Source organism: Elaeis guineensis, chromosome 1, assembly GCF_000442705.2.
Source record: "Elaeis guineensis isolate ETL-2024a chromosome 1, EG11, whole genome shotgun sequence".
NCBI lineage: Eukaryota > Viridiplantae > Streptophyta > Magnoliopsida > Arecales > Arecaceae > Elaeis > Elaeis guineensis.
Window position 1 is genome coordinate 22,005,694 of NC_025993.2, and position 72,089 is coordinate 22,077,782.

Here is a 72,089-nt window from a genome sequence, read left to right on the forward strand (position 1 = left end):
GATGTACCTCAGATCAAAGAACTAGACACACAGCTGTAGCATTGAGCTAGTCATCGATGAGAAGGTAGACTTCCTTATGACTGCTCGAAGTGATCACGTTCAGTACTCTCGTTCTCAATGAATACCTGTACTCTCACTCCGATGTCTCCACACCGTAAACTCAAGATACATCTATCCTAAGAAAATGATCGTACACCAACCTTCTGGATCGATCACCATCCTCGTGATGATCCTATGGTTAGGAGCTGTTTATGAGTTAGTTATGTAAATTCATGCCTTAAATTTTCAACTCTTGAAAATATGAATTAACATTCCTACTAACTCAAAGGATGTATCATAGACATAATGTACATAATGTGATAGTAGAATAACCCTTTTATTCATTTATAGTCAAAATTATAAATTTATCCTTACATTTGTACAGGAATGTGTCAGCCAATCTGACATCTAGGGCACACATCTAACAAACTCCCACTTGACCTAATGCCAATTGGCTACATATCTAAGTCCCATCTTCTCAAGGTGGGCTTCGATCTTCTGCTGGCTTAATGGCTTTGTCAGCGGGTCTGTCACATTGTCTGTGGAGTCGACTCTCTTAACCTCGAATAACCTTTTTCGAGGTAATCACGGATCAGATAGAATCGTCGCTCGATATGCTTGGACTTTTGGTGAGACCTTGGCTTTTTAGCCAGGGCTATGGTACCATAATTGTCGCAGTAAAGAGGGACAGCATCCGATGACATCACTCCAAGCTCTACGGCAAACTTCTTGTATCAGAATGCCTCCTTCACAGCTTCCGATGCAGCAATATACTCTACCTCCATAGTGGAATCAGCAATGACCGTCTGCTTGAAACTTTTTCAGCTAACTATACCACCATTGCAAATAAACAGACTCTCAGATATCGACTTTCGATCATCTATATCAGACATAAAGTCTGAGTCTGTAAATCCCTGAACCTGGAGTTCTCCATTCCCAAAGATTAGAAACATATCTTTAGTTCTTCTCAAGTACTTAAGGATACATTTCACAGAAGTCCAGTGCTCTTCGTTTGGATTCGACTGATACTTGCTTGTGACACTCACAGCATGGGCTATATCAGGTCGTGTACATAGCATGACATACATGAGGCTCCCTATTGCCGAAACATAAAGGATCTTGCTCATGCGTTCAATCTCCTCAGGTGTGCTAGGGCACATCTTCTTGGAGAGATAAATGCCATATCTAAAAGGTACTAAACCTCTTTTGGAGTTTTTCATGCTAAACCTTTTTAGCACCTCCTCTATGTACATCTTCTGTGAAAGTCTCAGCATCCTATTTGGTCTATCTCTATAGACCTTAATACCTAGTATAAAGGATGCCTCTCCTAGATCTTTCAAAGAGAACTCCTTAGACAACCATATTTTGACTGAGGTCAACATGAAAATATTATTCCCAATTAGGAGGATGTCATCTACGTACAGTACGAGGAAGACAACTGCGCTCCCACTGATCTTCTTGAATACACATGGTTCCTCCTCATTCTTGATGAAATCAAATATTTTGATCATATCATTGAAATGAGTATTCCAGCTCCGAGATGCTTGCTTAAGTCCATAAATGGACCTTTGCAGCTTGCAGACCTTGTGATCATCATCACTAGTTGTGAAATCAAGCGGCTGTTCCATATAAATATCTTCCTCAAGAAATCCATTTAAGAATGCTATTTTCACATCCATCTGCCATATTTCATAATCGAAATAAGCTGCAACAGCAAGCAATGTGCGGATGGATTTTAGCATGGCTACGGACGAGAAGGTATCCTGATAGTCAATGCCTTCACGCTGACTATAACCTTTCGCTACAAGCCTAGCCTTGAATGTCTCCACATTCCCATCTGCACCTATCTTTCTCTTGAAGATCCATTTACACCTAATAGGTACAATACCTTCAGGTGGATCTACCAAGGTCCAGACTTGGTTTGAGTGCATCGAGTCAATTTTTGATCTCATTGCCTCTAACTATTTCTTAGAGTCGATATCTGATATCGCCTCGTCATAGGTCTTGGGGTCATTACCATGAGTCTCATTTTTCGTGAGGAACATTTTCTCTACTTCCTCTTATATAGTACCTAAGTACCTTTCAGGAGAACGAAAAATCCTAGTCGATCTATGAGGTGGAAGAGGTTATGTTAGGACTGGTTCTAATTAATTGGGTTCCTCAGGTTCTTTAGCTGGTTGCTCTTGGGAGACATTCTCCTTGAGCTTAATTATTCTTTCGATGCCACTATCTTGAATAAACTATTTTTCAAGAAAAATAGTGTGTCGATTCACAATCACATTGTGATCTTTCGAAATATAGAAATAGTATCCTAATAACTCTTTAAGATATCCTATGAACCGAGCTCTAAAAGATCTGAACTCTAACTTGTCCGCCTGCTGTCTCTTGACATGAGCCGGACAATCCCAAATTCTGAGATGACTCAGACTTGGCTTCTTACCATGCCATATCTCATACAGTGTGGTAGGAACAATTTTAGAGGGAACCCTATTCAATACATATATTGCTGTCATGAGACAATGTCCCCAAAAAAACTCAGGGAGGTCCGTGAAGCTCATCATGGAACGGACCATATCTAATAGGGTCCGATTCCTCCGTTCTGAAACTCTGTTGAGTTTTGGCATTCTAGGTGGAGTCCATTGAGAGACTATGCCATTGTCCTTAAGATAGTCTAGGAACTCCTGACTAAAGTATTCACCTCCTCGATCTGATCGAAGAACCTTAATGGGCTTTCCTGTTTATTTTTCTATCTCATGTCTGAATTCTTTGAACTTTTTAAAGGCTTCAAACTTGTGTTTCATTAGAAACACATACCCATACCTAGACATATCATCGGTGAAGGTAATGAAGTAGACATAGTTGCCTCTAGCCGGCACATCAAATGGGACGCATACATCTGTATGTACTAGGGCAAGTAGGTCTGTGGCCCTTTCCCCTTATCCTGTAAAAGGGAGCTTGGTCATTTTGCCTTGAAGGAATGATTTACAAATTGGATATGACTCAGAAGTCAACGGACTCAATAGCCCGAATTTCTCCAATTTGTTAACCCTATCTTCCGCTATATGACCTAGCCTTAGGTGCCATAGATACCTATCATTTGGACTATCTCTAGGCCTTTTAATTCCTATGACATTTATATTTTGCTCGATATTAAATACAGATACATCAATATATAGCTGATAGAGATCATTAATAAGAAAATCATTTGCAACTTTATTATTTTCATAAAATATGTTACAATGATTCTTATGAAAGCTAATCACATAGCCTTCTTGTGCTAAACATGAAACAGAAATCAAATTCCTGCTTGCTACAGGCACATAATAACAATCTCTAAGAACTAAATCTAATCCTAACGGTAATCGTAGAGGGTAGGTTTCCATAGCCAAAGCAGCAACTCTTGCTCCATTCCCGACGCGTAGGATCATATCCCCATCCCTCAGCCTCCTGCTCTCCTCAAGACTCTGTATAGAAGTGCACAAATGAGCACTAGAACCAGAGTCAAGTACCCAACTGGATGCAGAGAAAATCGTAAGATTAGATTCTATAACGAGCATACCTCCAGAAGGATCATCCTTCTTGTTCTTCAGGGTGGCCAGGTACTGAGGACAGTTTCGCTTCTAATGGCCGTCTGAATTGCAGTGAAAATATTTTTCGTTTTCAGCAGCCTTCTTCTTCGGTTCTGTCTTCTTCTTTTTCCCATCCACCTTCTGTTTCTTCGCAGACTTCTTCTTCTTTCCAAAAGACTTTCTCTTGGAAGAAGTCTGCTCCATAGTAAGGACTGAGCTTTTTGAACCCTTCAAAGAAATCTCAGCCGTAACCAACATGTTCATTAACTCAACCAAGGTACACTGCATCTTATGCATATGGAAGTTCATGATGAACTGACCATATGCATCAGACAAGGACTGAAAGATCACATCAATCTGAAAATTCCTATCTAAGATGACACCGAGCTTCTCAAGCTCCTCAATATTCTTGATCATTGACAAACAATGATCTTGGACTGACTGTCCATCACGCATTTTAGCCTTAAAAAGTCTTTGGCAAACTTGATAATTGGCTGCGCGACTTTGTTCACCAAACAACTCTTGTAGGTGAGCCAACATTTGACGAGTAGTCATAATATTCTCATGCTGGCACTGCAAGTCATCAGACATGGCACCCAACATGTAGTACCTGGTTTTATTATCGTCATCCGTCTACTTTTTCAGAGACGCTCTCTGTTCAGCAGTCGGATGTGCTGGCATGGTAGGTGGATCCTGATTCAAGACATGAGTTAGTTTCTCGAAACCTAGAATAATTCTGTAGTTCCTCAATCAGTCCTTGAAATTTGGTCCAGTCAATCTGTGGGTGTCTAGTATTTTGGTCAGGGGGTTGGACGCAGACATATTTCCTGTAGAGAGTCAAAAGTTTCTAGTTAGATTTTGTAATCAGACTTAATCAATTTATTTAGGATTTTTATTTTTAAACAAATTAGGCTCCCACTATTTTCTTAGATCCCTACACTCTCTAGGTAGAGATGTGAAAATCTCCATGATTAATAATTTTTAGTGGGTGGTGCGGTCTCACCGACTGGCTCACCACCTCACCTAACAGTTATTGGTGATGGATCAACCGATGAATGGACAACTCTTGTCCAATGATTCTCTAATCATGGTGCACCCAAAATTTGGTTTCTAATTCATGAAGCTCACCGTGCCCGGAATATTGCTCCAATCCTTAGTTAAGTCAGACCCACCATTTGCACGAACTAGATTCTTGATTGGGTCCCTCACCGTATCCAGAATATTGAGCACAACCCATCCTCTAATCTGTAGCATCCAATGCCTAATGGACATGGTTGCGTCTTCCCGATGCAACTGAGCCACTGTAACCAGCCGAGAACAATCAACCCCAGGAAGGATCCGCACATCCACAATGGTGGAAGACCTTAGACTTAATGTTTTCTTAAGAAGATTTGATTTAGGTCTCATTAAACTTGACTTGACATAGTGATAACAATTATGACTAACCTAGTGACATGGGTTAGCTCGAATTGTTAGCCATCTCAAATCAAAACTGGATCGACACATATGGCCAGGTAAGTGAGACCGGTGGGAGGGATATGCCATTAACTCGACAAGAACGCATTCGAGTCAAGTAGCTTCTAATTAAAAATCAGTCAGTCGAATCTACCCAACTTACCTTAGACACCAAATTGTCAAATCAGAACCAATTGGGTTAGTCTACAATCCAGGCTCAAACCACTAAACCAAATTAGGTCTTAACTTGATCGAGTCACATATGAATGTGATTCGACCTTGACCTAGACTTAATCCTATTAGGTTGGTCAATTATTAGCTTCACGATCCCACCTAACCAACTCTTGATTCGGTTTGATCAACCGCTAGACCTAATTGAGCTACCCAAGTTCGAACCCAATTTTATGAAAATGACTTAGATCTGAAATTTTTAATTTTAGACCTAATTTAATTTCATAAGCTTAATTTGTTAATTAAGTATTGGGTTCATAAACAAAACATATAAAATAAATCCTAGGGTTCAAGATCTAGGATTTTGCAGAAAAGTAAATTTTGATTTCTGATTAAGGATGAACGTGCAGCACCCCTACACGCCATAAGAATACCCAATTGAATGAGAGGAGAGGGTCTTAAACCCTACTTTGTTCTTATGACCGGACGGTCATGAGGAACACCTTAATCAAAAATATTGATTCAACTATAAAACTAGTTAGATCTAAGTTACATATCATATATATAATTTCAGATCTAACTTATACATGCTTTGCATACATCTCATGTATTAAAATCTGATCTAATTAGCATGCTTTCAGATCTGATACATCACATATAACATCTGAAAAATAAGATTTAAATTAAACTATTCAATATAAAATCTATTCTAAACAGTTACTAGAACAATTCTACAACTAGTCTAGGCATGCAACAAATCAATCTTATGTATTAATTAAATTTTTATTTTTTATTTTTTGATCTGAATATAATATTTATAACATCAAAAAAATAAAAAATAAATTAGATCTAATTTATATTTTAATCATATTAAAACATAAAACTATAAGACTATTCATAGATTAAACTATTCCTAGTCTAGTCATGCATCTCATACATGTTAGATCTACTTAGATTTAATTTTAAATTTTTTGATTTCAGATCCTATCACATCTGATGTGACATCTAAAATTCATCAATATCAGATAAATAAAAATAAAAATTAGATCTAAATTAGATCTGAAATAGAGCCATGAACCTGGCTCTGATACCAGTTGAACAAAAAATTAGCTTTTTCCTTGTAGGATCTTCCATATCTGATGAGATTTGAGATAGAATATTTATTTTAAAATTATCCTATAATATTTTAGATCTAAGATCTATTAGATCTGATTCTTATTATCTGATATTTAATCTAAAATTAAATCTAAAACTTGAGGATTAGAGAAATACCTCTAGGATAACTAGATTACCCTGTAGATGATTGCAGCAACGCCTGAGGTTCTAAAATAGCCACGCAGTCGCCTGGCCTCTACCGATATCCACTCGAGTAGGATCTGGATCATCTTCTCCTCATAAATTTTTGCTCCAAAAATTAGATCTAGATCTAATCTGAAAGATCTTCTAAAGATCTTCTGAAGCTGGAGCAGCAGCTTCTCGACAAATCCCTACAACCTTCTGATCAGGGAGCCACCACGCCTTGGACAAGCACCAGATGGACGTCCAACCTTTTGGACATGAAGAGGGGAGGGATAGGAGTAGAGGGGATATGGAGAAGTGGAGGGATATCAGGATCTTACTGGGTATTGAGCAGAATCTCTAAACCCTAGGCACAAACAGGGTTTAAATAGACCCTACTGCGCCATGCAGTGCCACATCATTCGACCAATCAAAAAATTTTAATTAATTCTGAAAAAATTTTAATTGATAGAGTGATGTCATCTAATCATATCAGATAAGAGTCCCCTCAATTTCTCCCACTGTTGGCGCCAACACTGGATAAGCACAGTGAGATTGGCGCCCACAGTCCAAGTTGATCAAGGGATCAGAGTCCTCATCTCATGGGACTCTATCCTTATCCACTTGGGGCGCATGCCCAATCTGATCCTGGCATCCACTTTGAGGCCTAATTTAGCAGGTGGACACTCCACAAAAACTCTCTAATAACCTCTTGCCAAGTGGCCTTCAGTTTAAGATCCATAAGTCAACGTTTGATCGATGTCCTAAAATGAAAATGGTAGGTGACAGGAATTGATAGGTGCTTGTCTTAAATTCATCTCATGAATTAAGATAAAACTTTTTTGAGCTGGACTGGCTTCAGTCAGACTGAGAGAAATCTTCTCAAGGTTCTCTGGGTGAGTCAAATCATATTTGGCTCAATCGAGATGAAAAAGATTGCACGAGGAGAAAGTTAGACTCAATCATGTGCTAGCACGATTTTCTTGAACCTAATTGGATCTAATCCAAATCAATTGAACTGGGCTAGCTCAATTGATGACATCCAGATCCTAACTCTTATTTGTGTGACCCAGTTAGGTTCATTTCGTATGGTAATGAGACATGTCGTGATCTCATCATCGACATCATCAAAACTCCTTTCGATGGACCAGAACTCTTCTGATTTAGACAATTAGAATGATCAATCATCAATATCATTCTAATTGCTCTCAAAATCTATCAGTGACACCTAGCAGTATATGGTGGCAACCCATCAGAAATAAAGATGAACCTCTCGATGCAGCTACCTGTGTGATTGAGTTCTTCTATCATGAGTCCCGACTGAATTAGGGTTAAGGTGAACTCGTCAAACCCAACATCAATCATATGAATCAATCGATCGATCTGAGTCCGATGTGAAACCTCAATGGAAAACTTTTTTTTATTATTTCACTCTGTCGTGGCCATGGGCTTAAGGACTCGATCTTTCGATTATCATAGGACTACTCCTCTCATCTACCGAGGTTGATAGATCCCATCTTGATGCGATTTGGTTCCTACAATGAATATGCTACAGCCAACATACACCTCAAGATTTCAAATGGCTAAGAGATCGAGTTATGGTGTAGTCAAACTATAACATACTCAAGATAAACTATCGATGTACCTCAGGTCAAAGAACTAGACACACAGCTGCAGCATCGAGCTAATCATTGACGAGAAGGTAGACTTCCTTATGACTGCTCGAGGTGGTCATGCTCAGTACTTTCGTTCTCAATGAATATCTGTACTCTCGCTCTGGTGTCTCCACACTGTAGACTCAAGACACATCTACCCTAAGAAAGCGATCGTACACCAACCTTCCCGATCGATCACCATCCTCGTGATGATCTTATGGTCAGGAGCTGTTTATGAGTTAGTTATGTAAATTCATGCCTTAAATTTTCAACTCTTGAAAATATGAATTAACATTCCTACTAACTCAAAAGATGTATCACAGACATAATGTACACAATGTGATAGTAGAATAACCATTTTATTCATTTATAGTCAAAATTACAAATTTGTCCTTACATTTGTACAGGAATGTATCAGCCAATCGGCATCTAGGGCACACATCTAACACATCAATGCATTTACTCAATTACTAGCCATTGACTTGTTCTCCTTCCCATCCTCATTTCGAGGAGAAAGGGGAATGCCAACAGCAATGCAGAGGATGTTGGAATTCATGTGTAGGGGCATGCATGTGTATTTCAAAAAATTTTTTTCTAAACACTATAGCAGAAGAGAAGATTAAAATACTTTTTAATCTATATGATGCATACATAAAAACACAAACCATAAGGATCTAGTTCATATGCTGAAATTGACATATGCTGAAATTTAACTTGTGATCAAATCACATACCTGTTTCGTAATTTTTTTCTTCAAATCTGCATCTGGAAGAGAAGAAGTTCTCTCTTAACTGCACAAGTGTCCAACCTCTATGAGTATCCATTCGGGATCAATTTGGAACAGCCCTCTTCAAATTAAATTTTCTTCTCTAAGAAAATTCAGCCTGCTGAATCGAAACGAAGTCTGGATCGCGATCAACTCTTGATCTCTTTCCTTGATCTTTTTCTTCTTTTCTTCTCTTACCTTTCTACCCTTGCTATGCTGCTACCAAGCACTAGAAAACAGCAAAGGAGAGGATGCCCAAAGCCCTTGTGGGCATGAGGAAGAAGGGATGCCCAAGGGAGGACGTGTGGGACGTCCCAAGGAGAAGAGAGGGGAGGAGAAAGGAAGAAGAAGAGAGGGCATGGGGGCTTCCTTTGTGGTGTGAGGCTTGCTGGTTTGGATGCTCTAGGGACCTTAGAGGAAGTCCCTTTAAATAGGTTTGAGGATTGAATCCTATTCAATCTCATAATATAAGTCTTACTTGTATTAGGTTTCCTAATAACTTAAGTTATTCAACTTTCTTTAGGAATCTTTTTAGGTGCCAACACTTGGAGCCTTTGCACCCATATAAACACACCCCAAAATGCACCCAAGGGACGCCCCATATGAGTTCCATAAATCCTCTAATCATGGGACATGCCCAACTTGATCAAATCAAGATAGCGCCCCATAATAACTATTAAGGAATATTAATTAAGGACTTGCACCCTTAATTCATATGATCTAAAACCTTAAACATCTAGCAATTGGAGTCCAATGAATCTAATTTATGTAGATTATTAGCAGATAATTAAGTTTGAATTATCTTATCAAATAAAAAATTTAAATATAAAGAAAAAATTGGGTCCAACCATGTGCTAGCAAGGTTACCTTGAATCCAATCGAATTTTTCTAAACCCAATTAATACTTCATATGCTCAATTGCTTATTTCAGGCCTAATTCCTTTGTTGTGTGATCCCATAGGTTCAATTCTTTCGACAGTGAGATATACAATAATCTCTACCAAAGTATCATTAAAACTCTTTTCAATGAGTCGAAACAATTCTACTCTAACTCATCAAGGATTGTTGATCCAGAACAACCCTAGTGAGCTCTCACAATCCACTAGTGATACATAGCAGTATGCAGTGACAACCTAGTAGAACTGAAATAAACCTTTATGTGTAGTTAATATATGATTCAGTCCCTCTATTGTGAGTCCCAACTAGATGGCAGGTCATAGATAAATCGTCAAATCTCAACATTAGTCATATGATAGATCCGATCAGCTCAAGTTCAAATATGATCCCTATAAAAATTTTTTCATCAATCATACTACTGTGGTCGTAGATTCTCAGACTTAGCCTTTTAAATCTCATAGGACTACTCCTTTCTATCAAGATCGATAGATCCCATCTTGATGTGCATCCTACTCCTACATTGGATCAACTGTCACCAACATCCACTACAAAAAAGCTCATTGAGATCTATATTTATGTGTCAATCAAACTTTAGCAACCTCAGTGCGAGCAGTAGTACCATCTCAGATCAAAAGATCAGTTACACAACTACAGCATCGAGATAATTACTGACGATCGAGTAGAAATCCAAGTGATCTCTCGTATCGTCATGCTCAGTACTAGTTATTCTCTAACAACTACCCACACTCATCGTCCAGTGTCTCTACACTGTAGACTAGAGACCCATCTATCTCGAAAAAAATAATATATGCGTCAGTCTATCTAGATCGATCACCATTCTACTGATGATCCTATGATCGAGAGTATTTAAAAATTAAATATATATCTCTAATTCTTAACACCTTGAGAATATGTATCGAAAGCTAATTCCATGGATAATTCAAGGACACATCACACTTGAATAAAAAATAAATTTATCTTTTTATTGATCAAATCAACGTATAAAGTATAAAATTGTGTCCTAGATTTATTACAATGTGTCAGTCATATTAACTTTTAGGACATACATCTAACAATCTCCTACTTAGACTAAAGTCAATTGGCCACTAATTTAAGTCCCATCTTCTTAAGGTGGACTTTCATTTTCAGCTGGCTCAATTACTTTGTTAGCAGGTCTGCCATATTGTCCGTGGAGTCTACTCTTCGCACATCGACATATTTTTTTCGAGATAGTTGCATATGATATGATACCGCCGCTCAATGTACTTTGATTTTTTATGAGATCTCGGCTCCTTAGCAAGTGCTATGGCTCCATTATTATCACAGTAAAGTGGTGTGGCATCTGATGTCATAACTCAAAGTTCCACGATGAACATCTTGAACCAGAAGTCTTTCTTTGCAGCGTCTGAAGTAGTGATATACTCAGCTTCTGCGATCGAATCCACTATGATGGGTTGCTTGAAACTTTTTCAGCTAACTACACCACCATTGCAAATGAACACATATCCTGACGTAGACTTTTTAGCATCAGAATTAGACATGAAGTCTGAGTTAGTATACCCCTCAACTCGCAACTCAAAATCTCCTCCAAAGATCAAGAACAAATCCTTAGTCCTTCTTAAGTACTTAAGGATGTTCTTCATAGCTATCCAGTGCTCCTCATCTGGATTCGACTGATACCTACTCGTGACACTCACAGTAAGGACAATATCAGGTCGAGTACATAGCATGATATATATGAGACTCCCTATAACAGAGGCATAAGAAATCCTACTAATGCATTGTACCTCTTTAGATGTGGTCAGACACATCATCTTGGAGAGATTAATACCATGCCTAAGAGGTAAAAGACCTCTTTTAGAGTTTTTCATGTTGAACCTCTTCAGCACTTTCTCTATATACAGCTTTTGTGATGGACCTAGCATCCGTTTAGATCTATCCTTATAGATCTTTATTCCAAGAATATAGGATGCTTTTCCTAGGTCTTTCATGGAGAATTCTTTGGATAATAATCTTTTGACCGTGGTCAGCATGGGAATATCATTTTCGATGAGGAGAATATCATCCACGTACAATACGAAGAATGTTATCACGCTCCCACTGACTCTTTTATATACACATGGTTTCTCTTCATTTTTGATGAAATCAAACGATTTGATCACTTCATCAAAACGATGATTCCAACTCTGAGAAGCTTGCTTTAATCCATATATAGACCTTTGCAGCTTGCAGACTCTGTGATCACCATTATCAGATGTGAAACCTATAAGCTGCTTCATATAGATATCTTCCTCAAGATATCTATTCAGAAAAGTAGTTTTCACATCCATCTGTCAGATTTTATAATCATAGTAAGCTGCAACAGCAAGCAAAGTGTGGATGGATTTCAGCATGGCTACGGATGAGAAGATTTTCTGATAGTCAATGTCCTCATACTGACTATAGTCTTTTACCATAAATCTAGCTTTATAGGTCTCTACCTTACCATTGACACTTGTTTTCTTTTTATAAATCCATTTACACCCAATGGATACAATATCCTCAGGTGGATCCACTAAGGTCCATACTTGGTTCGAATGCATCAAGTCAATTTCTGACTTCATAGCATCTAACTATTTCTCGAAATCGATGTCAGACATCATCTCGTCAAAGGTATTAGGATCATCACTATGACTCTTATCTCCTCTAAGGAATATTTTTTTTGCTTTCTCCGTAAGCATACCCATGTATCTTTCAGGAGATCGGAAGATTCTGCTAGATCTATGAGGTGGTAGAGGAACGTCAACTACTGACTCATGGATAATGGGTTCCTGAGGATCTATAGCTTTGCTCTTCAGAGACCTTCTCTTCGAGCTCAACTAACCTCCCACTCCCACCATTCTGGATAAACTATTTTTCTAGAAATATAGCATTTTGACTCACAATCACATTGTGGTTTTGTAGAAAGTAGAAGTAGTATTCTATGGATTCTTTTGAATACCCTATAAAACGAGCTATAATAGATCTATCCTCTAACTTATCCACCATCTGTCTCTTGACATAAGCCAGACATCTCCAAGTCTTAAGATAACCTAGACTCGACTTCTTACCATACCATATCTCATACGGTGTGGTAAGAATGGACTTTGATGGAGTCCTATTCAACAGATGAATGGCATTTAATAAGGCATGTCCTCAAAGATATAAGGATAGATCAGTGAAGCTCATCATGGATCTGACCATATCTAATAGGATCCAGTTTCTCCTTTTGGATACCCCGTTGCGCTGAGGTGTTCTGGGAGCAGTCCATTGAGAGACTATGCCATTATCCTTAAGATATCTCAAAAATTTTTGACTAAGGTATTCACCTCCTCGATCAGATCAAAGAACCTTAATGGGTTTATCAGTTTATTTTTCTACTTCATGTCTGAATTCTTTGAACTTTTTAAAAGCTTCAGACTTGTGTTTCATCATATACACATACCCATACTCATCGATAAAGATAATGAAGTAGCTATAACCATCTCTGACTTGCACATCAAATGGTCCATATACATCGGTGTGTACCAGAGCAAATAACTCAGTGGCCCTTTCCCCATGTCCTACAAAGGGTAACTTGATCATTTTTTCTCGAAGGCAAGATTCACAAGCTGGATACGATTCTAGGTTAAGAGAGCCAAGGATCTCATCCTTTTTCAATTTGTTTATCATGTCCTCTTCAATATGGTCTAGTCTATGATGCCACAAGTACTTCTACTTAATTTCATCTTTGAGTCTTTTTTGACCTACGGCACTCACTATTTTCTCGTTTAAGTTTATATTCGCATCAACATGCAAGTGATATAGACTGTCAATTAAAAGATCTCATACAATCAATTTATTTCGTAAATAAATAGAATAAAAATTTTTATTAAAACTAATTTTAAAATCTTTCTGTGCTAGCATAGACACGAAAATTAAATTTCAACTAACTACAGAACCATAATAACAGTCTTTCAAATCTAATCTAAAATCAGATGGTAATCAAAGAGAATAAGTGCCAATGGCCTCTACAGCAATTTTTGCTCCATTGCTGACCCGAAGGATCATGTCACCTTCCCTCAACCTCTTACTTTCTATTAGATCCTGCATTGAAGTACATATATGAGCACCCGAACCAGAGTCTAATACCTAACTAGAAATAGAAGAAATTATAAGGTTAGATTCAATTACGAGCATACCTTCGAAAGGTTTATCACTCTTTTTGGTCTTTAGGCTCTCCAAGTAGAGTGGACAGTTCCTCCTCCAGTGGCCTTCAACATCACAGTGGAAATGCTTTCTCTTTGCTTCGACCTTCTTAGGAACTTTCTTCTTTGGCCTATTCTTTTTCTTCTACTTCTTAGCAGATTTAACTTTTTTCTTCTCAGTAGACTTTCTCTTGAAAGAAGTCTGCTCTACAGTAAGAACAGTGCCCCTTGAACTCTTCAAGGTTCCTTTCATAATGACCTATATGTTGACCAGTTCAAGTATAGTACAATCAAGTTTGTCCATATAAAAATTTACAATAAATTGACTATATGAACTTGTAAAGGATTGAAGGATCAGATCCATTTGCAATTCCTTTTGCATATCTAGCCCGAGCTTTCCAAGCTCCTTAATGTCCTTGATCACTATCATACAGTGCTTATGGACAAACTGTCCTTCACGTATCTTCAAATTGAAGAGTCTCTTGGACACTTCGAAGCACGCAGTGTGGCTCTGCTCACCATACAACTCTTGCAGATGAGTGATCATAGCCCTGACAGTAGGCATATGCTCATGCTAGCTTTACAACTCGTTTGACATAGAAGCCAGCATATAGCACTTGATCCGACTGTCTTCTTCCGTCCATTTCTTAAAAGCAGCCCTTTGCTCAGCAGTAGGACGGTTTGGTAACACTATAGGTTTCTGATCGAGTATATGACCTAGTTTTTCTGAGGTCAGGACAATCTTAAGGTTTCTGAGCCAGTCTTTATAATTTGTATCGATCAAACAATTGATTTCAAGGATGCAGACTAGAGGGTTTGAGGCTGACATAGTTTAACTGCGAGAATAGAGATTCAAGTTAGACTTTTATACTTAATGTTAAATTTGCTTCTAGAGACTTTAAGAAGCAAACAATGACTTCCATTAATTTTTTAGATCCCTCCACTCTCCGGGTGGAAAACAAAAATTCTAATACGACAAAGGATTCCTAGTGGGTGCTGCGGTCCCACGATGCCATGCACCTCACCCAACAGTTATTGATAACATGCACACCGATGCGTAGGTAACTCTTTGTCCAGATGCTTCTCTAAGCATGTTGCAACGACTTGGTCTCTAAATCATGTGGGCTCACCTAACAGTTATTGATCACACTCCTTAGTTAAGCCCGACCCATCGTTCACAAGCAGATGCAAGGCCATCATTGGATCCCTCACCTAATAGTTATTGAGCCTAACTCCATCCTTATCTTGGAGCAACTCTTTACTAATAGAGTGGTTGCGTGTTTTCGATACAATTGAACCAGTGTAGCCAGTCAAGAACAATCAACATTGGTAGCACGCCCGCACATCTACAATGGTAGAAGATCTATGGACTTAATATTTATGAGAAAGTTTAAGTTTAGATCTCATCTAATCAGTCATCATATAACCGATATAACTAGCATGGGCTAAACCAAACTGCTAAGTAACCCAATTCAAGATTCAATCTTTTAAATTGGCCAGGTAAGTGGAGATTGATGGAGGTCTCCCCATTGTTTTTCTTAAACACCAATAAATTGATCAGGTAAGCGAACGGAATCAATTAAATAACCACGTCTCAATTACTTTCCTTAGACACCAATAGGTCAATTGGTTAGAATAGGTTAACTCAAGCGGATTAGGCTCAAACCATCGAGTCAAATTAGATCCTTAGGTTAATCGATTCTATATATGGGACATAATCAATTTGATCAACAACAATTGCATGATCATTTAACTTAATTGATCTAATCTTAATTAATATTTGACTCGATTTGATCAATTACTTAATCGAATTAGACCCATCGATTAGACCCATATGATTCAAATCAAAAACTCTAGATGCAATCCTATTACATGACCTAATTTTTTTGATTTTTTCATAACCAATACCCTCATGCACAAACACAAATTTCAAATCTCAAAATCAAATTTCAAATCTAAATTTTTTTCATGCAAGTAAGTTTTTAAATCATAAAAATAATTTTTAAGTTTAACATACAAACATATATCTCATATATGCATGTAAAATTCATATCTAAATAAAATTCAAATCTATAACATGATATTATATATCTCATATACTAATCATGGATCATATTAAAAATAATTTTATGATCTAAACATACAATCGCATATCTCATATATGAATCATAAATCAGATCATAAAAATTTCAGATTTATGCATGCATCTACATATCATGTGAACATGAACTAGAAACCGTTGTAGATCAAAATTTAGATCTATGCATGCTTTCATATATCAACTATATGTTCTAAAATTAAATTTAAAATTAAATTTTAGATTCAAAAATTCATCTATATATCTTATATATCAAAGAAAAATCATATTTTGAAACTCCTTTCAAAATATGTATGACAATTTCATACATATGAAACCCGTGGTTGTGATATCACTGTTGGAATTCATGTGTAGGTGTATGCATGTATGTTTCAAATTTTTTTTTCTAAATACTGCAGTGGAAGAGAAGATTAAAATATCTTTTAATCTATATGATGTATGCATAAAAATACAAACCACAAGGATCTGGTGCATATGCTGAAATTGACATATGCTGAAATTTAACTTGTGATCAAATCATATACCTATTTCATAATTTTTTTTTTCAAATCTAGATCTGAAAGAGAAGATGTTCTTTCTTAGTCGTATAAGTGTCCAGCCTCTACGAGTATCCATTCAGGATCAACCTAGAACAGCCCTCTTCAAGTTGAATTTTTTTCTCTAAGAAAATTCAGCCTGCTGAATCTGAACGAAGTCTGGATCGCGATCAACTCTTGATCTCTTTTCTTGATCTTCTTTTTTTTTCTTCTCTTGCCTTTCTACCCTTACTTGTACTGCTACTAAGCACCAGGAACCAGCAAAGGAGTGGATGCCCAAGGCCCTTGTCGGTGTGAGGAAGAAGGGACGCCCAAGGGAGGATGTGTGGGACGTCCCAAGGAGAAGAGAGGGGAGGAGAAAGGGAGAAGAAGAGAGGGCGTAGGGGCTTCTTTTGTGGCATGGGGCTTGCTGGTTTGGATGCTCTAGGGATCTTAGGGGAGGTCCCTTTAAATAGGCATGAGGATTGAATCCTATTCAATCTCATAATATAAGTCCTACTTGCATTAAATTTCCTAATAACTTAAGTTATTCAACTTTCTTTAGGAATCCTTTTAGGTGCCAACTATTGGAGCCCTTGCACTCACATAAACATACACCAAAGTGCATCCAAGGGATGCTTCATATGAGATCCATAAGCCCTCTAATCATGGAACACGTCCAACTTGATCAAATCAAGGTGGTACCCTATAATAACTATCAAAGAATATTAATTAAGGACTTGCACCCTTAATTCATATGATCTAAAACTTTAGACACCGAATAATTGGAGTCCAATGAATCTAATTCATGCAGATTATTAGCAGATAATTAAGTTTGAATTATCTTATCAAATAAAAAATTCAAACATAAAGAGAAAATTGGATCCAACCATGTGCTAGCAAGATTACCTAGAATCCAATCAAATTTCTCTAAATCCAATTTACACTTCATAAGCTCAATTATTTATTCCAAACCTAATCCCTTTGTTGTGTGATCCCATAGGTTCAATTCTATCTGATAGTGAGATATACAATGATCTCTATCAAAGTATCATTGAAACTCTTTTCAATGGATCGGAATAATTCTACTCTAACTCATCAAGGATTGTCGATCCAGAATAATCCTAGTGAGCTCTCACAATCTATCAGTGATACCTAGCAGTATGTAGTGGCAACCCAATAGAATTGAAATGAACCTCTGGGTGTAGTTAACATATGATTCAGTCCCTTTATTGTGAGTTTCGATAAGATGGCAGGTCATGGATAAATCATCAAACCTCAACATCGGTCATATGATAGATCCAATCAGCTCAAGTTCAAATATAATCTCTATGAAAATTTTTTTCCATCAATCATACTACTATGGCCACAGATTCTCAGACTTAGCCTCTCAAATTTCATAGGACTTCTCCTTTCTATTAAGATCGATAGATCCCATTTTAATGCGCATCTTACTCCTACAGTAGACCAACTATCGCCAACATCCACTACAAGGGCTCATTGAGATCCATGTTTATATGTCAATCAAACTCCAGCAATCTCACTGCGAGCAATAGTACCATCTTACGTCAAAAGATCAATCACACAACTACAGCATCAAGACAATCACTAACGATCGAATAAAAATTCAAGTGATCTCTCGTATGGTCATGCTTAGTACTAGTTATTCTCTAACAACTACCCACACTCATCACCTAGTGTCTCTATACTGTAAACTAAAGATCCATCTATCTCGAAGGAAGCGATCTGTGTGTCAGTCTATTCAGATCGATCACCGTCCTAATGATGATTCTATAATCGAGAGTATTTAAGAATTAAATACATATCTCTAATTCTCAACATTTTGAGAATATGTATCGAAAACTAATTCCATAGACGATTCAAGGACACATCATATTTGAATAAAAAATAAACTTATACTTTTATTGATCAAATCAATATATAAAGTACAAAAATGTGTTCTAGATTTATTACAATGTGTCAGCCATATTGGCTTCTAAGATATACATCTAACAGAGAAAAGATGTGGTATTGAAATATTAAAGTACAAATTTAGATGAAAGCTTGGAAAGACCCAATTGAATAGAAGTTACGAAGAAGAATATTGGAAAAGGCCATCTATTGTGTGGGCAACTATTGTGTTAAGACACTTAGTGGCAAAATTCAAAATTGAACTTCATGGAATTGCTCTCAAGGTGAGGGCATAAAAAATAGGAGAGTAGGTGATTGGTTGAATTTGCTTGTTGGCTATACAAGTTTGTGATGTCAAGTTAGAGGAGGCAAAGCATGCGGGTTGCATAGTTTGGTGTTTGGCCAGGGTGGCCATGATGTCAAATCGATCTATTAGTTGAGGCATTTGGTCTGGACATGCGATAAGGCATTATATTGCTTGAACATTAGTTGTAGAGCATGTCGAGGCATTGGTGTTGCAAGAATGAGGCAGGCCATTAGAGAAGACTTACATTAGCACTATAAACTCAGGATAGAGACACGAGAGTAGTTGGAACAAGCTGATTATATTCAGGAGAGCATGGATAGAATTAGTTCTGCAGAGGTAGGTGGTTAAAGCTTGGAGTGAAGATGATTATGTCAAGAGACTCAAGCAATTTGGGAAGTGGCCTTGCTCAGACAAGGTCTCGCTGAATAGCACGTAATCTACATTGGTATAGGATAGTGTGGAGAAATGAAAATTACTTACGAGTACTTGGCATTAGTGTAGCATGGTGGGGATGGAAGGCATGGTGCTACGAGAAAAGGGTTGAAACTCCAAAGGCTTGTAACGTGGGTACATTACACAGCCAAGACATCTGAAGAGGAGTTGCCAAAGAGGACTGATGTGGAGAGTTGCCTTTACCTTTACATGCAGATTGTTCAGAGTTAAGCGTTGGATGTAGCCAAATAATTGTTTTGTTGGTAGTAGATTTTGAGCTAAAGGTCAAAGTCTTGTATAGGTACAGATTTGAGTTTGGCAACTCTTAAACCATGGTGACGAGAGTTAAGCCTGGGAAGGAGTCCAAGGAGTGTTGCTCCACTCAGTTTTCAATGAAATTTGAGGACTCGAGGACTAAGGATGCTTTGGCAGAAGTAATGTCCACTCTCAGATTAAGATAGTCAAGAATCAGGCCTTGAAGAAGTTCGACGAGCGCCACACAATTTTAAATTAAAGTTGGTGGAAGAAAGACTATGGACGCAAGTCAAAATGGAGACCCACACGAGATGGACCACCTACGTCTAACTACCCGGAGACGCACCACCGAGAACTTCAAAGCCAGAATCTCCTCCAGAAAGCGGCGTGCCAGGCCACGCCCAGGTCACATCTATTTAGTTTCGTAAACAAAGTGTGAGCAATATAGATGCTACTTGTAAGCTATTATTTATATGAACAGTAGGATAAAAACGCTACGAGGCTTTCTTTCCAGTTAGCTTCACCTCGTCGTCTGAAAATGAGTGCTGTACTGACACTTTGATGCCTTGGAAGTTTTGGCCATTGTAGCTTGTAGGTCTTAATTTGCTTGTTGCATCATGTAATCCTACTTGTAAAAGGCTTGTTCGTAAATTATGTCACAGATTGCAAGTGAAATACGTCTCCAATCCCCTTCTGCCCATGCACATTCTTTGCTTGCAACACTAGTTTATTTTTCTGAGTATGATTTTATGTTTTTATTTCACATTGTACCTCTCTTTAAGTTTCAGCTATCTTTGGCTAGCACTTGCATCTCAGACATGTTCTCCTCCACCAACTTCAAGCCAATGGAGATCTGAATTAATCCAGAATGTAGTCACAACCAACAACAAACCTTCCATTGCTTTTGGACAAACATTACAAGAGTGATTTCTGCACAAAAATCTGATAGTCTTATCATCAAATTAAACTTAAATAATCAACCGCTAGTTTACATTCAATGAGAACATCATCTTTGAGCTTGACAGTCTCAAAAACCACAACAACAAGATGATCAAACAAACACCAGTTAGAACAGGGAAAGAATACCATCCTAAAAGAACAAATGATACACAAACCAACACTGTGACTCCCTAGTCCTTTCTTGAACCAAGACGCTAGCTTACTCACCTACCTAGTTTTTTCACAGGGTTTTTATTCGGCAAATGAGGCCATTGTCGAGGTCAAAGAATGTCAGTGCTAGCTGTACATGTCGCACATGTTGAACTGCCAAATCAGAGGTTAGATTCCGAGGTGTTGGCAGATCGGCTATTACATTGGTTGGTAGAATGATGAAGTCAGGGAATAGGAGATGTGAGAGAGGGGGCCACGCTGTTGCCTGAGCTCATGGATGTCCTTGACAATGTCGAAAACGGCATCTGGCTGTGCCAGTTTCAATGCATTCTGCGACATCCTCTTTAACTCTTCTGATTCAGGGCCAAACCAACGAGCAACTAGGCTAGCTGTTTGTTTTGAGCTTTTGGAGAATACTCCAGCTCCATTGTCAACGACATAAGGTACATTGCCGACTTCCTGAAGCAATAAAAACAAGACTAAGGTCATCCATGCCATGAAATAGCTGTGAACGGCTGCTTGTGGGTGGTTTCATAGTAGCAATACAGCATGTATTGAAGCCAAATAACCAAGATGAAGAGTCCTAGACTCGCTCCTATGCATGGCATACAACTAACACATTCTATCATCCACTGGCCCAAACTTCGAGATAACTCCCTTGTAGCTCTCGGAAAGTGTTAGGTGGATATCACATGTAAATTATTTCATTATACATGAGGCAAAACTAGACAAATGCTACAACTTGGTTCACAGGTGACTATTTAAGAATGTCTCACTGCACTAACATGGCTGCCTATATGGTGCAAGTGGTTAATTGGGGGATTCAGTTGGGTAAAATTTTGAAGTGCTTAAGACTATATCAGTTTACCTTGTCTAGAAAACTTAGGCATTGATGATACTTGATTGCAATGTGGTTCTATGGGTCAGACTATACTGTATCAATTGCTTAATATGACCTAGAGTTCATGCGTATTTCATCACAAACCTGTCCAGGGATGAAGTCATTCAGGATAATAGGAAGTCCCCTAATCAGAGCTTCAGCAATAGTACCTGGTCCTGCCTGAGAAAGCAAAAGAGATGCTCAAAAGAATCAGAAGTGCAATAATAGCAGGATGGTTGATCCAGATCATAAAGAGAAAAGCCTACCTTTGTTATAATGCAATCACAAGCTCCCATCCATTTCTCCATCTGGGTCTCAAACCCTCTTATCTGCAACGATGAATCAACTCTGAGCAGTTAGGCTTCTAATGAAAACCTGAAAAGTTATGCAAAATTTACATCTGCTATGCACTAAGCATTTCAATACCTTCACAGGAATTTTCCATGGATGGGCTTGTATTGTGGAGCTCAAAGTTTGGTTACGGCCACAGATGACAACTAGCTGGCCCATTGGTTTTTCGTGCTCCTTGTCGAATAGTGATTCTCCAAGAGCCTTTGCGGTCTTCTTGACTGGACCCATTCCCTCACCTCCTCCCATCAGCAACACTGCAGGCAGTTCAGGATCCATCTCAAGCTCCTTTCTCAAATCTTCCTGTTTAACAGACAATTAAGATCACAGACAAATCGGAGAGTAACAAAACTAGACCTATTTGATTGTTGGGGTGGGGGTGGGGGAGGGGGTTGGCAAACCTTGACAAGAAGTGCACGGCAGAAGGATGGTCGGATTGGCAATCCAAACACTCGAATTTGAGAAAAATCTAGGCCATCCAGCAATGCCCTCTTCGACACTTCCTCCGAAGGGCAGTAGCATCTGTTGACACCAGTATGGAACCTGAAGAGAATTGGGTTGTTCTATTAAGTATTCGTTATAAGTGCTATGCGACCTATGCATATAGAAATGGCACTCAGAATTCCACGAGCAGTAGATTATACCAGGTGGGGTGGCAAGTGTTGAGGTCTGTGATGACGGTGACAAAAACTACTCGGTTCTGAAGTCCCTGCCACTTGAGAACCCACAAAGGAATGTGCTGCATGAGGGGATGGACACTGATGATGATGTCTGGCTTGTACTTCTTCAGACCAGCCTCCACCTTCCTTCAGCCACAAATATTAAGCAAGTCAGAACTACAACAATATTTCCTTTCCCGAAGTTTCGATGAGCAATTTCTCAAAAAAAAAAAAAAAACAAAAACAAAGAAAGAAAAAAATGAAGTGTGGTGAATAAATGAAAACACAAATTAGCAAGCCCTTTCTTAGTCAGCATGGATGCTGCGGGCCCAAATTTTTTCTGGATTCCATGTTGCTCTCAATTTCCTATAAAACCTTGTTTCCTTCTCACTTCGTTTTCTCAAGGTGGTTGGTTGGACCACCCTTTCATATCATTTCATTCATTAGTTGAAAACATGCTATGAAAGAAAAGGAAAGAAAGAAAGAGAGAACGCCTTTGTGCAATCACATCAAATCAAATTCAAGTATCCTATATGTCGTTATGCCATGGCTAGCAATCCAACGACCTCAAATAATTTGAAGAAAATCCAAATATTTTGGCAAAAATAAAGAATAAGGCATGATTATTAGCAAACAAAAAGAAGAAATAGTGCCAGGGTGTCAACATTTGCCATTTGCAATGAATGGTGACAGCGCAATATCATCAAGAAGAAACTTAGATAATATATTAGATTAAAGACCGCGTCCATGGTTTCAAAACAAAACATAATTTTATATTCCAATTAAGTATTACCCACTTGTATACTAGAACTAACTTCGTTCTATAACATTCAGAGTCATCCAGAGAGACTATTGTTGTCGCTATTCTGCATAAGAATTATGAGGAAAGAGGAAAAAAAAGAGAACAGAGGGGAAAGAACCATACTTGGCGTAGAAGGCAGCAAGGGAGGCAAGATATAAGCGATGGACCCAACGAGGAGAAGTGGTGTGGAAGGCCACCTTCCAGAGCTGGACATGCTTCACCATGAACTTGTAAGAACTCTCCATGCCGGTCAGTGGCCAACCAGCATGTTCTTTGAACAAATCCTTCACAAATACCTGCAATTTCTCCGAGAAAAAGTAAAATCAAACAAACAAACAGAAACTCATCCTTATAACCATATGAATCACACATTATAATTTGTAGGTCAAATAGTAGAGAAACCAAAACAATTTGCAAGGAATTAAGAATTAAGTGTTCTTTTTAAAAAGCAAACTATCAGAGAAAACTAGCTGTATGTGTAGTACTAATAAGAGGACAATGAACCTGAAATCAAATTTGAAACAAGAAAACAAGAAATCTGTTAAAAAGACCCAAGAAACAGAGTAGAAACTCCAGTGGAAACAGAAACTGAACAATATTATTACAGAAGTGGCCAGATGAAATTTTAAGCAAACAAGCAAACAAAGATTCAGCAAGGGGGATAAAAATGAAAACGAAAAATCGAATCATCAACCCCCCAAGAAAGATCACAGATTAGAAATAACATATCAAAGAAATTTAAAAAAATGGGGAATAAATTCCAGGATTCTAGGGACTGCAGCCAATAGATTTTCCAGAAAAATGAAGAAAACCTCTTACTTCATCAACCAAACCAAGCGCAAAGACAGAACTTTTGCATGTAGATTCGAGAACCAAGAACAAAAAGGACAACACTTTAAAGTTCCTAAGACTGCCAACGTCAAGATCTCATCTTTGGATGTAGAATCGAAATCCCATAAGAAACAAAGATTTTCTTGAAACAGTGGGGAAAATCCAAGAAAGGCGACATCTTTCTACGTGCAAAGAAGCCCCTACCGTGTACTCATCCCCGAACTCGATGCGGAAGGCGTCGCGGATGGCCTCGGCGGAGGCGCGGTGCCCACCTCCAGTATCGCTCATAAGAATCAGCACGTTCTTGGTCCGCTCCGCCCCCAACTGGACGAGCTCCATAGTCCCCTCCTCCTCCTCCCAGAACCCAGGCTCGTCGTCATCGTTGATCCCGCTGGCGTTGGCCGCCCCGCCCCACGTCAAGCTCCTCTTATGCTTCCGCTCCTCCTCCTGCTGGTGGTAGGCCAGCACGCTCTGGAACACGGCCTCCCTTATCGACCTCCGCGGCGAGGCCACCGACATCACCATAGCTCCGCCGCCACTGCCGCCGGAGGAGGAGGATTCGACTAGGTGGCGCCTCCTTGCGCTCCGTGCGGTCTCTCAGGAATTCGTCGGAAGAGAGAGCGAGAGAGAGAGAGAGAGAGAGAGAGAGAGAGGCGAAGGCAAGAGGAGGACAATAGATATCTTTTCTGGCAACGGTTGGAAGAGAGGCGGAAACCAAGCTGGCGAAGCCAGAGGCCAAGACATTAGTGGGGGCTAATGAGGTATTTAGTTTAATTAAATAACGATGTTTTGCTGTTAGATCCCGGAATGATTCCAGGCATTTGCTTCGGTCTTTCGTATTTATTACATCAGCCGTTTGATTCGCATCTCCTGATGGAATCTACTCGCCGAGAGATTCGCTTCCGATGGTGGGGTGGAGTCGGTCGGTTGGTTGGGGTGTTCCTCAAGATTGGTTTTATTAATTTGCCACGTATTGGATGATGATTTTGAATCTGTTGGATGTTTTCTGTTGGTGAAGTGATCAAGCGAGTCGAATGATAGAAGTTATTAAAAGAAATTATAAGTTTCGTACACGTTTCCGCAACAGATGTTGGGGATAAGGAAACTTAATTAACATGTATAAGCCAGTTAAATTGGATCGTGGATGCATTATTATGTCACGGAAACGCCTTTCTGTTTGATTATTTGCGTTAGTGCAGAATTTCCATCGCCAATTCTCAGCAAAGGAAAGAGATTGTTTTTGTTATGTGAATATCGGGACCGCAAATTGGCCCATATACCATTAGGTCTAATTTGGATTAACAAAAATTAGCTTTTATATATATATATACATGATTTTTGATATTTAAATAGCTTAGAGATAGTAAATCATAGTAATGATTTGGATTATCAATGTGATACCTACATCATCTGATCCAAAGTTGATTGGATCCAACTAGACCACTCTAGTATAATCAAATCTACTTCTCTCCCTATATATACATATATAAAATTGTAGTTTATAATCTTGACTTAAGAATGATCAATTTCTTGGATAAAATTCAAAACTTTAAACAAAAATTCAAGTTTAATTTGGCTACTTTTAATTTTATTTAAAACTTCAAACAATTTTCTATTTAATTATTAATTATTATATTTTAGTTATAGAATAGTAGTCAAATGCTTGATACAAACTGCAGCTCCTTATTTTATTGGAAACAAATATTTTAAGACAGATCCAAGATTATACTTGACCCTAACCCCACCTAGATGGCCTACTGAGGCTGAAATCCTTCCAATGGACTCAACCCAACTGGATCTAAGCGGCTAATATGTTTGATTTGGATCGAAAATCATGACCTAAATATAAAATGAGGCTAGGTCTTCAGTCGAGCATTCCCCAATTTTACTTAATCTGTGTGTATTTGGGGTTTTGGAAGGTGCAAACTGGAGACTCTCTAACCTTTGATATTTTTTGCGCAAAATGGCTGCCCCAGGTTTCGAACCCATGGCATCGCGCTTGTTAGCCTCAACCGTTTAACGAGCAATGGCTCCTAATTGCTTGGATGCCTATTCTAGAACTCCATTATCAACATTTCCACCAAGGGGCTTTAATAGCAACATAAGCTCATATATTCCACGCAAAGACTATATCCCTTTATATCATTAGTCTTATAGATGCACACAATCATGTAAATTTCTGTACATATATAGTTACATTTTTTATTACCTACAATTCAATGATATATTGAATATTAAGTGTCCATTAGAAAGTCAGGATGTGCTATGCACGGACATGAATTTCCAAGGACATGTTTTTTTTCTCCCTTTGCACTTGTAGCCCTCTTTGAATGTAGAAAATTTCGAGAGTTCGACATTTATTGAACTCCCTGCGACACTAGGAAAGACTACAATTCTAGCATGCATGCTGGAATTAGGGTTTTCCTATTATACAAGTACATATTTAGCTGCCGTGACAACCTATCTATAGAATGGTAGGGGTGAAAAATAGTTAACCGAGAAGAGTGTGCAAGAGAGAATTTTTCGAAGTACCAGAAAAAAAAAGGATATTGAAATTCTTATATCCATTGTCAGCTCTGAGTTTTTTTGTTTTAAAATTCTTATATCTTTGTGGGTTTTTCTTTCTACTCTGTTTTCTTGCAGGGTGTTGGTATCACTTTAATCAATGGGTGTACCGGGATTTGGGGAGAAAGTTTGATGTTATATGCCAGTCTGTATGCGCCTAGGAGATCTGATGATTTTGTTTTTGTGTGCATACAGGGAGACTAGAGGAGATCAACTAATGTGCAGTACTTGCAGGCTTAATCGTGTTATATCTATATCAGCATCACTTTGCCCACATTCATTTGGTTGGAATCGACCGTCTAAGCTTTCTGGGCTTCACAATGATAAAGTCCCTCCTTTCACTGCTTCTGTACTTACGTTGTCCTCTACTGCCCTCTTACTCCCTCCTCTATTATTTGTTTGGGAGCTTAGCTTTGCCTACGTCAGTAGTTATTTTGTCGGGTGTAAATGTCTTCTTTGCTACCCATATTTTTGTCCTCTGAGTGGTTCCTGCTGTAGTAAACACGTCTTATATTTTTAATTTTAGCCTTCCTCTTTGTTTTTACCAAAAAAAAAAAAGATGCACATCATAATTGATTTGCTAGAAAAAGAAGGATTTTTTTTTAATGTAACTTGTCCATATTTAATTTCTCTAAATATGTACTAAAGAACATATGTTCCCAATATGATGCCCCAAAATACGCATGGTGCAACATCATCATTAGGGAGGTAATGAGGAGAGGAGGAGGCAATTTCTCATTTCCTTGATGGAGGGTCAACCTTTGTTGAGGGGAAGGGGGAGGGTTTGGCAAGGTCAGTAATGAAACTGGAGCATATGCCACGGCTAGTAAATAGGACATCAATGTTGGTGAGAGGAAGAAATTAAATGATGTGGTCATACTGGTTTTGCTTAGACGGGAAGAAGAACATTCAACTGTAGTCCACGTAGCAAAAGATGGGGAGAAGTGGCTATTTTCTTCCTGGGTCTTCTGGATAGCTTCCTTTTCTCTCCAGTTTCTTTTGGATTTATTCTTTTATCATTGCGGGGAAAGATTTCAAGGACTCTTCTAGATCAATACGTCATCCTTAGTCCTGAAGTAAAAAATATGTATTTATTTCAAAAAACTTAGGTTGCATTTGGTGCATCATCAAGCAATCTTAAAAGATAATCTGAATTACCTTCAAGATAGATTGCTATCATTAAATTACCAGTAATGATGATTACTATGTTTGATACATGTAAGTAATATTGTAGTAAAATAACGAAAAATTTTGATTGATATGTTTGGTATGACGATCAGATTACTGGTAATATGAAATCAAATTTCTAAAATATCCCGTTAACCTTATAATAATAATAATAATATACTATATTATATTATATTATTATATATACTGATATTTATATAATTATTATAATATAATATAATATATTTTAATATAGTATATTATAATATTATATTATGATATTATAATAAACTATTATAATATATTATTTTATTTTATTTTAACAATATAATAACATAATATATTGTATTATATTATTATATATAATAATAATATATTATATATTATGTTATATTAATAAAAAATATTATTATAATATATTATAATATATTATAATATAATAGTAAAATAATATAATTAATATATTGTTATATAGAATAATATTTATATAATATATATCATAATATATTAATATAATACATAATATTATATGATAATATAATAATAAATTATTATAATATAATATATTATATAGTATAATATATTATGATAAATTATTATTATTTTAAGATTAAGAAGAAATTTTAGGAATTTGATTTCATATTACCAATAATCTGATTATCATGCCAAATATATCAATTAAGATTTTTAATAATTTTACTGTAATATTATTTATATGTATCAAACACAATAATCAATATTACTGTTAATTTAATAGTGACAATCTATCTTAAAGACAATCCAAATTATCTTTCAAGATTGTTTGGCGATGCACCAAATGCAACCTAAATATATATCAGGTAGCTTTTTGGGTGTATCACATTCGGTGTACTAAACTTCTGTAACTAGCCTATAATGTTAAACTAAGCATACATACATCAACAAATTTTAAATGTATATCAAAGTGGATGTATATCAGCAAAATTGTAGGCTAGGGGTGTTTGTATTGGTCTCCTAGCTAGGATGGTGGGTAAAGAGAAAAGATATAACCTGGAAAAGGCATGCATATATCATTCGATACCATCCACACTACATACTCATGATGGTGCTTGATAGAGCCATGCACATGCAGCCACATGGAAAGATTAGGATAAGACAAGTATATTGATAGGACTTCAAGGTGAACACCTTAATAACAGCCAAGGCTGAAGTGGTAGATATACACTATTTAAAGGAACTGACTGAACTAGGTTAAAGGTACTATAGCGTTAGGAAATATCCTATAGACCAAAAGACGGTTAATGTAAACTATTGTGAAGGCTTCTCATATATTATACCTGAGGGTGACTTTTTAATGGTTATTAGCCGGCCATCTAATTTACCATCTCCATAGTTAGTTTCCACCCTCTAAGAGCGGATTGTTGGAGAATGGAGGCTAGTTTATTAGCTTGTGAGGTGATACATATCTATGAAAAGCTAATAGTACTGCTGATTAGATGACGACATATATGGGCTAATCACAAAGAGACTGCCTTCTAGATATGTCAAATATCCCTTCTGATTTGTTAGATATTTTATTTTATAATCTTCATATATACATTTACAATACATTGATATAACAAATCCAATTTTATCAAATAAACAAATAAATAAATGTTGTGAGTAAGTCAAATGAAGACCAATTATGAGACTTAAGATTAATCGACCATGATTATCAATTTTACAAATGAGAAAAAATCTTACCATTATAGCAAACATTGATGGTAAAGGATAGTTGTAGCCGGTTATCAAAACTTCAGCGGTAGAGGCCAAATATGGGCTACCATCACTAGAATAGGTAGTTGCTTTATCAATTATTATCTGGTATAAATAATGGATTGTAATCTGAATTGGGAATCCATTCACCAACCAGAGAAATTGGTTTATCTTTGTTTAAAGTTATCCTTAGTTTTACCTTTAAATTTCTTATTTTTGATTTTCCAATAGAACTCTAATTTATCAATATTAGTAGTAATAGCCTAGTAGGATACTTTGTAGCCTCGGCTACACCTTATCTTTTATTTTTCTAGATAGATGATGTAACTATCTTTTATTTTTCCAGATAGATGATGTAACGATAGCGAAAGTTCTCAAAAATTAAGATATCTGAATTCACACTATTTTTTTCATCCTCTTTTCATTATCTCTTGTCCGATGAATCAAACGCTGATGGCATGCCCGCATACAACCTAGCCATGAGACTTGTCATGATGTCATCTCTCTTCCCACCGCCCCGGTGAGAGAAAAAGGTATGCTAACAAACTTTCTGGCGTTCTAATCTCTCACGTACACACTCTATCTCTCATTCTTCCCACGCATAAAGTCAAAGATACATACACTAAGTGTGTGGCATTTATTGAAATATACATATCAGTGTAAACAATGTATGTATAACAGTTCATGTATCACAAATCAATAGAGAACGAAATAGAGTCCTCCAAAACTCGCTAAGATTTCCTAACATATCTTCTTCTTCTTCTATGTAACCTGCGACCACATGTGCCCGCCCACCAATATTGTTGCCTTTTTGTTGTCCGTGGTGTTCACACCACCTTTAACACCACTTCGGCTTGCACCCTACTTCTCTGTCCAATTTTTGCTCACTATGCTTATCTATCTACTTCTTCCATTCCCTTTTGCTTTTTAAAAATTATTCGCTACACTATATGTCCGCAATGTAGCAATACACATGGCCAACCAGAGCCGCTTATTTCTATAAATTTTATTCATCAAATGCTCATCTCAATGCATTAATACAAACATGAGTGATCATGATAAATTATGTATATGATCATGTGATGCTATGTACTATTGAAAATTATCTCTCTTATGAGGATCCACTTTCCTCGATGTTGCAAGGGCACCACTATCTTCTTCCCTTCTCCCTGCATCTTGTGCATGCCTCATCTTTGACCCCACACATCCATTTTGTTTGTTGCTATTATATACCTCTACATGCCTACAAACCACCGACTTCCCCGATTGCAATGCTGCTCCTTTTATCATACTCAATGGCCTCCTATAACTATAGCACGCGACCCGATTTATATGTTTTTTAACATTGTATATAGAGAATGAGCTATCAGCTTATCCGTCCACCCTGACCTCCAATATCAAATAATATATTTTTTTTAACAAAATTAATTTTAGAGTGAATTCTTCTACAAAATCCACTAGTGTTACTTTTCCGGAATTTTATAGCCTGCATCCTCATTCCATCATCCAAGCCGGATCTACATATAATCATCGGAAGCAAATATTGAGGATAAAATTTTCAGACAACAAACGCTCAATGAGCAGCATCAACAATCTGTCATGAAGGTGAACCTTACTTTCCCCTTTCAAAATATAGCCTAGATGGGCAGCCTAACGTTTGTACTGCCAGAATCAAGATCAAATTATTTTCCCTCTTTAGACTTGAGTGTGTTAGGGTGAGCATCAAGAGTCCGGATCCAGCTTGGTTCTTTTGGAAGGACCAACCCAATAAACGAAAATAGGGCACTGACGACAAAGGATTCCGCTTTATCATAGGGACAAAGGTTGGTCCAATGGAGGGAGTGGGGTGGGGTCTCGGGGGCGTGACAACTGTCCTCCCATCTGTATGGTGGCCCACGCACGTGCCCTGGTCTCCTTCTCTGTCTCTACTTAGGCCCAATGAGAAAAGTTTGGACAGATATAATCTAAATGCACCAACACGTTCCTCACCCCTGCCTACACCCCACTGATTTGCATATGATACATTATCAAGACACTTAAGACATAATAACCATTTGTTTCAAAAAATTAGCAGCTATTTAAAATTTAAATCTAGTTAAATTATTCTTTATCCCAAAATTTTAGCAACCATGTATGCTTGTATGTGCGTTATAATAAGCATAATTAAATAATATCATTGCCTTTTCATAATTATTCATTATATTTATTCTAAATATGTTTAATAGCTATGATAATATAATAATTTTATTTTTAAAAAAATATATTTAACTCTCGTAAACAACAAATTTAGATTTTGTAAAAGATTCCATTCCAAGGATGGCAGTAACATTCAGATATCATCTTAGAAGCTCGTGAGGAAGTGAGTCAAGCCTTGAAATTAAGAGTGGATAAGTATTGCTCGATAATTACTTAGTTTCAGGTGGGAAGTTATCATGCTCCAAAAGAAATAAATAAATATTTTTTTAGTCCGAACAAATTGCACAAATCTATAAATATATATAATAAGATTAAAAAATAAAATATCATTAGAAGGAAGGTAGCATGAGTGGATAAACATCTTATAACACATCATCAAAATGTTCCATCACAGAAGAAGCAACTCATTTCACAGTTTTGTTTGACAGATTTTTTTTAAATATTATTTTTTAAATAAAATATTTCAAAAATATAGTTGTTTTGAAATTATTTTCGAAACTGTACATGGTAGGTGGTGCCAACGCATCAAAATCGGGGGTAAAACCCACGATTTCGGCTCCACGTGGCTGATTTGGGTGGTTGAGCTTGCAAAAAGTAGCATTTTGAGGATGCAATTTTCTAGTGGGTAAAACCCATGATTTCGGCTCCACGTGGCTGGTTTGGGTGGTTGAGCTGGCAAAAATAGCATTTTGAGGATATGATTTTAGAAAATCACATCCTCCCCCCGTGATTTCGTCTATTTTTCTTCCCCGATAGGTCTTTTTTGCTTTCCCACTCTCGATCCCCCCTTTCTCTGTTGCCGGCTCCCCCCACCTTCGACCATCCTTTCCCACCCTCGATACTCCCTCTGGCACCTGTTGTTGGCCCCCCACCTCCCGAAGGGTTGACTGGCTCTCCTCTTCGAGATTTTTCGCTCGGTTCTCCATTTTGTCATCCAATCATTATCGTCGGGCTCCGCTGCCTCACAGCCACCATCCTTACTCGTCTGGGTCCCATCCCCTCCTGATCCGACCTCATCCGATCTCGAACTGACCTGTTTCGAGCCATCTAATCTCGATCTAGCTGTTAGTTTCCTGAACCAGCCCCCTTTCAATTTCGATCCACTCCCCCATCCGGCCCTCCTCCCTCCGCTGCATGATTTTTGAGGCACCCTCATCTTAGAATGGTAAATGTTATTTGTTAAAAATCAATGTTATATTTGGTATTTTAGAAGTTTTTAGGATCATACTATGATCATATTAATATCTTTTGAATATCTAGTATAACTCTTTGTACATTTCAGAGTTCAAATTATTTATTTACTTCTTCTGCACTCTATAGTTTTCAAACCATTGAACTAGGCCTTTCAATCCTCTCCTCTACATTGTGTACATAGATTCTGCCCCAAATCAACCCTGTTTCTCGAGTTTAATCCTTAAAAAACAATAATATCAAAGCATTTGAAACATTTTATTTGTTCCCATATTGGATGTATTAATACAAATGTAGTTCCCATCTTATTCTTATTTTTTCCTAAAATATTTAAGATAAATTTATTAAATTTATGTAGAAATTTTAAGCATAATATATTTTTAAATATGTTAGTCAAGCATTACTAAAATTTACTAAACATTTATGATTGAACAATTTTAACGTATAAATATTTGATATGATGAAAAAATTATATAGTTTTAAATAAAATTGAGAATGAATAATTTAAACATCTGAGCACCAGATCCAGAAGATATGCACTTTAGTGCTTCATGCCATCAATGAGCATGATCGTATCTCTGCGGATATGTACGATCAGGACAGTGAGACTCCAGAGTGCACTCCTTTATCTTATCTGCATCCATCATCATCGAAAGAACCAGCGGCTTTGCATAGATGAGATAGCCGATGACGTACTGACTCTGACTTTTCGATTCCGAACTTCCCAAGATTTAGTCCATATATATCATCGGACATGTACATGCAGCACGATATCACTCAGTTTCAGTCCGTCGAGGAGACTATGACACATTTTGAATATATAGTGGATGAGATTGGCCATCAGGAAGTCTCGTATTTTGCAAGAGTCTAGATAGGTGAGGGAGCTATATAGGAGACTAGCATACAGATCGAGCTTGAGGGCCCCAGTGAGGCTCCACCTATGCGTCATCAAAAGCAACCTTCAAGGAAGAAGCGATGGCCGCTATGTGGAACATTATCTTTTTTTTCTTATGCATATGTAGTACATGGATTTGATATTTTTTTCATACATAAAGTACTTTATTTGTCACACCATGTTTAGATATTACATATTAATTATGATTGCAATATTCCGGCATTATTTATTGTCCAGATGTTACTCATCCTATTTGGGATTTTAGGTTTGAGTTTTACACTTCGAATTTTCAGGTTTGGGTTTTTGGTGAATTATGAATTAGATCATCTGAATTGGGTTTTCGTGGCTAGTTCAGCAATCGAGAGTTTGGGATCAAGGTTTTTGATCATTATTCGGGAGTTTGGGTCCGTAAGTTTGGATTCGGCGAATTATGAATTGGATAGTCCTGCTCGGGTTTTTCAACTTGTCGGGTCTCGAGAGTTCGGGTTCAATGTTTCATATCATTATCCGAAAGAGGTTATCTGCAAGTTTGGGTCTACAAGTTTGGATCATCCTGTTTGGATTTTTGCCTAGTTGGGCATCAAAAAATTGTGTTCAGGGTTTTTGGTTTCGGTTCGAGTTCAATTTGGATCACAGTCAACCGACTAGGTTGGATTGAATTGGTCAACCAGCTCAGCAGCACTTGCGAACCACCCTGATTAAAAAAAAGGTTTTGGCCTGAAGCGATCGATCGCTTTAGTGGCCCAATCGATCAATTTGGCACGACACGCATTAGCCCATTGGAGTGGTCGACCGAGATATTGAAGCAATCGACCGCTTCAGATCGAGCCAGCCGGTTGCATGCAGTCTATCAAGGCGGTTAACTGCATTGTTTGATCTTGCGGTCAACTAGATGATCTATGATCTACCAGAACATACTGAGAAGGACGGTCGTTCGGACCGATCGACCTTGTCTGATGCGATCGATCTTTTCACTATCCCGAATGATCGAAATTTTTGTTTTCTTCCCTTATTTTTTTCATAAATTTTTTCTTTCTATTTTTTGGATTTCATGACTTTCAATGTCATCCACAATGATTATTTTAATCATTCTAATGCTTTCGAAACTAATACTCTGGAGGAAAACATAATTAATTATGACAACCACCAAGTATCTAGGAAGGAAAACAGTACTTATATTAAAGGAAATAGAGATCAGGGTTTCATAATTTCATTTTATAATTAAGTCACCACCAAAAGAAAAAAAATTGATACAAAAGATACTACAACCAAAAGCTAGACCTAATCATCTGCTGCTGAAGGGTCCTATGGAGGTGGAGGAAATTGATGATAAAAATGCCGTACAATGTGATCAAATCATGCAAAATTCTGATCCATATGTGCAAATCCCTCCCCGACAGATATCTCCAGTGTATCAATCCGACTATATAATGTATGCAGATCGAAAGACTACTAATCAGACTGTATAGAATGACGAGACTGCTCTCTATCGATATGTTGACTTTCTCCTTTACTAGTACTTTCTTTTTCATCTAGATCAGACATATGTCTCCATACCCCATGAGTAGATACATACACCATTCACTTCAGAGATGACTAATTATAAGTGTCAGTGAGTTTCAGCTTGATAACTTCATCGTCATCAGTGATAGGGATATCAAAGGCCTCGAAGATAGTAGTCATAATAGATCCATAGGATAAATAGATTTTCGATTTTTCAAAGCATTCATTCATATAATTTATCATTAAATATGGCAAATTAACACTATCACTTGAAAGAATCATTCTGAGAAGATAGAAATCCATGTATGATACATTATCCTTATGGCATCCTCTTGGTAAAAAATTAAACAAAAAAATATGATGAATTAACCTATTTTCAGGTAATAATTGATGTGCACTAGATTTCAAGTTTTAGCTAAACCATCATTCTCATAAATAGTTCTAATATAGCTTGGATAATCTAAATCTCTATGATTCCAATAAGTAGTATTGAAATATCTATCACCATCTGATGGAATACTTAAAATTTGATTTAGAACATTACAATCAAACTCGATAATTTTTTTATTCATATAGGATAAAATAGAACAAGCAGAACTATTAAAACTAAAATTACTATAAAATATTTAATTAGAATAGGATACATTGGCTTATTGAGCATAATCATAGGAAGCCAACCCATTCTCTCAAATAAAAAATTAATTCAAAAATCACTAAAATATTTTAAATCGATAATTCTTCTATCTATAATCTTTTTTTGAGAAAAAATTGATAGAAAATTTTTGCTACACCTACTATTTAAAATTAGATCCTCTTCATACCTAGATGAAGATACTTTTTCCATCCGATCTCTTTTTTCTTTTGAAATAGCTCCACCTTTTCTAGAAGTCATTAGGATGATTTAGATCAGGATTAGGATTAGGATTAGAATACTTGCTAGAAGAGAGACACGTTTGGCTAAGAGGGCTTTACTGGGTGGAATAGGGCTTGACGGTGAGGACTTAATTGGGTGAGAATTTAAAAGTACGTTTCACCGGATGGATGGGCTTGGTTTGGAGGGTTTGATTGGATGGGAATTTAGTGACACAATGGGGTGTGAAGGGAGTCGGGGCAGAATTTAAAGACAATGAAATCTTGTATTGGTGGCACGATTTCATGAAAATCGTAGGATGATGCTGCGATTTCAAAAGTGAAATCGGAAGTTATAGTCACGATTTCAAAAGACAAAATCATGGGATAGACCCATGCTTTCATCTGCGATAGACACATCCTCAAATTGTAAGGCGATTTCATAATTTCAGAGCTCATAGGACCACAAATATTTTTTCTGAAAATTATGAATTTGAGCTACAATTTAGCTTTTGAAATCATGGGCCTATCTCATATTTATATGGTCGGGATGCTCAAGCCAATTTCAAATTAAAATTATAAGTTTTGAGCATGATTATATAAATATCGTGTTTCCAAGTCATAATTTTTTTAAGAAATTACAGTCCCACTCCGCAACTTCAGGTGCCAGCATGATGTGGCCACGTCATCTTAGAATCATGGGATCATCCCATGATTTTAGCTACGGTGGTAATAAATTCATGTTTTAAGCCTGCGACTTGGACAGGCAGCCCCAATAACTACAATTTCAAAAACAATTTCAAAGCAACTATATTTTTGAAATATTTTATTAAAAAATAATACTTTAAAAAAATTCCTTTGTTTGTCTTATGGTGGCTGATCCGGGGGATGGTGGGTGAGATATTTTCAGGTGGTAGGGACAGTGGGTCACGTGGACATGCGGATTGCTTTCGTTTTAGTAGTCGCGTCCGCACATGATGCAGGGGTGACAGGTGGAGCCCTGGCTGCAGTGAGACCCTTAAATAAGAAGTTAAGGGCCAATGAAATTGTGGGTACCTGTGCACCATGTGCCGCCCAAAAAGACAAGCTGGTCTTACGACACGTGGCATTTTTTTGACTTTTTTTTTTTTGGGAATGCAAACGGATGCTTACGGTAACCTAGCCCGAGTATATTCAAAGGATAAAAAAAATAAAATATACGGAAAGACTCGTGGCCAAGTCTGATCCTACCATCACATCCAACAATCACTGTACTTAACTACGTAAGAGATGATCCAACCAGTATCGCTTTGTATTTATTGAAAGACATGTTAAATAAAAATTATAGTGAAATCACGAAAACAAATTTGAATGTCTTGAAAAAAATAGATGAACTTCCGATTGCATAGTATTGTTTCAAATTTAATTTATTAAAATAATAAAATCTTCCTCGATGATGATCCTCTCTATCTGTAACTTTTATTCGACATAGATAGTGTCCGTCCAAGCAAATATTTTCTGACCAATTAATCATATAGAAAACAACTTGATTTAAACACGATCAAATTTGATATAAATAGATTCAAATTTTAAAATAAATTCATCGGCTTAATTATTTTGTTTTGAGAAATAATTTTATGTATCTCTCTAATGGATCGAATTCAAGTTTAAAGTACTAACATGTTTCCATCCCTTAAGGCCTGAGGTATTTTTAAGACTAATTTAGTGCATTTAATTTATTTAATATTTATTTAACTAGATTGTACATATTTATTTAATGATTTATGTGGCCCGGGTTCTAATAAAAAAATTGAGTTGTATTTTGAATTTTTGATCTATTTTATAAATAGATTGGGTTTGAATGAATAAATATTTTATAATTTTTTAATAAATTAACAAACAAATAGTTTGTTGAGAGTCATTATTAAATCTTAATCTTAATAGAATTTTAACTTTTTGGTACATAACAAAATTTTTGGTTAATGAGTTATTTATTCTAATAATTTTACAATCTCAATTCATATTAAACTTGGAATCTTAGCTCCATATAATTGAGTTTATTTTTCAGTGATATTTTCACTTTTGATAAGAAATGGTAATGTTTTTATCTTGTTATGGGAGAGAGAGTATATGATTTTATTAAAGGTGGGAAAGTGTTACTTAAAAAGCAATATTTAAGAATGATGGGGAGTTTTTTTAAGACATCTTGATGAGAAGGAGCTCTTAGCCTTTATTTTCTTTTAACTAAATTTATTTCTTCTTTCAAAATTTCTCTTCCACTACTTTTACTTGATTTAATTGATATTTGTTTTGAATCCTAAGCCAGTACATTTAATTTATATTAAGTAGCATAACATTCTACATGATATTAGAGCTATAGGTTTTAATATTAATGATTTATGTATTTGTAGTTTAATATAGTATCGAAGGTATAGATTTTGAGATTAGTAGTTTATATAGTTACCATTCTACATAGCATCAGAGTAAAGTTGGAGTATGGTTGAGTAGTATGTAGCTTTAATTAGATTTATTCAGAATATAATTTTTGGAGCAATTATTTGTTGTATGTGTGGATAATTATGTGGTCTCTATCGTGACTTAATATTTATATTGTGATGGCTAATTTCACCAATGTTAATATGGCAATTTTTGCTGTCATCACTTATCTTCGTAATTCGAACAATACCCATTTTTTAATTTGAAAGTCTTTAATCAAATTTATTTGATTAGAAAAGATTTATGAGATATTTTGGAAAAGCAAAGATTATGCGGATAGACACTTTTCACAACGAGATTATGAGAAGGAAGCAGAATATAAAATCATGGAATCTAAAATGTACGAAAGTGATGTTGATTATTTACACTATAATTCATAGATAGAATTATGTTTATATTCAAGATATAAAGGGAAAGCATAGAATATTCTTATGGTTGTTTATTCAAGATTTAGTAAAGTGGGACATGAAAAAGTTCTCAAACATAAGTTGCCTGCATAGTGGATTTGGTTACAAATTTTTCCAAAAATCTAAAAGAAAAGTAAATTTAGTTAAAAATGATTTGAAGCTGAAGGATTTCCATCAATTGGACAGTAGAGAAAATTTAGAAGACTCAAAATATGGTAAAATTGATAAAATATGTTATTAAAACTACATATATTTCTAACTTTCTGTATATGGTAAACTATGCAGCACAAGAGAGTAATATGATTACGTGAAGCAACTTTGCTGGAGGCTTTGCATGAAAATGTCCAATGGATGGCTGAACATCCGGGCGCACTGATGACAGCATGCTCTACCTTTTTTGTCTAGTAACCTGTAAGGTTGGAAATGGGCTGAGATTGGCCCGAGGATGAGTAGGCTGGGTCCGCTTCAGGTGGGCCAACAGTTAAGCCTCAAAGATTCCAGATCAGATTTGGGCTTAAATAAAGAACTCATTGAGAAAGTCTTTATACACTGCATGTGGTGTAATAAAATTGACGTGAAGCATACCATCCAACTATATTGGAGCACATAGCTATCACTTTCCAACATATATTTAATAATATATTTAATGCATGTAGTTCTGTTTTTTGGTTTAAAATTTTGAATGACAAAAATATCCCTCATATTTTGAAAAAATTATGACATCTTGTAACCATATTATGATATTCCACAGTCAAATTATGACTTTCTATATACAGAAAGTTATAATTTTTTTTTCAAAAGTCACTGAGAGAGAAAGATATTTTCGTCATTAAAAATTTATGAAAATTTTAAATGATGAAAATATCCATTCCTTCCTTGTGATTCTTATGACCAAATTATGAACATGAATTCATAATTTAACTGCAGAATGTCATAATATGATCACAGGATGTCATAATTTTTTTAGAAGAGGAGTATTTTCGCCATTCAAAATTTCAAACGAAAAAATAGAACTGCAAGTATTAAATACGTATTAGAATACAATGGCTATATGGCTCAATCAAATAGGGCATTTTATTTTTGCTACACCACATGCACAAAGAATTACTCAGAACTCATCTATTTTTTCGGATCAGGCTCATATATATTATTGGCTTGATCGGGCCTAGTTAAAGCCCAAACAAGATCCCAAATGGAGCCTGAACTTTGGTTTGAACAAGTTTCAAAACCTTTATCATCTTTGCTAAAATCTTTGGGCTCACAAATGTTGAATATTAATGCATTCAAGCCTCTATAGAACTTTTGAAGATATAATAGATGGATGCAATTTAAGACAGCTCAAAATGATTAAAATTCTAAATTATCAATGGGAAAGTCATCTGTGATTCAATAGACCGTAGTCTACTTTGCAATTTTGGGCAGGCCCAATTAGATTTGGGTTGAATCTGGCTTGGGACACGTTCGGCTCTAGGATTTTCAAAATTTTCGAGGTTATAGCCGGCCTAAAGCCCAAAAATTTCGGGCTGGGCCAGGATAGGGATGTGGCCCGGGCCATTTTAATCTCTACTCGTGGGGAGACGGGCCCAAAAAGCTCAAACTAAATGCCGACAACTTCATTGACTGACACGTGGAAAATTAGTACAGCAGCAAATAGAACCGCGTTGAAACACGTGCCAACGGTCTGTGCACCGGCGAACAAAGAAACGGTCTACAAGGCACCGTAGCTCAACCAAACATTGTCTCCTTTTTGCCCATTTGGGATCCATCGTCCTCCGTTCGGATCCGATTGTCGCAGGAGAAACCGAAGCTCTCTCGAGGCGAAGATCGCAAAGATTTTGTCTTTGGGCGGATGGAAAGCGGGCACCTCCCCATCCGGGAGAGCCTGGCGAGCGCCATGAGGCACGAGCGCCGATGGCGAGCCCACTCCTCTTCCTCTCAATCGAGCAAGGCCCCCTTGATTATGGGATTCTTGTCTTGCCTCGCCTGGCTCTACGTTGCCGGCCGGTTAGATCCCCTTCTGTTTCTCCAGTTCTAAATCGCTTCTCATTCGATAGCTGTCATCGATTTCTTTGCTTGCTTGCTATAAAGATTGAATCTTGCTTTGTTATTTTTGCTCGCATGCCCTAAAGTTCCGATCGATCTTTGGTTTTCTTGCTTTCTTTGTGTAACAGATTGAAACTTTTCTGAGAATCCTCCCCGTTTCTCCCTCTTTTTAATCTCTCTTCCTTGCTTATCATAAAAGATTGAATCTTTGTTTGGATCTATAGGTTGTGGCAGGATGCCGAGAACAGAATACTACTATCCGGTCTGCTTCAGAAGAATTCTGGCCATGTCTCCGTTTCCATCCCTATCTTTTTCTAATGCCGATGATTATCGGAGTTGTATTTCTTGACTTGACTTTGATTCTTACTATTTTCAGGCGCCAAAGATTCTTTCGGTGGAGGATAAGCTGATGAATCTTGGATGCAAGTAAAATTTTCTATCATTGGAGTAGCGATTTTTGAAAACTTCTATACTTAATTGTAGCTAAAGTCTTTGGTTTTGGTTGTATGTAGAGAAGTTGGACGGAAGATAGTCGAGGCTGAGATGGACCTGACGTTGGCTAAGAGTAAGGGGTTCTTGACGCAGAATGGGTCTTCTTCAAGGAAGAAGCTTCTTGCCGTCATTGGAGTCTATACTGGATTTGGGAGTCGCCTCAAAAGGAACATATTTAGGGGTTCTTGGATGCCAAGAGGTTGGTTGGATTTCTCCCAAGCTTCTCAACTTCACAATGTCTAATGAACATTGGCTGACTTGGTCATAGCTGCTTGTGGGTTCACGAATACTGGAAAAGTGAACCCTTGATTAGTTGGCTTGCGACAAATCTTCCTGCCACTAACCGCATGGTTGGAGTTATGTTGATTGCACACATAATATTGCCTGTCAAGATGGGCTTTATTAAATTGAAGCAGGGAATAAAAAAAAAAGAAAACGAACCCTCAACCTTGTAGATGCTACCAAAGGTTATGATTAATTTCAATCAGTACTTTGGTAAACTTTCTTTAAACATTTATGGAACAGTGGCTCATAATGTACCAAAAACATATTTAGATGGTAACATGCCTGCACAATGCATAGATTGTGTGTGAGGTTTTGGGTTTGAGGTGCGACAAGATTGTTTTCTCGGTATGCATGTGCATGCATGATCTCCTGCTCCAGGAAGATCATCTTTTTTGGGCATACCCTTTCCTTTGTTTACAATGGTCTATAAAAGGAGTCTAAGTTCGGGTAGTAATATCTTACGAAAGTTTGGCGGAACTGTGGTTAGAGAACCAAAATATTTGTTTCGAAAATTAAGAACTGGTAAATCATCAACAACAAATGTTGGGTGCAAAAAATTGGAGTTACAGCTTTTATTGAGTGCTGACTTGTGTAATATAGTGTGACGGATAGATACTGCAAGGGGCTTTCTAGTGAAAGTCCAAATACTCAGATAATGCTAGTTAAAAGACTTGCTGAGTTTAGCAGAGTTATCCTTGTAGAGCTTGGTTTGCACTGGTGACAAGCAACTATGAGGAAGAATTGGATTCATACCTAGCCCAGCGATTAACTAATTTGCTAACTAGACTATTAATGTGCATATTAGGCACACATATATTAATTTTTGGATACTTGTGTTTTATGGAAGTATCGCTGGGTGCTTTGGAAGCCAAATTGCCAAACACTTTGGGAGAACCGGACATTTGGTACATTTGCAAAGTATTATGGTAACACAATTTGCATGCTTGGTTCCAAGCATGTGTATCACTGAAGTGCTTGGCAGAAAATGTCATTATACCAACATCAAATAGTGATTTTTACTTGACACATCCTGTCAATTTTTTGATATCAGCATCATACTATCCTAGAAATTTCTCAATAAATTAATTGTGGTATTATATTTATTGTGTTCTTGTAGGTGATGCCTTAAAGAAACTTGAGGAAAGGGGTGTGGTCATTCGCTTTGTAATTGGTCGGAGGTTTTTTCCTCAAATCTTAATATATACCCTCTTTTAAATTAGTTATGATAGTTAATGCTATAGCTATAGTTTCCCTTTTTGTTGTGAAGAATGTGTTGTATGTGCATGCTTGTCTGCTTACCTGTGTATGCATGTCATGTTCCAAACTTTGCTAATCAATCTCCCACCATATAAACGTTCTGAAATTTGCAGTGCTAATCGGGGTGATAGCTTGGACCGTAACATTGATGATGAAAATCGTCAGACAAAAGATTTTTTGATTCTTGTAAGTTAATTATGATTTTTTGAGGTTGCAATTATTTATTACTTTTGGTGGTAGCAACAGACATGCCGTTTAGTATGGATTAAATATTGATTAAGCTGGCGCTGTAACTGAACCACCATACCTTTTTGTTTCTTTTTTAATTTCTAAATACTAAATTCGAGCATTGAGTTGAGTAATTATATTGTTTATAATTTTAGTGATGGGAATGCAAATATTGTATCTATAAAATTCTCACTGTAGGGTAGGTCTAACTTTTAGGTGACACTGCAAATATGGATAAAATACCAATCATATTGACATACACGGAAGTGGCAGAATATAGTGGCAGAGTTTGTAGATATGCATTGAAGCTTATACTTGATTGTCTGGTCATATACTAAATTGTAAGTTCCTTTTAAAACATGTGAAATTTACCTTTCTTTTTCTTTTTTCTTTTTTTCTTTCTGTTTTTTTTTTGGGGGTAAAAGTGAAACTAAGGAGCTTTTTGCTTTTTGTAGTTCACTAGAATGGGTTTATGCAAAACCTAAAGAAAATGGATTTCAGGAAAACACTTATTGAGTGATTTTCATAAAATTTGCTTTGTAAAGCACTAAAACAGATAGGTTATCTGAACTGAGGATTACCTCATGGTCATATTCCTCTATTAGAACTGGTAGTCCTGGGTTTGTCTTTGCTGGTTTATCCTTAAGATTTTGGACCCAGATAATTATAATATGAGCAGAACTCCTTCCTCTTTGCAAAAAAAGTAAAACTGATAGGTCATAAAATCCTGTATAATGAGTTCTAAAGAGAAATGGTTCCCCCTTGTTTTTCATAGACTACATTTTATTGATTATCTGTTTAACAAAAGCTCACACAACCAAACAACCCCTAAAAAAAGTTAACCCCTAAAAAGAAAATTCCTTGGAAGTCCTTGTACAATCTGGAAATTTTCTCTTTATCTATTTTGCAAAAGGTCACAAACACAAAGTAGCCCCAAAAAGAAGTTTACCCAGAAGTCCATGTAAGATCTGGAGACTTCTTGTTTACATGTGTAATGTTCTTGCCTAATAATATGTAACTGTCAGTTCCTCTCTGGAAACTAATTTTTCCATAAGATTTTGTTTTTCTGCAACTATTGCATTCTCACATATATATAACGTTTGTTATTTAGGAAAGCCATGAGGAAGATGCTGAAGAGATGCCCAAAAAAGCTAAATTCTTCTTCAGTGCAGCAGTAGAAACATGGGATGCAGAGTTTTATGTTAAAGTTGATGACAGTATCAACCTTGACCTGGGTAAAGTACTTTACTCTGTTCCTGTTTTAAGATGCATAAGAAAATTTCTCATTGCTTGTATGCTTGTGCTGATTTTTAGTCATTGGATAGGAAGTTTATGACATCCACACTTTTTTTGATGGCCTATCAGATGGGTTAATTGAGATTCTAGAAAGCCATCGTGCTCGCAAGAGTGTGTATATGGGCTGCATGAAGTCTGGAGCTGTCATAAGTGAAGAGTACATCCTTTGTCCTTTTGATGTTATATTTAATTTCTTTGTATACTTGCATTCTACAAATCATTGCCAAGGAATAAATTTGCCTTATCTTCCATGACCAGTATTAGTTAGAATAGCAAGTTTGTCTTGGTTATATAGAGTAAAGATCTGTACATTGCCTTTCTTAAGATAACTAGTAATCTTAATATCAGGAAAAAATTTCTAGGTTAATTGATTTAAATCTAACACTATAATCCTAGATTTAACTTTATTCTTGCTTGATCCAATTTGCATGTGTAGAAAGAATATTTGAAAAATAATAAAGATTGAAGTTTTGATTTTGGTGCTGTGATAATGGTTAACAATACTATGTCTTATCGTATTGAGCATGATGCTTGTTAGTGGTAGATTGTGGTGGTATGGATGTGTGCTAGTGGTGGCACAAATCTTGTGCCAACCAATGCTCCATATAGACATCATATCAACTTGGCACAACACCGATTGGCATGGTCCAAAATCCAAAGTACTAAAGAGAAACAACCAATTTATTTCAGCTAGTGTTTTACAAAGTGAGTTATGCAACTCCCAAAGTATTTTGCAATAACTATCATAAATATTAATTTAGAGGTATGCAATTAAAATACTCTATTTAGCTTGAGGTTATTTCTCAGGCAAGCTAAGTCTAACAAATAGTCCGTGCTAAAACTAAATCTCCTCCAATACCTAACAATTACAAATAATTTACGCATCAAACTATAACCCGCCAAGCCCTTTAATAGGTTTGAGCACCCTATCAAAATCCATATTATTTCTTTAGTTAAATTGACCTCCAAAATTCTGTGTAAAACACAAATATTCATAATTAACAAAATAGATCTCCAAAAATTATGAAACTTAAGGAAAGTATTTTAAATAATTAAGAGGACAAATCTTATGTTTATATTTGGCCAAATCAGGCAATTTTGATGCACACCTTGATTTTAGGCCTAGGTTTTCCTTACAACAATAATAGCCCTTGGCTATCAAAAGACATCTTCAAAGATTATGATATTGATCTTCAAATAGTATGATATAGGTCCATGTTGCCCGAAATTTGCTGGAGATAACCAGTGGTATAGACCTAGACCTATATTTTTCCCCAAATCCATCCAAAAACCACATTAGTCAATTAAATAATATGGCAATAGGGCTAGAAGTTATGTCAATCATGCCTTTGGCTAGAAACCGGGGACTTGAACCCAACTTCCCCTTGCTCAATGTGATAATCTTTACTCCATACATATAAAAACCCGCAATGGGGTTAGATTAGAGAGGGCAATTCTGAGTAGAGAGGGGGAGAGAGATGAGGAATTCTTACCAATTATATGCACAAAATGGTGGGAGATGGAAGAAAGAAACAACATGGGTGGATTGAGAAAGAGATGAGGGGAGGGATGAGGTTTTAGGGTGGGTGAGGAGGGGGGGGGGGTGGGGGGAGAGAGAGAGAGAGAGATGTCGCTGGTGGGATGCATTGGCTGTGGTGGGGCTGAGTAATGCTGGTGGCTTCTGGTGAGAAGAGAAGAAAACATAGAATACAAAGAGAAGAGTGAGCAAGAGAGAAAAGGAGGGAGGTTGGTGAGGTGGTCAGGAAGGAGGGGAGGAGGGGGGGGGGGGTGACGGGAGCTGGGGCTAAGGCGGTACATGAAGGAAGGTGGTGCAGGTGGGGTATGCATGCAGAGAGACGGGGAAGGAGGGAGCAGGGTCGCGTGGGTCTGGGGCCCAGGCTGGTCTGGGCCTAGGTCGTGGGCCTAAGATTGTTCAGGGTTCTATCAATAGTCTAAAAAGGAAATTGATAAAATGATGATTGTGTTGTTGCCACAAATAAAGACACAGTGATGACTACTTATTTGCAGCAAGCAGCTTTTTCTTTTGAAAGTTTGCTTTACCAAGTCATGACTCTTGCAGCTGAGAATAATAAAAATGAAGAGGAGAAGTGAAATGTTGAATGTTTTGGGTGCATGCTTCAGTGCATGGCCGATAAATGGATATTAATCATTGTTTTCTGGGTTTTCTACTAGAGGTGGTGTAGCTGTTCAGGTACTTCCATTTCCCAGTTCCTAACCTGCTTGCTGATGTTTCTTATTTTCTTCTATCGGCCATTCCATGGCTGCTTCTACATGTTGATCAAGACGAATCATAATTCACTGAAAATTCTATTCTAGTTAAAATTCATGCATAATTTGTCCTCCTAGTTACACAATCTCCTGCTTACATTTTAAGGGCAAAGTTCCCTGTACTGGCACCCAAAATATGCTCTTGCCCTTGATCTGAATCTAGGCTTGTTCAATTTTTTCACCAGATGGCACATTTAACTCCAATTTGACAAATTCACTGCCCTGGTTTCTACTTGTGAATGTGGCATAGCCAGTTTCAAGTTCCAATGCTACTGGCAATTGACAAACACTGGTTATTGTCAAAACTTTATCTTTACTTTTTTTCTTAGATGTTAATTTCTAAGATTGTGAAAGGAGATGCTGCTTTGCCCGTAAATTAATAAAGCAGAAAATTAATCAGCAGACTGGGATTCTCTGGAAAATCATGATACTGTAACTTACAGAAGTGATGGAGCCTCAAACAAAATGTGTTTTTCCCAAAAAAAAAAAAAAATAGAGATGCATTAATAAATAATCATTCCATGAAGTTTTTCCAGCAGTGATGCATATCTAAGTGGTTAGAACATCTTTCTATCTTAGATCTAGATATGTTGAAACTTTAAGAAAACTAATGCTCTTAATTTGAAACTCATTAATCAACTCAAACCCAATATTTATTTCCAGATAAAAGAAATCCATCAGCTTCAAACAAGATACTCATATAGATCCTACTTGATAGTTTATAATTGCCACTCCAATATTACCTGAACACAAATATGGTATTGTGCAATCTGAATGTTGCATTTATGAGTACAGGCTTGTAATGGTTTTGATTCACTTGCATTGTTCATTCTTAGTATTTGTATATTCTTTCTGTACTGCATTTGGACCTGCTTGTCTCAGTTGGCTTTCCAATTTACAATGGTGTGGTACATAATTCTTAACAATGGTCTGTTTGGGAAAGCCAGCAGGATTGGCTGGATTTCCTGCAGGATTCATGGATTGGGCAGCTTATTTGGGTAAACCCCATAGCAACCCAACACTCCCACAGCCTGAATCCTCTGAGAGAGAAAAAATGATCTCCATGGATCTTTTGTTGTTCCTGCAGATCAATAGGCCCACGTGCTGGTATTTAGGCTAGGACTTGGATTGGGCTTCAGAAGATTGTGGGATGGGTGGGCCAACAAGCCTGATTCCTGCAGATATGCCATCAGGAATACCCAATAAGGCCCTAAAGGTCTTTACGTGTGAGAAATTTCATTCTAGGAAGAAAGTTTTTGAAGTCTATGCCCCAGTTTTTCTGCAGTAAGTATATATAAGCATTGCATTTTGTCCTAACATGAGGCTATTTAATGTCGTATGGTCTTCATGCGCAATCACTATAATTTTTATCTAAAGTTTTATGCAGGATTCTAAGACATTTAACTCAATTTATCATCTCCAAGTTTACATATCTTTAGTGACTGTGCCCATAATAAATAATTTTCTGTGTTTTAGAAAAGTTCCGTGTATGCTTTTAGAATCCCCATGCCAAACTTGAAGGGGTTTGATCTTGTCATTGTTGGCTATGATGGCAACCAAGCAAGAACTATAACTAGCTTAACCTGAAGGCCTAGAAGAACAGTAGAAAGATGTTTCTATAATCTCTTATGGATTTCAAACATGCTAAGGCGGATGATCAACATAAAAGAAAATAAAAAGGCAGATGATCAACATAAAAGAAAATATAAAGGTTCTGATCGTGGCAATAACTGCTATGGCAGCAATTATATTATTCACTACAAACAAGTTCAGATGTTATGCACAGATAAAGATCAGCAAGCAAAATCATACATGGGCAAGATTGTCTCACTTGGCCAACAAACATCATTTGGCAAACCCCTCTTTGTATGTCTTGCCCCCAACAGAGGCACAATCAATATGCATTACATGCATCACATATGTGCCGACCATTATGTTGCTGCATGCCACATTTATTAGAAATTGCTCTTGAAATTTGTAGTTGACGCAGATCTATTGATTCTTGTGCTAGCTTCCATAAGCAAATAAAGTCAGGAGGGGACAAGGCCCTTTACAGTGTATGATTTTATATGATGTTTAGATCTAGATTTGTAGAACATGAGATGACATAGATCGACATTTCAGAATCTTCTGCCTATAGGAGTTACTGAAGGTTAATAGACCATCTTTTGGACCTATGAGATAGAACAATCCTTGCGAGATAAAATGAATATGAAGAAGCGAGGAGAAAAGGAGAAAAGATATATAGATGAAGAAAAGAAAGAAGAAAAAGGAAACATTTTGTTCCATCAAAACAAAAAATTACTTTATTGTGATTGACATGCCAGGAGATCTACCTGTGTTGTCAATGGCTGTAGTAAGACACTAATAGTCTAGCCAGCCACTAAATTATAGCTCCAAAAAACTTTGTATTTCGATCCAATAGCCAAACTTTCACATGCAGTTGATGTAACCCATCAAAAGCCTAGTAATTTAATTTAAACTAATGTATCTAACAATTATGAAGACCGCAAAATTCATTACCATGAGAAGATGTCACATTATTTACCTAATCCAGATCCCACAACTTTGGTTTTATCTTTTCTATGCACTTGCTATTATGAAATTCTTAATCATCCGTATGTAATAATAAACAGTCTCGAATAATACTTTTAATTATGTTAACTGTGTGATTGCATGTTTGATGGTTTCTTTTTCTATTTTTTTCTTTCCTTGTCTTTTTCTACAGGAAAGTGGCTTGACATTTTACCTAGTAAAATGACTTCTATTAGAAGTATTCTTGTCTTCAGAGGAGATTGAGTCTCTGTATCTCTAGTTGATCCATTTCCAAACATTTTCAGGGGAAAGCAGTGGTACGAACCTGAGTGGTGGAAATTTGGAGATGCAAAGTCGTGAGTATATGTTTCACATTTGCTTTCAGTGTAATAATGCTTATGGTTTATTCTATGCATATGAAACAATTCATGATTTCTTTGAAGTCTGGGTTTCTTATACCTACAATATATATGCCGGCACACAGAAAATCATTGAGCTGGATGTTGGAAAAAATCCTCACAAGCTTAAACATATATGATTGTTCAGTATATGAACTGCTTTTACAATTTCTAGATTTATTAATTCTTCTGCGATAACATAGGGATTGAAGTGCACTTGGCATTTACCTTTTTCAGCAGTGATTCTCTATTTTACTATGGATTTGGTCTACATTTCACACCGCTAGTAACGCTTACCTGATGCTTTCAACTCCCTGCAGGTACTTTCGTCATGCTGCTGGTTCACTGATTGTCCTGTCAAAAAATTTGGCTCAGTACATCAACATAAACAGGTAATGTCCTGGAGTAATGATGCATCCTTACCTTTTGCTTCAGAGCATAAATTGTCAAGTCAATTACTTTTAGAAGTGCACATGCCTGCACAGTATGTCTACCACCTTCCATCAGGCAAAAATACTTATAATTGGGCAAAAGGAAAAAATCACTATTTCTATATTTTTTTTTCTTGGCTATTTCAGTCAATTTATTCAGAAAGGTACTTATGTCTCATTATTTGGATGAAGTTATTCGGTGCTTACCTGCTGAATAATTTGAACCTGTTAAAACTAAACAAGAATCAAAAGAAGATGCTCTTTGTTTTTCATAATAACCTCAAAGTACCTTTTATTATTCGGGCTTTGTTCAAGTGCACGAACAAATTGTGTGGCTGAATAACCTGAATAAACCTAAAAATATGGACTACATTCAGATATATTCAGGAACCAGATAGAGCCTTAAAGCACTTTTTTCTGCCACCAGTTTTGTCTACTTCTGGTGTGGATGGTTGATGAAAGCTATTATTGTGGCAATGGCTCTATAATACCAAATTACTTGAACTCAACCATGATAATGTTCCAGAAGGAGTTGAAACAGATTGGAAGTTGAAATATTAGATGATTGGTTGGGTTAAGTTTCCAAAAATTAGAAGGAATGACCGGAATAAAAATGGCAGTAATAGAGCTTGCCTATCTGTGCACTTGTAAGAAGGTATTTAAACTGATGGTAATAGTGATGGTATTTTTGTTGCTTGGTTCTTCAACTTTCCAATGGATAGATATGTAAGACTTTCCAAGGAATGATGCAAAGTACATTGTAAAACTGAACAATCAGGCCTTCATGTGGATTCTAAGCTGAGTTCAGGTTCTTACTGCAGTTATGTTGGCATGAACTTCAGGCATTATGTAGATTTCCTAAGATTGTTTGGTGTGTTGCTTCCCTCTCTCCAATGTGAGAAATCACCAGAAATGAAAAGTAGAAGGGATGAAAAATGACATCATCATGTGTTATTTTCCGTTCTACATATTCTGGCCTCTATTGTGGTCAGACATCAGCATTCTTTTTTCTTTTCTTTTTTTCTTTTTAAAGAAAATAACATTGGTTCCAATGCCATTTTCCTGCATGCAGCGCATCTCTGCAGACCTATGCTCATGATGATACATCAATTGGCTCATGGATGATGGGTCTTGATGCTACCTATGTCGATGATGATCGGCTTTGTTGCAGCAGTTCTAGACAAGGTACTCACTCTTCAAAATGATGATATAAATTTGTTTTGCTTCTCATCGCACAATAACTTAGCTAATTTAACTTTTAGAATTTTTAAATATTTTGTTTAAATGCTTATTCTGGTCTCAATGGTTCGCAGAAAAGGTCTGTTCTGGGGCTTGAGGAATTCTCTGTTGTATGGCTTGAGGAGCAAAGAACATGTTGATATTGCTGACAAGTATTTTTTTCTTTTAAGCACATCTTGTATCTTACAAACTATTGGTTGTTGGTATATCATGATGCACAGATTTATGATTTACTACAGTTTGAAATGAATGAAATGGACTTCGAGAACCTCCTCCAATTAGAGGAATATGAGAATACCGAATCCATGGTGACAACCAAACCAGCCTTTCATATGGTTGATACACAAGGATTTTTTTCAGAATGTCATATTATTGTTCCTAGAGTTATTGAAAATGTCCAAGTCGAAAGGAGCAGGTGACTCGAGTTACGCTTGTATTACAACTAGTTTACATAATGTGTTCTAACGTTTACATCTGCCCTACTATAAGAAATTTAGAAGCCTCTGACTCGGTCCAGCTCATTTGTACATTGCAAAGGTTTGCGGTTCCAATTTGTCCAATTGATTTATAGTGAGAAAGCTTCAAATTGTTTTGTTTTTTGTTTTGTATTTTATAACTTATGTTTAGTAGTTTGTTAATTCATACATGTAGTTATAGATTTTAAAAAGAATAAATGATGGCTTACAATGCGTACGCTGTCACCACTCAACCATCCTCCACCATGGTCACCATAAGGAGCCGTTTGAATCATGAGATTCCGCTACTCCCGACCAGCTAAACATAATACCAAAAAAAAAAAAAAAAAATCCCAGCTAAACATAATGTCTCTACTACATTGGAAGGTTGTGTGATTTAAATGCCCGATTGATTTATGATGAGGAATCATTAAATTGCTTTGTTATTTATTTTTCATTTGGCAGATTGTGATAAGCAGTTGATTTGTTTAAATATAGATTTGGACAAGAGTCGTGTCTTACAATGCTTGCAACCATGCTCATGGTTAGGCTGCCACTCTATCCTTAACGTAGCAAGTCCCACAATAAGGAGCCATTTTAATTGCTTTTATAGCCAAGTGTGATCATTGTATTTTGGGAGATGGGCATCGTCTAAATTCTTAAGTGCAGGTGTTTGGCCTCTGTTGATAGTTTATCTTCAAGTGTATGTATGTTATGACCTAGGAATTCACCTAAAAGGCTTGTTGAGAAGGCATAATTTGGTTTCCTTAGCTAAATTATACGAGACTAAAAAATCTAAATAACATTTTTTTGGTTAGTTTTTTTGGATGAGATTCTGGATTGCGATAAATGATTTTAAAATAGGTTAAGTTTATGACTTATGTGGACTAGTGGACATTGCAATATGGGTCTAGATTGAGTTGTGATATTTGTAATTAGACTCTTGGCTTGGCGAGAACGTCGGGGCATGAGCAGAGAGAGTATGTGAGGACTTGTTCAGATGTATGTGTAGCTCCAAATCAGCTATGCATAGAATAAATCTTGAGTATTTATATAAGACCAACCAATCTAAACAAAGCTTCTCAATTTGTCTTTTTAGATGAGATCTTATATCGGAATAACGTGTGTCCCCTAAAAAGAAACTTTTTTTCCCCTCTTTCCTTCATTTCGAAATCATGGCCGATGCTGCTGGTGGAGGATCTAGCGGCCAACCTGGCATGTATGACAAAATAGATATCAAAACACACTATCATACACACACAGACATGTACATATATACATATATATTTTTCTGCCTGATCATGGTTGCTCAAAACCATTGACTACTATTCAACAATTTTTTACCTATTTAGATCATTAATTATTTTGTTTTGCGTACTATGATGCAGTTAGAAGATGGTGTCATGCTATTTGATCTCTAAGAAAGAACTAATTTACCTTCCGTGGGTCTCCACTCTCCAATAGGGGGCGCGGGTGTATGAGCAAGATTTTGGGAGCAACACTTCGGTAGAAGATTTTGACTCCAAGATATAGATGTCAAGGGAACTGTTCTTAAGATGGGTTGAGATGGATTAGGACCTGTGCATCTATATAAAATTTTGCACCTAATATCATGCATCCAATATGAAGATTTTCCACATAATCCATTTCTAGAGTTTCCAATCCTTGGGGTGTAGGGGATTTGAAATCCTCCGGAATGGTGCATTACTAAAATTCAGATAGCTGAAGAATAATTTTTTGAATACGTCGGTTGGATCCATGAAACCTACCCTAGAATCTTTTAGGTACATAGGTGAAAACCAGAGTACAGGAAAATCCCATCGGAAATCAGAATTACGCATCAATGCTCTTAACTTGTCACGTAATCTGATCGGTGGTTCAATTCCTGAAACTTTCTGGAAGGCTGGACTTAATATATAATGAACTAACTGGCTGATGCCCTGACAATTGACTTGTTGGACGTCCTACTCGTTGTTCGCAAGTAAGAACAATTTAAGCAGAAGCGTACCAGATTTCAGTGGCCGAATTGCCAGATAATGGAGCAGCTATCTTGTCAACAATGGCCAGCTGAGGCCTCCATGGGTGGAGATGCATATCTAACTCAAGTCTAAGGTGGCATTTGTTGATTCAAATGGATGTTGATCCTTATCTTGAGGTAATTTGATCCCAATGATCCAAGATCACAACATTTTGTATATTATGTTTGAGTGACTAAAGATATCCGAATATCCACGAGTAACCTGGTTGGTATTCTATGAGAACCCAAGATTATTGATCATATAATACTAAAACCATTCTTGACATATTCCATATAAATTATTATGGATTATCTCCTGAGTCTTCTACTCTACTATTTTGATGCGGCTCTAAATACTTTAGTCATGCTAGATTCTTCTTTCAAGTTATGCTTCATACGAGAGACAAGGATGAAGATGTCTTTTGTTTTGGGTCTCTCTTTTGTTTCTTCTTCTACTCCTATCCTTCTATTGGATACAATAGATTGAAATAATGAGGATGTTGTGCGGGCCGCTGACACTTAAATGATCCATATTTGCATTTTTGGTGGCTATTGAAAATTTTGAATTCTTGTTAGAGTCTCTTGGCTAACTATCTGCATGGCAGCATATTCGTTTTTTTGGTTTATTTGTTTGGTTTTCTCATCATGGTACCCAGTTCCTGTTTTGTGACAATGATGCAGATCGCCTTCAATGGTTCTCTTAACATGTCGATTCTACTCAAATCTTCTAAGTCAAAGTTTTCGTAGACAGTGAGATGACTTGCAGGTTAAGAAGTTTATATGATTCTACTCTGCAATTTTTGTTTTGGAAAGTACTAGGCTGTTGATTTTATCTAAATCTCTTAATCTAAATTTCGACTGTACTTGGGATGGTTGGTTTTTCTCTGCCTATTCTTGTAATTGTTGTTCTCTTGTACATAACTTTTTATTTATTTTAATAATTTTGATGACTAATATTGTTACTAATGTACATTAATCTCCTTCTTATTTAAAAAAAAAAATTCCATACAGATATATTTATTAATGTAATAAATATTAATGCTACAAAAATATATTAATTATTATTATGATATTAATATTATTTATTTATATATAATATAATATTAATTTAATATTGATATTTATTTTGATTAGGACAATAAGTAGCCCTCATCAATATTGTAGTCCACATATGCCCATAACCAGAAGTTGTTACGAAATATCCACGTTTGGTACTAAAATATACCCGAAAGATTTGCAAGTTCCATGATCTATTTCTTAATTTCTAGATTGGATACTTGAACTAATATAGAAATGATTGGCAGTTCTTAATTTGATAATACTAGAGTATTCTATAAGTTTTGATGGTAGCAGTGGTGATTCATTTATACATGCCGTTTGTTACTCCATTTCTAGATACTATCAGATGATGTCATTTTCCCAATCACAAGAATAGCCCTACCAAGAGTTTCATTACTCAAAAGAAGGGAAAGGAGAGAATCTCATGAGAGTATTTGCACTGGCTTACCTCATAATTTTTTAAAAATTTCTGATAAATGAAATCGCCCCTGTAAAGGTTGGGAGGTCCATATAGATTAGCACCGTCAAAGAAGAAGACTAAGCTTGCATGGTCCGTATGAATCCTGTGCATGGAAATATTATTAGTTTTCTTTCAGTATCTTTCTTTTCTGGAACACAGTTCATAATTTTTGGTTGAGTGGACTATAACAAGCCTTTTAATATAATATACTAACAACAACGACTATGACTCTAGAATGCTTCACGAGCTAAGAAGATTAAATAACTTCTTAGATGTCTGAAAATGAAAATCCTGTTCCTTTAGAAAGGCTTCAGTCAGGACCTGTCATCAACCTTTTGTTATGCTGCTAGCAACAACCTTTGTTTTCTTTGTCGAGTCCTCTGATTTCAATGGCACGGTCTACATAGACTATCCATTTGAACTCTGTATCTTCTCTGAAATAATAAATTGGTAGGTGGCTGCTTTCTCAGCCTCCGATTTTATAAAAAAAAATAATAATAATATGAACAACAATCATTCACTATGCTTAATGGGTGATATATGGGAAGTACGACCCCTTACCTTTTTTATAAATGTGAAAGGATGAATATGAATGGAAAATATAAGGATTTATATTTATATTTCGTTAAATATCTAATAGGGGATTATTCTTGAAATCTTAAAATTTTGAATTATATATTTATTAATAACCCAATACAATCAATCCAGTGGGCTAGCCCTTAAGTCAGACTAGAGAATAAAAAAGCAATTTTTCTATCCTCCAAAACCAATTTCTAGCGGTACATAAGTTATTGAGTTGCCAAATAAGCTTTGATACATATTTCTGTCGTGATAAACCGATCCAATCATGACAAATCCTCAAGCCTCCAATCCTACTCCTTTGATAGGAGATTGCCTAACTTTCTAAAGAGATAAGAGTCAGGCTCGTGCAAAGAAATTGTATTGGAGACAAGAAATGATTGGATGGATAATTTCAGAGGGGAAAACAAATAAAGAAGGAATTATAGATAACTTATTAGGTGAAAGAAAGGGGGAGAAAGAGAGAAGCGAGAAGGGAGAGTAAAGAAGGCAATGAGTGTAGGCTTGATTAGAGGAAATCAGCATAAGATTTGGGTCGATATGCTCAAGTTTAATGTTAGGGATTGGATCATGTTTTAGGTTCAGATAGTAAGAAAGCTATAAAAGTAAGAAAGTGAGTGAGGAAAGAAAGAAATTGAGAAAAAGAAGGAAGTATGAAGAGAACGAGCATGCATGGAGGACTAGTGTTACGAGAGAATTCTAACATGCGATAGTGCACCAAAGAAGGTGATATCCCTGGGGATGAAATAGGATCGGATATAAATTAGATATCAATATATCTATATCCATATTTATTTTGCTTGATGAATATAGATTCAAATACGAATATTAGTCAGATGCAAAATTTCATATCTATATTTGTTTTGAATAGATATAGATGCAACTTAAATATTGAAAGTATAAATATAAATATGGATATAAGTTAGATAATTAAACTTTAAAACCACATAATTAGGAATATTACTAAGTGGATGGTAAAACTAGTTAATAGTGTATTAATATGGTTATATATTTCCTTTAAAGTTCATGAGCGTTTTATAAAATTAAATATGGCTATAAGTCGAATCAAATATTCAAATACGGATTGGATGTTTATCCATTCATATCCATATCTATATCATTTTTTTTGATGGATTTTGTCACACCCCGAGCCTAACACCAAGTTGGATATGTGATGGCTGCACAATCACTAGGACAAGCCCTAAAGAATATGCAAGATATAAAAATTTCATTACAACCTCAACATTCATAATGATCAATTTCAATAATAATTAGTAAAACTTACATAATTATAAATTTAATTTTTTTAATCATCCGATCGGTATCAATAATGTTCTATTTATTCATTCGCTCACCCGTGAAGCCAAACCGAAATCAATTATGAGCATCCTGCATCTTTGAGAAGAAAAGAAAAAAATAGAGGGGGGTGAGCTTTACAGTCTAATAAGAATTTTCACACATAAACACCAATATAATAATAAAAAATAAAAAATAATAATAATTATTACTCATATCAATCTCATGCCAAAAGATATCATGATTCATAAAATATGTATAGTAAATATTTATTTTTTTTTACAATAAATCATATCTTATAATTATCTTAAGACAACACATATCAAATCCGATTATATTAAGATGCTCGGCTCTAGACTACCACGATCACGTATCAAGACCATAATAAAGCAATAAAAATGGCTAGTCCTGTGGACTCCTACAACCACCCATGCAAAAGATAATAAAGTGGCTAGTCCTGTGGATTACCACGACCACGTTTCAAGTCCATGGCAAGCATAAAAAAAGTAGCTAGGCTAAAGGACCATAGATACTCAACTCTGAACTATCATATCATGTTTCAAGTCTGTGGTAGGGTCTCATAAAGCAGCTAGTTCAAAGGACTACAAGTGCTCAATCTTGAATTACTACGGCCACGTTTAAAGTCCGTGACAAGGCACCAATAAAGTGACTAGTCCAGGGGAGCACAAGTGCTCAACCTTGAACTACCACGATCATATTTCAAGCCCGTATTAAGGTATTAATAAAATGGCTAGCCCAGAGCACCGCAACCCCATATACAATTTCACAACTCAATTACAAACTTGTTAGATATTGTAATTCACAATCTCATTCTTTTGCAAAACTTGATGCGTATGATTACCAGAATGCATCCAAGTCAATATTAATGATATGTTATATATAACTTCATACAAAATCATACATATACTTAACAAATAAGTATATAATAAGTAACTATCAAAAATCATATAAATCAAAATCACCGATGTACAAAATAATTTTTATATAAATTGATGATTAATGTCCAGAAACTCTTACCTTTATCGATTTCTGACTCAAGCACAATAATCAATCAACCCTTTGATCTATGAACTCTAGCTCAAGATGTTCTACTTGACACCTTGTATGAATAATTACACCAAGATCAAATATAAAAATTATAGATGATTAGGGATGGTAGAAATTATGGTGAACGATTCTAATATTAAAAATCTAGGACCCCTTCTAGGGTCAACCAAGATCTAGATTTGTTTAGTATCAAGACCCTCCACTGGTCATAAGATATCTAGAGAGAAATTCATAAAGAGAGAAAAGAAGTCTAGAGAGAAAAAAATTTAGAGAGAGAAACTGATAGAGAGAGAAGGTAGAGAGAAGAGAGGAAAGAGAGAGAAACTCTCTCTCTTCTTTTTTTTTTTCTTTTCTTTTCTTTTCCTTTCCCTCTTTTTTTTTTCTTTTCCTTTTCCTTTTTTTTTCTTTTCCTTCATGTCTTCTTTCTTCTTTGTTGAAATAGGGGAAGGAGGTATTTGGAGGCCAGCCACCTCCCATGGCAGCGACCACCGACGAGTGGCAACACCTTAGCACCGATGGTGATGGCCCCGATCCTCGATGATCACAGCAAGGCCATGCTCGATGATGGCAACCGTTTTGATAGGAGGAAGAAAAGGGACAAAAATAGGAAAAGTTTGAACCCCTATGAAATCTGATGACCGATGGCTCAATCCGATTGTCAAAAGCTTCTTATAGTTCAAAAAAGAGAGGAGAAAGGAGGATGGCTGATCAATACCTCAGGTCCAGTTATGAATCAATGGTAACTCATCAAAAATTACTTGACGGAAAGAAGCCTCGTAACCCATGATTTCGCCTGCGGTTGAATGAAAATTTGGACGATACGTTGAGGAGGATGAGAGGGGGATTTATAGATGGGAGATCTAGGGTCTTTGTCGAAGTTTGAATGGACTTAGAACCCCTCTCCTGATCAGACTCGAAAGAGGAGATAGGCTCCATCAGGAGTCCTCTTCTGTAACCCCTTTTTTTTTTTGCCCTACTTTAAGATTGGTGTGGGGAAAAATGTAGGTTATTATATTTTTCCCCTTAAAATAATTTCATCCTCAAAATTAGCATATTATAAAATCAATAATCTAAAAGATATAAAATTCTTATCTTATCCCGAAGCGCCTAGCTAGCTTCTTCACTCGAAAATTTTTTTTTAATCCTTTATCACAATATCCTCTAAATTAAAACCAATCTTTTCAATCAGATTTAAATGACTTGTACCACCATACTTTTGCAGCACACTCTGATTTAATCCATCAGATATCTCAAGTTTGCTATAAACTTTCAAACAAAAAGATCATAAGTTTTTCAATCTCTTAACTTACAATCGAGATATAAATTATCCATCAAAATCCAAACCCTATGAATCACCTCTATCATAATCCATATTAATCATAACCTTAAGTTTCTGACACCATTCTATCACATCCTTAGTGATGAAAATCTTATGTTCAAATACCCTTTAACTCATAATCCCTGGAGATCATAACCTTAAACTCTAATATCACTCTATCACACTATTGATTGTAACCTAAAATTTTGATATTATTTATATCACAGTCCCTAGTGACCTTAAACCTAAGCTCTGATAATATTTTATCACACTCCGAGCCCAACACCTGAGTCGGATAGGTGATGGCCGCACACTCCCTAGGACAAGCCTTAAAGAATATGTGAGGCCTAAAAATTTCATTACAATCTCAACATTCATAATAATCAATTTCAATAATAAATAGTAAAACTTGCATAATTATAAATTTAATTTCTTTAATCATCTGATCGGTATCAATGATGCTCTATTTATTCATCCGCTCACCCACGAACCTAAATCGAAATCAATTACGAGTATCCTACATCTCTAAGAAGAAAAGAGAGAAACAGAGGGGGTGAGTTTTATAGTTCAGTAAGAATTTTCACACACCAACATCAATATAATAATAATAAATGAGAAAATAATAATGATTATTACTCATATCAATCTCATACCAAAAGATACCATGATTCATAAAATATGCACAGTAAATATTTATCTTTTTGCACAATAAATCATATCTTATAATTATCTCAAGACAACATATATCGAATCTGATTATATTAAGGTGCTCAACTCTAGACCACTATGATCACATATCAAGACTGTGATAAGGCAACAAAAGTGGCTAGTCTTGCGGACTACCACAACCACCCGTACAAAGAGTAACAAAGTGGCTAGTCCTGTGTGGACTATCACGATCACGTTTTAAGCCTATGATAGGCATCAAGAAAGTAGCTAGTCCAAAGAACCACAGGTGCTTAACTCTAAACTACCACATCATGTTTCAAGCCCGTGGTTGGGTCTCATAAAGTGACTAGTTCAAAAGATCATAAGTGCTCAACCTTGAACTACTACGGCCACGTTTAAAGCCTGTGACAAGGCACCAATAAAATGGCCAGTCCAAGGGAGCATAAGTGCTCAACCCTAAACTATCACGATCATGTTTCAAGCCCGTGATAAGGTATTAATAAAGTGGCTAGTTCAGAGCACTATAACCCCACATATAATTTTACAACTCAATTACAAACTTGTTAGATATTGTAATTCACAATCTCATTCTTTTGTAAAACTTGATGTGCATAATTACTAGAATCCATCCTAGTCAATATCAATGATATGTCATATATAACTTCATACAGAATTATACATATACTTAACAAATAAGTATATAACATGTAACTATCAAAAATCACATAAATCAAAATCATCGATGTACAAAATAATTTTTATATAAATTGATGATTAATGTCCAAAAATTCTTACCTTTATTGATTTCTGACTCAAGCACAGTAATCAATCAACCCCTTGATCCATGAACTCCAGGTCAAGACGTTCCACTCGACACCTTATACAAATAATTGCACCAGGGTCAAATATAAAAATCATAGATGATTAGGGATGGTAGAAATAATGGTGAATGATTCTAATATTAAAATTCAAGACCCCTTCTAGGGTCAATCAAGATCTAGACTTGTTTAAGTACCTAGACCCTCCACTGGTCATAAGATATCTAGAGAGAAATCCATGAAGAGAGAGAAGTCTAGAGAGAAAATTTTAGAGAGAGAAATCGATAGAGAGAGAAAGTTGAGAGAGAATAAAGAGAGGAAAGAGAAAAGAGAGAGAAACTCTCTCTCTTCTTTTTTTCTTTTCTTTTTTTTTCTTTTTCTTTTCCCCTTTTTTTCTTTTTCTTCACATCTTCTTTCTTCTTTGTTGAAACAGGGGAAGGAGGTATTTGGAGGTCGACCACCTCCCATGACGGTGATCCCCAACGAGCAGCAACACCTCGACACTGACAATGATGGCCCCAGTCCTCGATGACCATAGCAAGGCTGCGCTCGATGATGGCAACCGTTTCGACAGGAGGAAGAAGAGGGATAAAAATAGAGAAAGTTTGAACCCCTATGAAATCTGACGGCCGGCGGCTCAATCCGACTATCAAAAGCTTCCTACAGTTTAGGAAAGAAAAGAGGAAGGAGGATGGCTGATTAATACCTCAGGTCCAGTCACGAATTAGTGGTAACTCACCGAAATTACTTGGCAGAAAGAAGCTTCTTAACCCATGATTTCACTAGTGGTTGATTGAAAATTTGGGTGATACGTTGAGGAGGATGAGAGGGGGATTTATAGATAGGAGATCTAGGATCTTTGTTGGAGTTTGAACGTGCTTAGAACCCCTCTCTCGATCGGACTCGAAAGAGGAGGCAGACTCCATTGGGAGTCCTCTTTCGTAGCCCCATTTTTTTGCCCTACTTTAAGATTGGTGCGGAGAAAAATCTAGGTTATTACATATGAACACAGATGCTGATATTAGTCAGACGCTCAAATTGTTATTCATATTTAGATAGATTTGGATACGAAAATGAAACTGAATAGATAATATTTGGTCCACTTTCACCCCTAGTGATCTCTTATTAGGAAATTATGGGAGATCGTAATTCACAATCCTTGTGAACTAGGTCTCTTCTTTCTTTTCTTTTCTTTTTTTTTCAAAAAGCAATGGGCCTCACAAGCCCAAAGTTTTGATCTTTCACATTCATTAATTATGGTTCTGTTAGCTAAGTTGGTCTACTTTGGGCCACCATCAGAAAAGATGCGAACTTCTATTTAGAAATGGCAATTGGTAGGGTACCCACAAAATTTACCATACCCATATCCGAAACTATTTAAAATCTTATTGCCCAAATCCAATTACAAACGTGCCCAAAAATCCCAAACCCATCCCTCCCAAATAAAAGGATAAATTTGTTGGATACCCAAACCAGCCTAATTAATTTTTATTCGAATTGGCTTATTTGAGTCAGGTCAGATAGTTGACCTAGAATTACAAAGAAAAAAAAAAGAGAAAAAGAAAAAAAAGAAGAGAATAATATCAAGGAAAAAATGGATATCAATAATTTAACAAACAATCTGAATACAAATAATTTTTATAGTTTAGCGGTAAAGGTAGAGGTTAGATGTCTTTAAAGTTTGGGGTTCACGTCCACTCTTTATATATATATATATATACATACATAATCGGGTTTGTGTAGCGAGTACTTGAGGGGAAACCCAAACCCTAATGGTTTTAGTTTTAGATTCTAAACATGTCCTAAACCCTATAGGGTTGCACTAAATAGGTCTTATTAGGGTTTGAGATGGGTTGAATATTCGAGAAAACCCACTCAACTACCGTTCCTACTTCTATTTAAAATCTAGTTGAAAGATAGGAGAATATACCCAAATTATAGTGGCATTGATGACATCACTGTGGGTTTGGGTTGTTTCTTTCGCATGAAAGAATGATTCACCTTGTTTCACGAGGTCAGCTCTTGTATCGTACAAAGATTGCTTCGAGATCTTCATAGGTGGATGAAAGGAAGTGGTTAAGTGCATTAAAAGTTGGGCAAGGTGTGATCCAATGGTTGGCACCATGAAAGAAAATTGATCATTTTTTTTGCACAAAGATACAACCCGAACCCTATCACTATTGTGCAATGTTGGCAGCTTCTAAGGGTAACATTATTCATACCTTGCAATTAGTGAATACAAGTTATACTACAATATAGAAGATGGATTTTGACCAGGCGTGATATTAAAGCCAAATCCTGTCTCCCGTGATTATGCTAAAGGGAACTAATAGACCTTTAAAAGATTTAAGTGCAACTTTTTTTTTTTTTTTTTTGATGTAATTGAGTTAGAGAAAGTCTAACTCAAGAAGTATTATTACTGAAATATGTAGAGTACATAGTATAGTGATATCATACAGATATAAAATGTGGATGAGATCAGTTTTCCACCCAGCATCCAGGAGACATGACAACAAACTCTGAAGCGTGCAAGTTACAGGTTTCAGACAGTCTTTGCCCCGAATTTTCAGGTCCCTGACAGCCCATGGAATCTGAAGGTATATTCTCGGTGTGTGACCGATTTTAGGATGCTGGTTTTGGAGGTGTTCTCTGCTCCTCGTCGGCATGTTCTGTTTTCAGAAACATCAGCACCGTGCTTCAGCTCTGCATAGATAGAGGGTGGGGAGGATCATTTGCTTGTAGTAACGGCATTAGACTCCTTCTGAAACTTTGAATAACAGTGCAGTCCATGAAATGAAGAGTCTTATGATTTGCTTACGGACGTGATTTGGGAGAAAGCCATGAAACTCAAAGCACCTTTTGTTACGTTCCTTCCAGAGGATCCACTGTCCTGTAATTAAAAGAATGTCCACTCCACTCTGCAGAGTTCGCATGGGTTCTTCAGATCGCCAGGCGCTCCAGAGGTCTAGCTGATTCTGTGGAAGTACCTTCGAGTCCCCGAGCTTGGAGCAAGGAGGACCAGACTCGCCGTGAGAAGGGCCACTGAAAGAATAGGTGATCTACCGTTTCTGAGCTTGCATCACATAGCGAACAATGTTCTTTTCTTTCCATCCTCGTTTGACTAGATTGGCCATGGTTAAGATCTTCTCATGATAGCCAAGGTATGCAAAGTATTTGATTTTTTCTGGTATGCTAACTTTCCAGATTATTTGACTAAAAACTGGTCTCATTCCACCATCTAGAAGAAGCCTGTAATATTTCCTTGTGGAGAAAGTTTCAGTTTTCAGCCATTTCCATTGCACGGCATCCTGCTTGGATGAGATTTTGATTTTTATTAGCTCTTGCTTTAGATTATGGAGACCTGCTTCCCCATAGTGTGGAGGAGTGACGAATCTGTCAATACCTCTCTGCTGAAGTTCTAGAGCTTCTGCTGATGTTTTTGTCAGATGATGCTAGGAACAGCAAGGGGAAACTCTCTCTTAGCGGCCTATCTGCCAGCCATGTGTCATGCCAGAATGAGATTTGTCGCCCATTTCCTAACTCAAATTTTACTAACTGCTGAAAGAGTTTTGTTACTGTGCCGGCCTGCCACCAAAATGCTGAAAGCTGCCGCTTGGGTGGCTCCTGAAGCGAAGGTGGTTGACACTTGTAGTGTTGGGGCAAATCAACCGACCCCAACTCCAACTCTACATTGATCGAATGAACATATTACTCCGACTCATAATCGGTTGACCGACCAACAGTTGGCTATTATCGACTAACAACAAACGACTTGATCAACCTCCGATCGACGACCATTGGCATATCTGAGTTACCGACCGATGCTCATTCGGATCTCTGAGACTATCGAATTATGAGTATCACTGACATATAGTCGGCTTATCTGCTCAATATACCCTAACCATTATGAATGATTATCGACTATGTGTCACAGCTATTAGTGGGAATAAATGACTCACTGACTCTACAATTATGGCCCGATAATTTAGCATCATAAAAAATGGGACCACATGCTCGACGGTTACATCAGAATCATCTATAAAAAGGAAGGTAAGTGAGTAGCACGGGTAAGACAATTCTAGGTTGAGACTCTATCACACTAAATCTTTGATTAGCTATTCACCAACCCCTTTCTGACTTAAGCATCGGTGGGTCCCCGTCAGACACAACTCCGGTCTGTGAGGACTTTATCTTGCAGGTGCTCTTCATCAATGACAAGTGACAGGGAGTTGGCCGTAATAGATTAACGCACTAAATAGGGGAGAAGCTACAGTCAACCATGTCGAGAACCAGAGCTCAACACTCGACTGATCGACGAGGCAGTCTTTCTGTCGAAAAGATGTTCCTCCCCCACCTCCAGTGGCGGAGTCCAGTTCCTCGCATCCTGTGGCCACCACGGACGCACAGATTGTTGTACATATGCAGCAAGTGAAGGTTTTGACGGAGGCGGTCTAAAGCCTCCAGCAGCAGCAGCAATCGTCGGTGGAGCAATCGGTAGCCTAGTCGGTGCCATCTAGGCACAGCCGCCATCCTTCGCGGCGCTCGCCCTCCTCATCTCCGAAGCGACCGTCTCAACACTCCCACTAAGACGGACAACCATAGTCTCGGCACTCTCACCATGCCACCCACCATTCACGGTGTTCCCCTTCTCCTTCCCATCTACACAGTATCAAGAAGGGGAAACGACCACGAACACCTTCTGTTTCTCCTGCGAGTTCTTCTGGGGGTTCCATCCCCAGAGTTTTCCAACAATGCTGGCTTGATGATTATGAACATAAGTTTCAAGAAATTGATCATCAGCTCAACCAACTTCGATGAAAGATCGGAAGTCCTCCAACAACTACAACTTTCACACTGTCCAGCCTCTTTCTCAGTGCATCCTGGATGAGCTGATTCCATCTCGATTCAAGATGCCACAGATGGAGCCATATGATGGCTCCACCAACCCGATCGACCATCTAGAGAGCTATAAGGCTCTCATGATGATCCAGGGGGCAACCAATGCCCTCTTATGCATTGGCTTCCTGACAATCCTTCGGAAGGTTGCTCGAGCTTGGTATTTTGGGCTTCAGTCGGGAAGCATTAATTCTTTCGAGTAGCTTGAGCATTCCTTCGTGGCCCACTTTAGCACTAGTCGAAGGCCATCACAAACATCCGACAGTTTCTTCTCAATCAAGGAAGATGAGACAGAGATGTTAAGAGACTTTGTGGCTCGTTTCAATGTGGTCATGCTTGAAGTCAGGGACCTCAATGAAGATATGGTTATATCGGCCATGAAGAGGGGTCTGAGGGGATTCAGATTCACTTACTCTTTAGATAAAACTCTCCTCCAGATCTATGCTGAACTTCTAGAGCGTGCATACAAATATATTCATACAGATGAAGTTGCTTTTGACTGACGCCAGACAGAAAGAAAAGGTTAAAAGAAGAAACAGAAGAAGAGTGGCGCTCTAGCCAAATCAAGTCGGCCACCTCTCAATAAGCGAGCTTCACCTCAACGGAGGAGTCCGAAGCCGACCTATGGTAGGTATGACTCCTATACTCCTCTCCTGCTCCTCATGCATAGATCCTGATGGAGATTGAAGGAGCAGAATATCTACGATACCCCCCATCGATGAAAGCACCACCAAAGAGCCGAGATAGGAAGAAGTACTGTCGGTTCCATCATGATCATGGTCATGATATCGAACAGTGTATCCAGCTCAGGGATGAGATAGAAGCTTTGATCCGATGAGGCTACCTCAAAAAGTTCTGAAGGGATCAATCAACTCAACCTCCTGCTGACCAACAACCTCAGTCGTAAACTGAAGAGACTATCAACAATTGACCGACTACAGGAGTGATTAACATGATCTCCGAGCGACCAAATTGGGGGGCAACTTCCGAAGAAGAGTCAGCAAAAAAATGATGACTTGATAATGTAATTACTTTTTCGAAAGAAGATGTTCGAAAAATCTAAATTCTCCATGATGATGCTATCATTGTTTCGATAATGATAGCTAATTATGATGTAAAATTTTTTTTGTAAATAATGAAAACTTAACAGATATTTTGTTTTACTTGACTTTTTCTCGAATGTGACTACCGACTGATTGACTCAGAAGAATCTCGACACCATTGGTCGGTTTCATTGAAAATGCTGTTACTATGGAAGAAAAAATCACTCTCTCCTTAACCGCAGGAACTAAACCACAATAGAGCACTGTTCTTCTTACATTCATGGTTATTCGAGTCTTCTCAGCTTATAATGTCATACTTGGATGATCTGGACTTAATATCCTGAGAGCAGTAGTCTCGACATATCATCTGTTAGTCCGATTCTCGATAAAAAATAGAGTCGGAGAGATGCATGGAGATCAACAACTTACTCGACATTGCTTCCTAGTCTCCACACAAAATAATAAATCTAAAGACTCTTTGTCCGTCGATAAATTAGACCAAAGAGAGAATGAAGAAATAGGTGAATCAGTTGAACAACTAGTTTCTATTCCATTAAAAGAAGAAGATCCTGAGAAGACGGTCCAAATTGGATCGCAACTGTCTGATCCAGAGTGGTAGCAATTAATAAATCTACTGAGAGCAAATACCGATGTTTTTACTTGATCGACATCAGATATGCCAGAAATTTCTCTGAAAATAATGACTCATTGACTCAATATTGATCCAAAGATCAAGTTAGTGAGATAGAAGAAAAGATCTTTTACCCTTGAAAGGTAGAAGGCCATCGATAAAGAGGTCGACAAGCTCCTCGCAGATGGTTTTATTAGAGAAGCCACTTATCTCGATTGGCTTGCTAATGTAGTAATGGTAAGGAAAGCTAATGAAAAATGGAGAATCTGCATCGACTACACAAATTTGAACGAAGCTTGCCGAAAGGATAGTTTCTCTCTTCCAAAGATCGACTAGTTAGTTGACGCAACTTCGAGACACTGGCTCTTGAGTTTCATGGATGCCTTCGCTAGATATAATCAGATTCGGATGGCACCCGAAGATGAAGAGCACACAGCCTTCATAACCGACAATAATGTATGCTGCTATAAAGTAATGCCTTTCGATTTAAAAAATATCGGAGCCACTTATCAATAGCTTGTCAATAAGATCTTCAAAGTACAGATCGGGCAAAACATGAAAGTTTATGTGAATGATATGCTGGTGAAAAGTCTCCAAACCTCAAATCATGTTTAGAATCTGAAAGAAGCTTTCAGCATACTTCGATGACATCAGATGAAGTTGAATCTGACTAAGTGTGCATTTGGAGTGACTTTCAAAAAATTTTTTGGATTTCTTATATCACAATAAAGAATCGAGGCCAATCCTGAGAAGATAAAGGCCATCATCAATATGAAGCATCCGAGCTCAAAGAAAGAGATACAGCAACTCAATGGAAAGATTGCTACACTTGGCCGATTCATTTCGAGATCGACTGAAAGACGCTTGCTTTTTTCAAGATCCTATGACAGATAAAGAATTTCTCATGGTCGGATGAATACCGACAGTTCTTTGAAGATCCAAAAAAAGTATCTTGCATCCCCGCTACTACTGACAAAATCGAAGGTGGGAGAAACTCTGTATCTCTACTTGGCAACTTCAACGGAAGCGGTCAGTTCGGTGCTCATCCAAGAAGATGAAAATTAAATTCAACGATCGATCTATTACACTAGCAAGGTGCTTCATAATGCCGAAGTGAGATATTCAAGGATGGAGAAAATGATCTACACTCTAATCATATCGTCACAGTAGCTTCGCCAATACTTCCAAGCACACCCTATTATTGTCTTAATAGATCAACCATTGAAGGTGATCTTACATCGACCTGATACATCGGGTCGAATGACAAAGTGGGCGATAAAGCTCAGTAAATTTGATATACAATATCGCCTACGTCCGTCAATGAAGGTGCAAGTTCTGACCAACTTTGTCGCCGAATGTACAATACCCAATAATAAATCTGAAGATAAAGCTAGTGACATAATAAAGCAGACCATGACTCCCGAACCCGACTTAACGTCGGCATGGGTGCTACATATTGATGGAGCATCTAATGCACAAGGCAGTGGAGCTGGTCTCATCCTTATAAATTCTGAAGGGATTATTACCGAATACGCTCTTTGATTCAATTTCAAAGCTTCGAATAATCAAGCAGAATATGAAGCACTTTTAGCTGGCTCAAAAATTGCCAAGAAACTTGATATCAATAGTCTGAAAGTCTTCACCAATTCACAATTGATTGTTGGATAGGTTAAAGGCGAGTTTGAAGCCTGAGATCCTATTATGATGAAGTATCTTCAGAAGGTAAAAGATCTAACTTCAATATTAAAGTATTTTGAAATCTTTCACGTCCCAAGGATAGAGAATGCTCGAGCTGATGCATTTTCATGACTCGCAACCTCTTCTTTCAACTCACTGGGTTAGACATTCGTCGAAAGTCTTGAATAACCGAGTATTGATAAAGTTGAAGAAGTGTTACAAATTATTGATAAACCAAGCTGGATGGATCTGATCGTCTGGTACTTAACTAATGGTACTCTCCCTATGGATCCCTCAAAAGCCAAACGACTCAGATGGATGGCCTCTCAATATATTTTAATGAATGATTATCTATACAAAAGATCATTCTCTCTCCTCTTACGGAAGTGTTTGGGACCAATAGATATCGATTATACACTCAGGGAGGTTCATGAAGAGATTTGTGAAAATCACTTGGAGGGCAAAGCTCTAGCTTACAAGGTCTTACGACAAGGATATTATTGACCCACCATAAAGAAAGATGCAGCTGAACTTATCCGAAGGTGTGAACCATGTCAGAAATATGCAAATATACAATATTAGCCGGCAAGTTAGTTAACATCAATTGTCGTGCCATGGCCCTTCGCACAATGGGGGATTGACATACTTGATCCTTTTCCTCCGGTATTTGATCAGAGGAGGTTCATAGTGGTCGATTACTTCACCAAATGGGTAGAAGCTGAATTTCTGATATAAATCACTAAGAGTAAGATGGAAGACTTTATTTTGAAATCAATTATATGCAGATTCGATTTGCCATACACGATCATCACTGACAATGATCGATAATTCGACAATCAAAACTTTAAAGAGTTCTGTGTGAAATTTTATATTATGCACAAACTCACATCAATCGGCCATCCATAATCCAACAGAGAGGTAGAAGTAACCAACCGAATAATTCTGTATGGACTCAAAATCAGACTGAATGAAGCTAAAGACCTCTGGATAGAAGAACTAATTCGGTCTTATGGGCATACCGAATGACTCCTTCTATACTAACAGGAGAATCGCCGTTCAATTTAGCCTATGGAACAAAAGCGATGATCTCACTTGAGATCGGATTACCTTCAACAAGGGTTGAGCAATACAGTGAGCTGAGCAATTTTGAATGTCAGAGAGCCGATCTAGATCTACTCTCAGAAATCCGACAGCAAGCTCAAGTTCGGATGGCAGCATATCAGCAAAGGGTAGCTCAGTATTATAATACAAAAGTTAAACCAAAGATCTTCCATCCAGGAGATCTATTCCTAAGAAAAATAAAAGTCTCAAGACCTCTTGACCAGAAAAAGTTATCTCCAAACTGGAAAGGACCCTATAAAATAACGGAGACACTTCGACCGGACATATATCGGCTAGAAACTCTAGAAGAAGTAACCATTCTCCAAACATGGAATGCTGACAACTTGAAAATATATTATCAATAAAGTTGTCAGTGTATACATTATTCAGAATGAAATATTGAATTTTAGAATCATAAATTTTAGTCAACTATAAAATGGTAATGGACCGACAGATGAACGGTCAATTCATCGACTACCGACTATATCTCGGCTTTTCACTATAAAAGCTGACTCCAATTGAACGACTATTATGCCGACTTAATCTTAACTAAGCAGAATGTTATGCCAATATGACTCAAGTCACATTGGAATTATGCCGACTTAGTCTAAACTAAGCGGAATACTATGCCAATACAACCAAAATTAGATTGAAATTATATTGACTTGACTACGATCGGTCGAAGAATATTCGACTTACCATCGATTATCAAATAACTAGACGTACTAACCCAACTAAGATTGGATGCAGGATATTCTGTTCATTACTATTTATCCTAATGCTTAAAAGTATATCAAATGGATGTTCGACTAACGAACGATTCTACAAGTACTATCGAATGTTCGGTTTGTCGATTGATATTCGGTAGTTAAATAATTACTCTACAACATTACAAACACACATAAAAGAGAGTCTATACTTAGAAATTTTTTTTTTATTTCATTAAAAAAGAAGATAACAAAATTAGATCGAAGTTCGATTATAGAAGTATCTGAATACAAAAAGAAAACAAAAGATTACACCGATCCCCACTCGTCATCCCTATCTCTTTGCTTCGATGTAGCATCAGTGATTTGGACAACTTCTGATGTTGTCGGTGCTCCATCTTGAGTCGGCGCAGCTTCTTCTTCAGCAGTTCCATTTTTCGACACAGGAGGGACGATGCTGCTCAAGTCAAGATTTGGGTACAACTTTTCAACCGTATCTCGATCGTCCTCGTACCCAATGCAGTAGGAGGCGAACCTGCCTTTGAGAATCTCTTTCCTGAACTCCTCTGAATTCTTGAAGTTCTCAATGGCATGGTTCAGAGCCTCCCTTGCCGACTTTACTTCCGCTCTCACCAAC

At 37.0% G+C, this 72,089-nt stretch overlaps 2 protein-coding genes across 3 annotated transcripts; one reads left to right on the forward strand and one right to left on the reverse strand.

Annotated features, from left to right (window-relative positions):
• Positions 1-20,480: 20,480 nt before the first annotated feature.
• Positions 20,481-24,866, reverse strand: LOC105033793 (probable monogalactosyldiacylglycerol synthase 3, chloroplastic). The gene is made up of 8 exons (XM_019846765.3): positions 24,388-24,866; positions 23,476-23,648; positions 22,536-22,697; positions 22,293-22,434; positions 21,970-22,194; positions 21,810-21,872; positions 21,649-21,723; positions 20,481-21,122 (listed from the first exon to the last, which is right to left on the reverse strand). Exons 1-8 carry the CDS (start codon positions 24,706-24,708, stop codon positions 20,862-20,864), a joined length of 1,422 nt encoding a protein of 473 aa, XP_019702324.1. The 5' UTR covers positions 24,709-24,866; the 3' UTR covers positions 20,481-20,861.
• Positions 24,867-40,893: 16,027 nt separating this feature from the next.
• LOC105033794 (hydroxyproline O-galactosyltransferase HPGT3) lies at positions 40,894-51,947 on the forward strand. 2 transcript variants are annotated; one of them, XM_010908713.4, is made up of 12 exons: positions 40,896-41,169; positions 41,433-41,496; positions 41,585-41,634; positions 41,721-41,899; positions 43,103-43,163; positions 43,356-43,428; positions 44,582-44,705; positions 44,836-44,923; positions 49,896-49,946; positions 50,309-50,380; positions 51,492-51,604; positions 51,733-51,947. In XM_010908713.4, the coding sequence occupies exons 1-12, from the start codon at positions 41,015-41,017 to the stop codon at positions 51,753-51,755; spliced, it is 1,053 nt and encodes a 350-aa protein (XP_010907015.1). In that variant the 5' UTR covers positions 40,896-41,014; the 3' UTR covers positions 51,756-51,947. The 2 variants fall into 2 exon arrangements, 1 of the variants encoding a protein (XP_010907015.1); XR_012138370.1 differs by lacking the exons at positions 50,309-50,380; positions 51,492-51,604; positions 51,733-51,947 and adding exons at positions 48,003-48,053; positions 48,143-48,339 and having other exon boundaries at positions 40,894-41,169; positions 49,784-49,915.
• Positions 51,948-72,089: the final 20,142 nt, after the last annotated feature.

Bases quoted from the DNA above. Each gene is read 5' to 3' on its own strand.
- LOC105033793 (XM_019846765.3), bottom strand. From the start codon at position 24,708: ATGGTGATGTCGGTGGCCTCGCCGCGGAGGTCGATAAGGGAGGCCGTG. The intron at 22,698-23,475 runs GTATGGTTCTTT...TTGTGGCTGAAG, and splicing joins CTTGCTGCCTTCTACGCCAA to GAAGGTGGAGGCTGGTCTGA. The intron at 21,123-21,648 runs GTTTGTGATGAA...TTATTGCTTCAG, and splicing joins ATGACTTCATCCCTGGACAG to GAAGTCGGCAATGTACCTTA.
- LOC105033794 (XM_010908713.4), top strand. From the start codon at position 41,015: ATGGAAAGCGGGCACCTCCCCATCCGGGAGAGCCTGGCGAGCGCCATG. The intron at 41,900-43,102 runs GTTGGTTGGATT...GTGTTCTTGTAG, and splicing joins GGGTTCTTGGATGCCAAGAG to GTGATGCCTTAAAGAAACTT. The intron at 44,924-49,895 runs GTACATCCTTTG...AAACATTTTCAG, and splicing joins GGAGCTGTCATAAGTGAAGA to GGGAAAGCAGTGGTACGAAC.